This window comes from Xiphophorus couchianus, chromosome 7 (genome assembly GCF_001444195.1).
Source record: "Xiphophorus couchianus chromosome 7, X_couchianus-1.0, whole genome shotgun sequence".
NCBI lineage: Eukaryota > Metazoa > Chordata > Actinopteri > Cyprinodontiformes > Poeciliidae > Xiphophorus > Xiphophorus couchianus.
In genome coordinates, this window is record NC_040234.1 from 4,978,975 (window position 1) to 5,051,063 (window position 72,089).

The 72,089-nt window shown below is 39.6% G+C and overlaps 5 long non-coding RNA genes across 5 annotated transcripts; all 5 read left to right on the top strand.

The window, feature by feature from the left end:
- The first annotated feature begins 15,280 nt into the window (after positions 1-15,280).
- LOC114148054 (uncharacterized) lies at positions 15,281-17,020 on the top strand. The gene is made up of 5 exons (XR_003596197.1): positions 15,281-15,316; positions 15,483-15,583; positions 15,747-15,816; positions 15,914-16,242; positions 16,577-17,020. It is a non-coding gene; the product is annotated as an uncharacterized LOC114148054 (long non-coding RNA).
- Positions 17,021-27,754: 10,734 nt separating this feature from the next.
- LOC114148051 (uncharacterized) lies at positions 27,755-30,138 on the top strand. The gene is made up of 6 exons (XR_003596189.1): positions 27,755-27,784; positions 27,951-28,286; positions 28,384-28,712; positions 29,047-29,419; positions 29,522-29,696; positions 29,791-30,138. It is a non-coding gene; the product is annotated as an uncharacterized LOC114148051 (long non-coding RNA).
- Positions 30,139-40,442: 10,304 nt separating this feature from the next.
- Positions 40,443-42,182, top strand: LOC114148055 (uncharacterized). Its single transcript, XR_003596198.1, has 5 exons — positions 40,443-40,478; positions 40,645-40,745; positions 40,909-40,978; positions 41,076-41,404; positions 41,739-42,182. It is a non-coding gene; the product is annotated as an uncharacterized LOC114148055 (long non-coding RNA).
- A 23,403-nt stretch (positions 42,183-65,585) lies between these two features.
- LOC114148056 (uncharacterized) lies at positions 65,586-67,325 on the top strand. Its single transcript, XR_003596199.1, has 5 exons — positions 65,586-65,621; positions 65,788-65,888; positions 66,052-66,121; positions 66,219-66,547; positions 66,882-67,325. It is a non-coding gene; the product is annotated as an uncharacterized LOC114148056 (long non-coding RNA).
- A 42-nt stretch (positions 67,326-67,367) lies between these two features.
- Positions 67,368-68,836, top strand: LOC114148059 (uncharacterized). The gene is made up of 2 exons (XR_003596202.1): positions 67,368-67,531; positions 67,626-68,836. It is a non-coding gene; the product is annotated as an uncharacterized LOC114148059 (long non-coding RNA).
- Positions 68,837-72,089: the final 3,253 nt, after the last annotated feature.

The following is a 72,089-nucleotide window of genomic DNA, read 5'->3' on the forward strand; positions in this document are numbered from 1 at the left end:
AGGACACGGCTCATGTGACATCTGTGACTGGCATAAACGGAAAGAGGACAAAGAAGAGTGATGCTGAAGAGGAGCCCCCAGCCAAGAGGACCAAGTATAGTGTCCTGTCCTTTCCGTACCAAAAGACGGAATATGACGATCCCATTGAGTTACCACCTGTCCTCAGTCCCTCAACACCGACGCACTTTGAAGATCCCATTTTGTCATCCCCCGTCCTCATTCCATCAACACCGACGCACTTTGAAGATCCCATTTTGTCACCCAGTGTTATCAGTCTCTCACCAATGTCGCCAAATGAGGATCCCATTTTCTCACCCAGTGTTATCAGTCTCTCACCAATGTCGCCATATGAGGATCCCATTTTGTCACCCAGTGTTATCAGTCTCTCATCAATGTCGCCAAATGAGGATCCTATTTTGTCACCCAGTGTTATCAGTCTCTCATCAATGTCGCCATATGAGGATCCTATTTTGTCACCCAGTGTTATCAGTCTCTCATCAATGTCGCCATATGAGGATCCTATTTTGTCATCCCCCGTCCTCAGTCCCTCAACACCAACGCACTTTGAAGATACCATTTTGCCACCCAGTGTTTTCAGTCTCTCAACAATGTCGCCATATGAGGATCCCATTCTGTCACCCCTCGTTTTCACTCCTTCACCATCAATATACTTTGAAGATTCAACTTTGTCATACCCCGTCCTCAGTCCTTCAACACCGATGCACTTTGAAGATCCTATTTTGTCATCCCCCGTCCTCAGTCCTTCAACACCGATGCACTTTGAAGATTCTATTTTGTCATCCCCCGTCCTCAGTCCCTCAACACCGACGCACTTTCAAGATTCTATTTTGTCATCCCCCGTCCTCAGTCCCTCAACACCGACGCACTTTCAAGATTCTATTTTGTCATCCCCCGTCCTCAGTCCTTCAACACCGACGCACTTTGAAGATCCCATTTTTCCACCCATTGATTTCTTTCTCTCACCATTGTCGCCATATGAGGATCCTATTTTGTCACCCAGTGTGATCAGTCTCTCATCAATGTCGCCATATGAGGATCCTATTTTGTCATCCCCCGTCCTCAGTCCCTCAACACCAACGCACTTTGAAGATACCATTTTGCCACCCAGTGTTTTCAGTCTCTCAACAATGTCGCCATATGAGGATCCCATTCTGTCACCCCTCGTTTTCACTCCTTCACCATCAATATACTTTGAAGATTCAACTCTGTCATCCCCCGTCCTCAGTCCTTCAACGCCGACGCACTTTGAAGATCCTATTTTGTCATCCCCCGTCCTCAGTCCCTCTACATCGACGCACTTTGAAGATACCATTTTGCCACCCAGTGTTTTCAGTCTCTCAACAATGTCGCCATATGAGGATCCCATTCTGTCACCCCTCGTTTTCAGTCCTTCACCATCAATATACTTTGAAGATTCAACTTTGTCATACCCTGACTTCTTTTTCTGTGAAGAGGACACAGTAGAGGAAGCAATACCTTCAACATCTAGCGGAATAACAGCAAGAGAGAGTTCCAGACACGTGTTCTTTAGACCTCACTACGTCTTGTCAAGTGACTCTGATTAGATTGGGATCTGTAAAAACTGAAGACCTATTTGGGAAGTCACATTAGGACATCATCATTTCTCTCATGTTTTTTATTAAAGCCATTGGGTTTCTAGGCAGACTGAGGAAGCCTTCGGTAGCGCCTTGCACCGGGGCTTTTCTTTGTTCCGCTACTAAATTGAGTATTTTAGATGTTAAGGTTTCTGGCAGGACTGAGGAAGCCTTCGATAGCGCCTTGCACCGGGGCTTTTCTTTGTTCCGCTGCTAAATTTAGTATTTTAGATGTTAAGGTTTCTGGCAGGACTGAGGAAGCCTTCGGTAGCGCCTTGCACTGGGGCTTTTCTTTGTTCCGCTACTAAATTGAGTATTTTAGATGTTAAGGTTTCTGGCAGGACTGAGGAAGCCTTCGGTAGCGCCTTGCACCGGGGCTTTTCTTCGACTTTGTGTTTTCCTCTCAACTCCGTCCTGTTTCAGGGTGTAATAGTGGTGCTTCCCTACACGCTGCTTTCCAATATAGTAAATTATTCTGTCCTGTTCGTCTACTAATCCAGTCTCCCAGTTTTTAATCTTTCAGGTTTTAGCTGCTCATCGCTGGATTCTTTCATCGTTGTCCATGTGGTTCCTGCCTTCTGGATCCCTTGTTTTTCACACCGCTTGTAAGTTTTTGCATTCTACCTTCACATCATGCTGGTGGCAGATCTCTGATTCTCTGATCATTCCAGGTTGGATCTCGTCAGCCTGTAAACCTCCACCTTCAACACCACCAGTCAGACAGTGGAAGATAAGAGATCCCAGTTAACAAAAAAACAGTAAAAAACCTATTTTTACCTGGCTAGCGATTTTAAATATGGATGAAATTGAGGTCAAATTTCAAAGCTGTTCTTTCTTCTGTCCATGTTCACATTTTTTAACTCTGTTGTCTTTTCTCTTTATTTCATTTCTCAGTCAACTCATGTCACTTGACTTGAGTTGACCAACAATTAAAGAAGAAGACCTGCTCCACCTGTAAACCTCCACCTTCAACACCACCAGTCAGACGGAGGAAGATAAGAGAACCCTGTTGACAAAAAAAGTAAGAAAACCTATTTTTACCCGAGTAACAATTTTAAATATGGATGAAATTGAGATCAGATTTCAAACCTTTTCTTTTTTCTGCAGATTTATATTCTCTGTTTTTTAACCCTGTTATGTTTTATCTTTATTTCATTTCTCCGTCAACTCATGTACCACGACTTGAGTTGACCAACAATTAAAGAAGACATGCTCCACCTGTAAACCTCCACCTTCAACACCACCAGTAAGGTGGAGGTAGAGAAGAGAACCCTGTTGACGAAAAAAAGTAAGAAAACTTATTTTTACCCAGCTAACAATTTTAAATATGAATGAAATTAAGGTCAAATTTCAAAGCTGTTCTTTCTTCTGTCCATGTTCTCTTTTTTTTAAACTCTGATGTCTTTTCTCTTTATTTCATTTCTCCGTCAACTCATGTACCTCAACTTGAGTTGACCAACAATTAAAGAAGACGACCTGCTCCAACTGCTGATCTACTGGTTGTAACAGATTGTGGAAAAGGTGAGGACATGATGACTTGATCAGGAATTCACTTTAATCATCTGTTATTTAGACAGAGATTAAGGAATGTGTGTATTATTATGTGATGATTGTCCAGCATCACCAGCAGCACTGGACCAATCAGGAGAGAGAAGACACAGAGGACTGAAGGGACTCAGAAAATCCTGCTGGAAATCCCAAGATGAAGTTTCCTGATGCAACAGGGGGACACCTGAGGACACAGAATAAAGAAGGACCATGTGAAGCAGGTCCTTCAATAACAAACCAAGCATGAGTTGACCAACACTGACAGCAGGTTACTTTGTCCATCTACTCATCTACTGGTTGTAACAGATGATGGTGAAGGTTGAGGAGATAATGACTTGATCAGAAACTGTGGCCGACAACTGCAAACGCGCAGCAAACAGCAAAACGAGCTGCAAACAGGTGAAACTGCACAGGAAAAGAGAAACTTCATTATCTTTTTACATTTTTTGTTTCATTTCATTGAAACCACAAAAATGTTTCCACCATAACTTCCAATTGTTCAATATTTTTTTCTATCAAACTTTGAGTAGTGTGCAAGAATGACCCAAACATGCTTTGACTTTATTGATCCCAAAGGGAAATGAAATGTAGTTGCAGCTCATTAATTCAGATTCTTCAAAGAGTTATTGCAGATGACTGATTGCTGTCAGCAGGAAAGATCTTTTGTAGCTGTCTGTGTTGCAGCAAACCTGAAGAAGCCTCTGACTGATGATACTCTGTTTTCCCCATACAGACTCATGAAGAGGACGGTCAGAGTCGTCCATAGCTTTCTTGACTCTTCTGAAGAATCTTTCTTTGCGTCATCTCCAGAGATTCCACAGTCATCTCCAGAACAGAACCAGAACCAATCCAGCCTTCTTTATCAGATTGTTGAGCCTTTTGAGGTTCCTGGCTCTGATGCTGCTGCACCAACAGATGATAGCAGAAGAGATGACACTCTCAGCAGCAGACTTAAAGATCTGCAGCAACTTGCTGCAAACCTTGAAGGATCTTAGCTTCCTGGAGAAGTGCAGTCTGCTCTGTCTCTTTTTGTAGACGGCTTGTCCATGTGGTTCCTGTCTTCTGTTGCGTCTCCAGTCCAGTCTGTGTTCCAGATGAACACCGAGGTATTTATATTCCTGAACCACCTCCACATCTTCTCCCATGATGGAAATAGGGTTTCCTGTTTCTCCTGAAATCAACAACCATCTCCTTTGTTTTGTTTACAGTCAAGATTAGATGATTGTTCCCTCACCTGGCCACAAAGTGATCCACCAGATCTCTGTACTCAGCCTCTTGTCTTCCTCTGATACACAACAACTGCAGAGTCGTCTGAGTATTTCTGTAGATGACAGAAGTCGGACTTGTGCTGGAAGTCTCAACAGTAGAGGGTGAAAATGAATGGTGAGAGTACAGTGCCCTGTGGTGTTCCCATGTTGTTGAGCACCTGGTTAGACACACAGTCCTTCAGTCTCACTAACTGTGGTCTGTTTGTCAGGTTGTCACAGATGCAGGTGATTGTTGAGGCCTCCACCTGTGTCTTCTGGAGTTTCTAACAGAGCAGATCAGGCTGAATTGTGTTCAATGCACCTGGGAACCAAAGACCCTGATCCTCACTGTGCTGCCTGCTTTGTCCAGATGACAGTGGGTTTGTTGAAGCAGGTGTCTGATCAACTCCAACTCCACGGCGATAAGCAAACTGCAGGGGGTCCTGATATGTGATCGTCTGCTTACTCAAGTGGGCCACCAGGAATCTCTCCAGGACCTTCATGATGTGGGACGTCAGGGCAACAGGTCTACAGTCATTATGACTGATGGGTGACTTTTCTTCAGTACCGGAACCAGACAGGATGTCTTCCACAACAACGGAACCTCCTCTTGGGTCAGGCAAAGGTTGAAGAGATGCTGCAGAATCCCACAGAGGGAATCTGGGACTGACAGCATCTGGACCTGCAGCCTCGTTCCTGTTCAGTTTCTCCGGCTGCTTCTTCACCTGACTTCTAGATACAGAAAAGTTGGAGGTGGAGGCAAAGGGAGCAGCAGCATCTCCTGATGTGGTTAAAGACAAACTTGTGGAAGCAGAAGAGTCCATGACTGAGGTGGAAGATGGAACATCTGAGGTTTGACAGGAAAGCTGTGGGTCAGAGGAGGATGAGAAATCTGTTTGGCTGCAGACAGGAGAGGAAGATGATGAGCTTGTTCCTGGACTGAACCTGTTGAAGAATGTGTTCAGCTCATTTCCTCTGTCCAGAAACTAATATTGTTAAAAAAAAGTCATGGTAGCATGTTTTTATGTAGTAATGTGTATGTAATGTGTGGAATGAAGAAGATATGCTGCATAATCTGATGGAATTACAGAAAATCATTGTGGCTCCTGCTCAGTGCAAAAACACACATTTTGTTGGTTTCTGAAGAGTAAAAATTGAACAAATGTGTACATTTAAAGATTAAATTTATATTTCACAGTCATCACAATGCTAAAGAAAAGTCTCACAACAGGGTGAAAATCATGGTGTTTATTTACAAGACAGGAAGCAGGAGGAAGATATTAAAGAATGTAAAATATTTTGCAGTGTCAGGTTATTTCTATGTATTATGATGTAATATAATACATGTATTTTTGGACTTATTGTATTCTGTTTTATTTTTGTGTGTAACTTTCACTTGATTTGTGAAAGCATGAGGAAGATATTAAATTTTTTGTATATATTTCGCAGTGTCATGTTATTTTTATTAATTATGATGTCATGGTGTATTTTGGAGGTTTTTGTATTCTGTTTAGTCTTTTGTGTAACTTTCACTTGATTTATGAAAGCATGGAAAGTTATTAAGCTGATCATAGAGTGAAATAACATCAAGTTGTAAGAAATTTCAATAAAAGGTTTTTTTGCCATCACTGCTTTGGTTTTATTCAGATATCAGATTTGGATCATTTGAGATGATAAATCTGCTTTAGAGCAGAAGGACAATCATTTGATTTCCTTTTTTATGCTATTTAAACTCATTGGCATGAAGCCTGGTACAAACAAGTTATATTTTGTTTGTATGAAAACAAGCAAAAGAAAACATTAAGGTTTGATCAACTTTTATGGTTTAAAATGAGCCTGAAATTCAGAATCTCTTCTCACATTCATTCTGTTCCCACGGAGTCTAAAGAAACAGATCAAGCTGATCTAAGCTGGGAGGAACTAACAGGACATGGAGAGTTGCATGAAAAAAGAGATAAAGGACAAAAACATGGGAAATATGGGTGTGAAAAGATTAATGGACAAACAAAAGAGTGAACACTGGCCAGAAATAAAAGAGGAAGAATCTTATTTACAAAAAAAGAACAAAAGAGCCATTGAACAAAAAATATCAAGAATCACAATGCCCAACACACATTTAGCCTGTCATAAAAATGCATTGATTGAACTCATTAATGTTAGCAGATGTTGGCAGGCATGATGTAATCTTGAGATTTTATTTCAAACTGAGTATATACACCTCTGGAAAAAATGAAAAGTTTCTCTGATTTTACTCTTTATAGGTTTATGTTTGAGTAAAATGAACATTGTTCTTTTATTCTATGAATTACTGACAACATGTCTCTTTATTTTGTTTGTGAATGTATGTAAATTAGCAGTTAGATTTAGAAAACTGAACAAACAAATATCTTTTCATGGGTTTTATCCCTGCTGGGGGCTCAGCAGCCCTAAAGGTCAGATCCTAGAATCGCCCCTGAGTTTAATTATATATACTTTCATTTATAGGCCCTGTCACTAAGATTTCCTGTAATGACATTTTTTTTTGTAATGTAATTATACATTTTATAAACTGGTAGAATATTTTGTTTTTGTTTTTACAAATATTGACATGACAAAGAAAAGACAAAGTGACTAAATTATCGCAAATAGACTGTATAAAATGCAGATTTTATACAGTCTACATTCAAAGACTGTATAAAAAATACAGTGATGAAGATTTAAATATCTATTTCTATATAGCAACATCATATATCTATATCAAATGTCACGTGACTATTAAAGTTTAGTCACATGACACAGATTGCCGTCATTTAATACCAATAACCAGCTGAGCCAATCAGAGGCCACATATCCTCCTCCTTTTCATACAGGCCTTTAAATAAAGACCAGGACTAAAAATTCTCTTTTTATCCTGCATAGCGATGCTCGTCCATTTTAGAAAGGGTAACCTATCTTTAATGGCTTTTGTGTTTACAAGCATTTACCTGCAAGACAAAGAAAATGATTAGTGACCAAATGATCGCAGAAGGCCTACATTCAAAGACTCTGTTTCAGGCGGTCATTGACGTCATTCTGTGACGTGTGATTCGGGATTTGAGTTTGCTGTATTCTTTTCTCTTCCTTTTTAGTCTTAAAGTTTAATTATTTTCAAAGCGAAGCATCTCAGTTAAAATAAGTCATTAACAGCGTATATAGTGTTATTATAGGCTATAAAAGCTGTTAACTAGAAAATTCCTGAAGAAATTTAACCGGGGCCTGCCAAAGTGTGCCCGTCGGTTTGGACCCAGCGTTCTGATGCTAGAAATTAGCATCAATGCTAAAGAAAGCTGCAGTCATATGAGGAGATTCACAAGAATGTTTACTAACATGGACGTGCACCATCCAGTATGATAAAGTAAGTGTATCAGCTAAAATTAGCAAAAATGCTAATGTTAGCGTGATTGCTGTCAGTAGCATATGGGACATCATTGGATGTTTTCTATAATGGACTTACTCCATTCAGTAGACTAAACATGGCTAATAAGTCAAATAAATAGCTAATAGCTTATATAAGCTAAAATGCTAATGCTAATGAACTGCCTTGCGCAGTTCATTACCTCAGGGGCATATTGAGGCTTTTATTTTGAAATTTGCAGTAAGCTTCATTTTAAATGCCCACAGTATTCCATTGTGTAACAGTGCTTTGGATAAAAAGTCACATAAAGCCAAAAAGAGCAATTACATGATGTAAAAATTGTCAAGGCTTTTATTTTGAAACTTTTGTTAAGCTTCATTTCAAAGGACAAGTCTAATCCCATGTCTAATAGTCATTGGGTTGAATCAGTTATATAATGCTCAAAAGAGCATTTATGTGATGTAAAAATATTCAAGGCTTTTATTTTGAAGTTTTCAGTATGCTTCATTTCAATGGGCCAAACTAATACCACGTGTAACAGTGTTTTGGACGAAAAAGTTAAAAAAAAAAAAGCCAAAAAGAGCAATTACATGATGTAAAATTTGTCAAGGCTTTTATTTTGAAATTTTTGTTAAACTTCATTTCAAAGGGCCACACAAATCCCATGTATAACACTCAATGGATTAAATCAGTTATATAATGCTCAAAAGAGCAATTACATAATGTAAAAATATTCAAGGCTTTTATTTTGAAATTTTCATTCAACTTAATTTTAAATTGCCACACTAAACCTATGTGTAACAATGATTGGGTAAAATCAGTTATAAAAAGCCCAAAACACAAGTAGTTCTAAAGGCCAGCTCAGTCCTCCTCTGTAGTAACTGACAGTTCCTCCATGTTGTAGTTCTGACATTCAGCTCAGACCTCTTTTGTAGGCACTGAGTGTCCGCCATGTTGTAGTTCTAACCTTCAGTCATTGTAGTTCTAAAGAGCAGCTCAGCTGTCATGTGAGTGAGACAGAGAGGGAGAGACAGAATTGTAACTGTTTGAAGCAGTTCGTTTTTCTGATCAAAGCAGGCTGAACATATCTTTCCCTACATGCTGTCAATAGCATGTGGGATATCATTAGAATGTTGTCTGTAATTGACTTACTGCACTCAGTATATTAAACATGGCTAATAAGTAAGAAAATAGCTAATAGCTTATTTAAGGTAAAAGGCTAATGCTAATGAACTGCCTTGCTGAGCAAGGCAGTTCCCTAACCTGAGAGAAAAATAGAATGCATGCTAATATTATTGCACCGCCATAGGCGGTGCATTAACCTGAGGGGGATACTGAGGCTTTTATTTTGAAAAAAACATAAGCTTCATATTAAATGACCAGACTAATTAAACTGTCTAACAGTGTTTGGGTTAAATCCGTTATTTACTGGCCAAAACAGCCAGTAGTTCTAAATGGCAGCTCAGCCCTCTGTTTTAACTGAGTGTTGATTAGAACTACAGTGATGCGTATTTGTAGTCCAATCTCCAATCTACCAGCAGCCAATCGCCTCCTGTGTTCCGTTGCTATGGTTATCAATCCTCTGCTAACTGTCATGTGTGTGTGACACAGAGAGGTGGACAAAGATTTCTATCTTTGTGAGACACCCCATTGGTTTATATGGAAAAAGCAGCCTGAACAACTCCTTGCCGTTCAGGAACCGAGAGACGTATTGAAAAACCGTTTGAAGCATATGAGAGAACTATTTGTCTTCTCCCATAGTACCGCGATTCATATTTGTAGCTCACTCACAGTAATTGCAGTGATGAGACAAAAATGGTGTATGCAGAGCTCAGAAATACAGTTAAATGCTTATTTAAGCATTTAAGCATTTTAGCTTAAATAAGCTATTAGCTATTTATTTTACTTATTAGCCGTGTTTAGTATACTGAAAGAGTAAGTCAATTATAGAAAACATCCTAGTGATGTCCCACATGCTGCTGACTTCACAAGTCAGTACTGCTCTCCTTATGCATTGCTATGGGCAGGCCCCAATAATACTTTTATAATGTATAAGGTAGTTATACATTATATAAGTATGGACACAGCCACAAAGAAGAATCGCCTGCGCCTCCTTGAACGAAGGATCCGGCGCTTCACGGACGGAGGTCCCAGCAGCGGCGGCCTGGCTCCCCGGGTGAGGCAGGCGGGAAGGAGCTTCAGGGCGGGGATCCCCTCTGAGCAGCAGCGCTGCTTGGAAGAACCGGACGGCTCCGAACTTCGTAAGGAGTCACCCCGGTCCTGCTCAACTTTTAAACATACAGAGTTATTGTTTTAATGTCCTTGTTCTTATCCTCTTTTAGTTTAACTTAATTAAGGAATTGTATTTATTAAAAGATAAGTAAAAATTTATGTATAACTGTACAATGCCATGTTTTAAAAAACGTCCCAAGTAACAATAAAACATTTCGAAAGAAAAAAAAAAATCTCCGTTATTTGTGGTCCAATTTCTCTCACGCACCAGCGCGTGCGTTCGTCAATGGAAGTCATGGCAACGACGTTAGCGTCCTCGAGCCTATAAATGACGCCGACCTTCTGAGTTCTTTCCCCTTTGCGACGGGACTTTTGACAGAGACGCCTGAAGGAGCCTTTAAAGCCTCGGAAGGTTTGAGCTTGTCGAGAATCTGCTGTGCAAAACTTGCTGAAGAAGAACTTGCTGAAATTCGCACTTGCTGAAGAAACCCGTGGATACCAAACCTGCGAAAGACGTTTCCTGACCGGGAGAAGAAGCAGCAGGGTGACCAGCTGGAAGGTTCAAATCATTCTTCTACTATTTTTAATAAACCAAAGCAAGTTATTACTAAGATATTAGTGACTTGTTTAGTTTATTTTTGCGTTCGTGTGTGTGTGTTTTAAAGAAATACTGACTGCTGTAGAAAAAAAGACGAGTAGCATTCTTTGCTAGCATAGATCTAACTAACTAGTTAACTAATGAGCCTTTTTCTTTACTGAATTTCGCTGGAAATGTCGGGAATGTTAAACTGTGGTGTAATAATTTAAGAAATATATGCATTTTACTGAATTATAGTCAAATTAGTTCAATTAACTTCAAATTAATGAAAAAGTTGCTTGTTTTTTGACCGTTATTTTTTGAAAAATGCCGTGGTAAACACTCAGTTTCCATGGATACGCAAAATGAAATGACTTAAATATTTAATATTTTTTAAAAAAAATTTAAAAAATAGTGTTTACCCTTATAATAACCTATATTTGAATTGTTTAGTTTCATTATTTTTTCAAGATAGGGACATGTTGATGTGTTTTGGGTTTTTTTTAAATGCCCTGACAAACATACTTGGTTTCCATGGTAATGACATCAGACTAACGGTTTGTTAGGACGCTTTCCATAAAATTTCCATTCATGTCCGCGTTCACACACTGATGTTTATAAGCTAATGGATTGTAGCCACAGATGTTGTATGGTGCCAGCAATAAACTCCAGCTAAAGGTGAGAGAAGTGTCTTGCTCAAGGACACAACGACAGAGGCGGACCATTGCAGGGCAAACTCCTACCACTGTCGCCCCAGTAATAAGCATTGTAAGTGTGTGTGTTCGTTAATGATAGACCATTAATAGGCAATGAATCGTGTATAGTCGTAGTGATCATCAATCAAAGCTAATTTTCACAGCAAAATAATGATTTATTTGTGAAAATCATCTTCAATGACTTTGGATTCCAATTCTTGGTAAACTGGATGGTTCTTTGCCCTTTTTTTCTTTTTGATAAATGCCTACACAAACATATTTAGTTTCCATGGATACATTGGTGACATTATTTAAAATGACTTCAATAAAAAATGAAGGAACACTTTGCAAACATGCAATGCCGTGTTTGCATTGCAAGTTTGTTTGTCTGAGTGCTGATGGTTTATACGTGTTTGATCACTGAGTTTTAGAGTTTGTTCTGGTTTTTATGTAAAATTGTGTTTTTTGCTGGTTTTTTTGTGACTAAATATAAGCTTTATTTATTTTATCTCTTAATTCCCGTTCTTGTTGTATAATCACATCTGGCATAGCATTAATATTGCTAATTAAATATATTCAAGAAAAACAAACACATTCACAAAGCTGGGTTATTGTATTGTTGGTATTTCAGTGTTCCCTCTAAACATTGCTTTGGACTTTTGTGATTTTTTCCAAGATACAGATTTATAGCTTTTTTGGCTTTGGTTTTTTCTTCACAGCCCATACCATGGCGCTTCCAGCAGATGGATCCCCAACGTTGGAGGGACGTCCAGATAATGGTGAGGAACACGGTAAGTTGTGGTTAAATGAAGCCGACATGGTTTCTGAAGACCACGGAGAGGAGTTGAAGTATAGTTCACCTCCGCAGTCTGTGGACTGTTCTACCAGCTCCACTGATAGCAATATTACCAGCTCCAGTGGTAGCTCTACTAACAGCTCCAGTGAAGACGAGGTAGGTAATGGAGACCAGGATGACTTTAGATCCCGATTTCGGGTTGTCCAGGTCCTTCGACCAAACATTAAATTAGGGGTGGCTCAGAAGCCCCAAGAAGACCTGGCTCCTTGTAATTCAGTTGAATTCCCATCTGGACCTGACAAACAGGAAGAGCCCATTTTACGTCCAGAGAAGTCCAGACCTATCGGTACCTTGCAACATCATCAGGTAGGTTTGGAAGAGGACACGGCTCATGTGACATCTGTGACTGGCATAAACGGAAAGAGGACAAAGAAGAGTGATGCTGAAGAGGAGCCCCCAGCCAAGAGGACCAAGTATAGTGTCCTGTCCTTTCCGTACCAAAAGACGGAATATGACGATCCCATTGAGTTACCACCTGTCCTCAGTCCCTCAACACCGACGCACTTTGAAGATCCCATTTTGTCATCCCCCGTCCTCATTCCATCAACACCGACGCACTTTGAAGATCCCATTTTGTCACCCAGTGTTATCAGTCTCTCACCAATGTCGCCATATGAGGATCCCATTTTGTCACCCAGTGTTATCAGTCTCTCATCAATGTCGCCAAATGAGGATCCTATTTTGTCACCCAGTGTTATCAGTCTCTCATCAATGTCGCCATATGAGGATCCTATTTTGTCACCCAGTGTTATCAGTCTCTCATCAATGTCGCCATATGAGGATCCCATTTTGTCACCCAGTGTTATCAGTCTCTCACCAATGTCGCCAAATGAGGATCCCATTTTCTCACCCAGTGTTATCAGTCTCTCACCAATGTCGCCATATGAGGATCCCATTTTGTCACCCAGTGTTATCAGTCTCTCATCAATGTCGCCAAATGAGGATCCTATTTTGTCACCCAGTGTTATCAGTCTCTCATCAATGTCGCCATATGAGGATCCTATTTTGTCACCCAGTGTTATCAGTCTCTCATCAATGTCGCCATATGAGGATCCTATTTTGTCATCCCCCGTCCTCAGTCCCTCAACACCAACGCACTTTGAAGATACCATTTTGCCACCCAGTGTTTTCAGTCTCTCAACAATGTCGCCATATGAGGATCCCATTCTGTCACCCCTCGTTTTCACTCCTTCACCATCAATATACTTTGAAGATTCAACTTTGTCATACCCCGTCCTCAGTCCTTCAACACCGATGCACTTTGAAGATCCTATTTTGTCATCCCCCGTCCTCAGTCCTTCAACACCGATGCACTTTGAAGATTCTATTTTGTCATCCCCCGTCCTCAGTCCCTCAACACCGACGCACTTTCAAGATTCTATTTTGTCATCCCCCGTCCTCAGTCCCTCAACACCGACGCACTTTCAAGATTCTATTTTGTCATCCCCCGTCCTCAGTCCTTCAACACCGACGCACTTTGAAGATCCCATTTTTCCACCCATTGATTTCTTTCTCTCACCATTGTCGCCATATGAGGATCCTATTTTGTCACCCAGTGTGATCAGTCTCTCATCAATGTCGCCATATGAGGATCCTATTTTGTCATCCCCCGTCCTCAGTCCCTCAACACCAACGCACTTTGAAGATACCATTTTGCCACCCAGTGTTTTCAGTCTCTCAACAATGTCGCCATATGAGGATCCCATTCTGTCACCCCTCGTTTTCACTCCTTCACCATCAATATACTTTGAAGATTCAACTCTGTCATCCCCCGTCCTCAGTCCTTCAACGCCGACGCACTTTGAAGATCCTATTTTGTCATCCCCCGTCCTCAGTCCCTCAACATCGACGCACTTTGAAGATACCATTTTGCCACCCAGTGTTTTCAGTCTCTCAACAATGTCGCCATATGAGGATCCCATTCTGTCACCCCTCGTTTTCAGTCCTTCACCATCAATATACTTTGAAGATTCAACTTTGTCATACCCTGACTTCTTTTTCTGTGAAGAGGACACAGTAGAGGAAGCAATACCTTCAACATCTAGCGGAATAACAGCAAGAGAGAGTTCCAGACACGTGTTCTTTAGACCTCACTACGTCTTGTCAAGTGACTCTGATTAGATTGGGATCTGTAAAAACTGAAGACCTATTTGGGAAGTCACATTAGGACATCATCATTTCTCTCATGTTTTTTATTAAAGCCATTGGGTTTCTAGGCAGACTGAGGAAGCCTTCGGTAGCGCCTTGCACCGGGGCTTTTCTTTGTTCCGCTACTAAATTGAGTATTTTAGATGTTAAGGTTTCTGGCAGGACTGAGGAAGCCTTCGATAGCGCCTTGCACCGGGGCTTTTCTTTGTTCCGCTGCTAAATTTAGTATTTTAGATGTTAAGGTTTCTGGCAGGACTGAGGAAGCCTTCGGTAGCGCCTTGCACTGGGGCTTTTCTTTGTTCCGCTACTAAATTGAGTATTTTAGATGTTAAGGTTTCTGGCAGGACTGAGGAAGCCTTCGGTAGCGCCTTGCACCGGGGCTTTTCTTCGACTTTGTGTTTTCCTCTCAACTCCGTCCTGTTTCAGGGTGTAATAGTGGTGCTTCCCTACACGCTGCTTTCCAATATAGTAAATTATTCTGTCCTGTTCGTCTACTAATCCAGTCTCCCAGTTTTTAATCTTTCAGGTTTTAGCTGCTCATCGCTGGATTCTTTCATCGTTGTCCATGTGGTTCCTGCCTTCTGGATCCCTTGTTTTTCACACCGCTTGTAAGTTTTTGCATTCTACCTTCACATCATGCTGGTGGCAGATCTCTGATTCTCTGATCATTCCAGGTTGGATCTCGTCAGCCTGTAAACCTCCACCTTCAACACCACCAGTCAGACAGTGGAAGATAAGAGATCCCAGTTAACAAAAAAACAGTAAAAAACCTATTTTTACCTGGCTAGCGATTTTAAATATGGATGAAATTGAGGTCAAATTTCAAAGCTGTTCTTTCTTCTGTCCATGTTCACATTTTTTAACTCTGTTGTCTTTTCTCTTTATTTCATTTCTCAGTCAACTCATGTCACTTGACTTGAGTTGACCAACAATTAAAGAAGAAGACCTGCTCCACCTGTAAACCTCCACCTTCAACACCACCAGTCAGACGGAGGAAGATAAGAGAACCCTGTTGACAAAAAAAGTAAGAAAACCTATTTTTACCCGAGTAACAATTTTAAATATGGATGAAATTGAGATCAGATTTCAAACCTTTTCTTTTTTCTGCAGATTTATATTCTCTGTTTTTTAACCCTGTTATGTTTTATCTTTATTTCATTTCTCCGTCAACTCATGTACCACGACTTGAGTTGACCAACAATTAAAGAAGACATGCTCCACCTGTAAACCTCCACCTTCAACACCACCAGTAAGGTGGAGGTAGAGAAGAGAACCCTGTTGACGAAAAAAAGTAAGAAAACTTATTTTTACCCAGCTAACAATTTTAAATATGAATGAAATTAAGGTCAAATTTCAAAGCTGTTCTTTCTTCTGTCCATGTTCTCTTTTTTTTAAACTCTGATGTCTTTTCTCTTTATTTCATTTCTCCGTCAACTCATGTACCTCAACTTGAGTTGACCAACAATTAAAGAAGACGACCTGCTCCAACTGCTGATCTACTGGTTGTAACAGATTGTGGAAAAGGTGAGGACATGATGACTTGATCAGGAATTCACTTTAATCATCTGTTATTTAGACAGAGATTAAGGAATGTGTGTATTATTATGTGATGATTGTCCAGCATCACCAGCAGCACTGGACCAATCAGGAGAGAGAAGACACAGAGGACTGAAGGGACTCAGAAAATCCTGCTGGAAATCCCAAGATGAAGTTTCCTGATGCAACAGGGGGACACCTGAGGACACAGAATAAAGAAGGACCATGTGAAGCAGGTCCTTCAATAACAAACCAAGCATGAGTTGACCAACACTGACAGCAGGTTACTTTGTCCATCTACTCATCTACTGGTTGTAACAGATGATGGTGAAGGTTGAGGAGATAATGACTTGATCAGAAACTGTGGCCGACAACTGCAAACGCGCAGCAAACAGCAAAACGAGCTGCAAACAGGTGAAACTGCACAGGAAAAGAGAAACTTCATTATCTTTTTACATTTTTTGTTTCATTTCATTGAAACCACAAAAATGTTTCCACCATAACTTCCAATTGTTCAATATTTTTTTCTATCAAACTTTGAGTAGTGTGCAAGAATGACCCAAACATGCTTTGACTTTATTGATCCCAAAGGGAAATGAAATGTAGTTGCAGCTCATTAATTCAGATTCTTCAAAGAGTTATTGCAGATGACTGATTGCTGTCAGCAGGAAAGATCTTTTGTAGCTGTCTGTGTTGCAGCAAACCTGAAGAAGCCTCTGACTGATGATACTCTGTTTTCCCCATACAGACTCATGAAGAGGACGGTCAGAGTCGTCCATAGCTTTCTTGACTCTTCTGAAGAATCTTTCTTTGCGTCATCTCCAGAGATTCCACAGTCATCTCCAGAACAGAACCAGAACCAATCCAGCCTTCTTTATCAGATTGTTGAGCCTTTTGAGGTTCCTGGCTCTGATGCTGCTGCACCAACAGATGATAGCAGAAGAGATGACACTCTCAGCAGCAGACTTAAAGATCTGCAGCAACTTGCTGCAAACCTTGAAGGATCTTAGCTTCCTGGAGAAGTGCAGTCTGCTCTGTCTCTTTTTGTAGACGGCTTGTCCATGTGGTTCCTGTCTTCTGTTGCGTCTCCAGTCCAGTCTGTGTTCCAGATGAACACCGAGGTATTTATATTCCTGAACCACCTCCACATCTTCTCCCATGATGGAAATAGGGTTTCCTGTTTCTCCTGAAATCAACAACCCTCTCCTTTGTTTTGTTTACAGTCAGGATTAGATGATTGTTCCCTCACCTGGCCACAAAGTGATCCACCAGATCTCTGTACTCAGCCTCTTGTCTTCCTCTGATACACAACAACTGCAGAGTCGTCTGAGTATTTCTGTAGATGACAGAAGTCGGACTTGTGCTGGAGGTCTCAACAGTAGAGGGTGAAAATGAATGGTGAGAGTACAGTGCCCTGTGGTGTTCCCATGTTGTTGAGCACCTGGTTAGACACACAGTCCTTCAGTCTCACTAACTGTGGTCTGTTTGTCAGGTTGTCACAGATGCAGGTGATTGTTGAGGCCTCCACCTGTGTCTTCTGGAGTTTCTAACAGAGCAGATCAGGCTGAATTGTGTTCAATGCACCTGGGAACCAAAGACCCTGATCCTCACTGTGCTGCCTGCTTTGTCCAGATGACAGTGGGTTTGTTGAAGCAGGTGTCTGATCAACTCCAACTCCACGGCGATAAGCAAACTGCAGGGGGTCCTGATATGTGATCGTCTGCTTACTCAAGTGGGCCACCAGGAATCTCTCCAGGACCTTCATGATGTGGGACGTCAGGGCAACAGGTCTACAGTCATTATGACTGATGGGTGACTTTTCTTCGGTACCGGAACCAGACAGGATGTCTTCCACAACAACGGAACCTCCTCTTGGGTCAGGCAAAGGTTGAAGAGATGCTGCAGAATCCCACAGAGGGAATCTGGGACTGACAGCATCTGGACCTGCAGCCTCGTTCCTGTTCAGTTTCTCCGGCTGCTTCTTCACCTGACTTCTAGATACAGAAAAGTTGGAGGTGGAGGCAAAGGGAGCAGCAGCGTCTCCTGATGTGGTTAAAGACAAACTTGTGGAAGCAGAAGAGTCCATGACTGAGGTGGAAGATGGAACATCTGAGGTTTGACAGGAAAGCTGTGGGTCAGAGGAGGATGAGAAATCTGTTTGGCTGCAGACAGGAGAGGAAGATGATGAGCTTGTTCCTGGACTGAACCTGTTGAAGAATGTGTTCAGCTCATTTCCTCTGTCCAGAAACTAATATTGTTAAAGAAAAGTCATGGTAGCATGTTTTTATGTAATAATGTGTATGTAATGTGTGGAATGAAGAAGATATGCTGCATAATCTGATGGAATTACAGAAAATCATTGTGGCTCCTGCTCAGTGCAAAAACACACATTTTGTTGGTTTCTGAAGAGTAAAAATTGAACAAATGTGTACATTTAAAGATTAAATTTATATTTCACAGTCATCACAATGCTAAAGAAAAGTCTCACAACAGGGTGAAAATCATGGTGTTTATTTACAAGACAGGAAGCAGGAGGAAGATATTAAAGAATGTAAAATATTTTGCAGTGTCAGGTTATTTCTATGTATTATGATGTAATATAATACATGTATTTTTGGACTTATTGTATTCTGTTTTATTTTTGTGTGTAACTTTCACTTGATTTGTGAAAGCATGAGGAAGATATTAAATTTTTTGTATATATTTCGCAGTGTCATGTTATTTTTATTAATTATGATGTCATGGTGTATTTTGGAGGTTTTTGTATTCTGTTTAGTCTTTTGTGTAACTTTCACTTGATTTATGAAAGCATGGAAAGTTATTAAGCTGATCATAGAGTGAAATAACATCAAGTTGTAAGAAATTTCAATAAAAGGTTTTTTTGCCATCACTGCTTTGGTTTTATTCAGATATCAGATTTGGATCATTTGAGATGATAAATCTGCTTTAGAGCAGAAGGACAATCATTTGATTTCCTTTTTTATGCTATTTAAACTCATTGGCATGAAGCCTGGTACAAACAAGTTATATTTTGTTTGTATGAAAACAAGCAAAAGAAAACATTAAGGTTTGATCAACTTTTATGGTTTAAAATGAGCCTGAAATTCAGAATCTCTTCTCACATTCATTCTGTTCCCACGGAGTCTAAAGAAACAGATCAAGCTGATCTAAGCTGGGAGGAACTAACAGGACATGGAGAGTTGCATGAAAAAAGAGATAAAGGACAAAAACATGGGAAATATGGGTGTGAAAAGATTAATGGACAAACAAAAGAGTGAACACTGGCCAGAAATAAAAGAGGAAGAATCTTATTTACAAAAAAAGAACAAAAGAGCCATTGAACAAAAAATATCAAGAATCACAATGCCCAACACACATTTAGCCTGTCATAAAAATGCATTGATTGAACTCATTAATGTTAGCAGATGTTGGCAGGCATGATGTAATCTTGAGATTTTATTTCAAACTGAGTATATACACCTCTGGAAAAAATGAAAAGTTTCTCTGATTTTACTCTTTATAGGTTTATGTTTGAGTAAAATGAACATTGTTCTTTTATTCTATGAATTACTGACAACATGTCTCTTTATTTTGTTTGTGAATGTATGTAAATTAGCAGTTAGATTTAGAAAACTGAACAAACAAATATCTTTTCATGGGTTTTATCCCTGCTGGGGGCTCAGCAGCCCTAAAGGTCAGATCCTAGAATCGCCCCTGAGTTTAATTATATATACTTTCATTTATAGGCCCTGTCACTAAGATTTCCTGTAATGACATTTTTTTTTGTAATGTAATTATACATTTTATAAACTGGTAGAATATTTTGTTTTTGTTTTTACAAATATTGACATGACAAAGAAAAGACAAAGTGACTAAATTATCGCAAATAGACTGTATAAAATGCAGATTTTATACAGTCTACATTCAAAGACTGTATAAAAAATACAGTGATGAAGATTTAAATATCTATTTCTATATAGCAACATCATATAGCTATATCAAATGTCACGTGACTATTAAAGTTTAGTCACATGACACAGATTGCCGTCATTTAATACCAATAACCAGCTGAGCCAATCAGAGGCCACATATCCTCCTCCTTTTCATACAGGCCTTTAAATAAAGACCAGGACTAAAAATTCTCTTTTTATCCTGCATAGCGATGCTCGTCCATTTTAGAAAGGATAACCTATCTTTAATGGCTTTTGTGTTTACAAGCATTTACCTGCAAGACAAAGAAAATGATTAGTGACCAAATGATCGCAGAAGGCCTACATTCAAAGACTCTGTTTCAGGCGGTCATTGACGTCATTCTGTGACGTGTGATTCGGGATTTGAGTTTGCTGTATTCTTTTCTCTTCCTTTTTAGTCTTAAAGTTTAATTATTTTCAAAGCGAAGCATCTCAGTTAAAATAAGTCATTAACAGCGTATATAGTGTTATTATAGGCTATAAAAGCTGTTAACTAGAAAATTCCTGAAGAAATTTAACCGGGGCCTGCCAAAGTGTGCCCGTCGGTTTGGACCCAGCGTTCTGATGCTAGAAATTAGCATCAATGCTAAAGAAAGCTGCAGTCATATGAGGAGATTCACAAGAATGTTTACTAACATGGACGTGCACCATCCAGTATGATAAAGTAAGTGTATCAGCTAAAATTAGCAAAAATGCTAATGTTAGCGTGATTGCTGTCAGTAGCATATGGGACATCATTGGATGTTTTCTATAATGGACTTACTCCATTCAGTAGACTAAACATGGCTAATAAGTCAAATAAATAGCTAATAGCTTATATAAGCTAAAATGCTAATGCTAATGAACTGCCTTGCGCAGTTCATTACCTCAGGGGCATATTGAGGCTTTTATTTTGAAATTTGCAGTAAGCTTCATTTTAAATGCCCACAGTATTCCATTGTGTAACAGTGCTTTGGATAAAAAGTCACATAAAGCCAAAAAGAGCAATTACATGATGTAAAAATTGTCAAGGCTTTTATTTTGAAACTTTTGTTAAGCTTCATTTCAAAGGACAAGTCTAATCCCATGTCTAATAGTCATTGGGTTGAATCAGTTATATAATGCTCAAAAGAGCATTTATGTGATGTAAAAATATTCAAGGCTTTTATTTTGAAGTTTTCAGTATGCTTCATTTCAATGGGCCAAACTAATACCACGTGTAACAGTGTTTTGGACGAAAAAGTTAAAAAAAAAAAAGCCAAAAAGAGCAATTACATGATGTAAAATTTGTCAAGGCTTTTATTTTGAAATTTTTGTTAAACTTCATTTCAAAGGGCCACACAAATCCCATGTATAACACTCAATGGATTAAATCAGTTATATAATGCTCAAAAGAGCAATTACATAATGTAAAAATATTCAAGGCTTTTATTTTGAAATTTTCATTAAACTTAATTTTAAATTGCCACACTAAACCTATGTGTAACAATGATTGGGTAAAATCAGTTCTAAAAAGCCCAAAACACAAGTAGTTCTAAAGGCCAGCTCAGTCCTCCTCTGTAGTAACTGACAGTTCCTCCATGTTGTAGTTCTGACATTCAGCTCAGACCTCTTTTGTAGGCACTGAGTGTCCGCCATGTTGTAGTTCTAACCTTCAGTCATTGTAGTTCTAAAGAGCAGCTCAGCTGTCATGTGAGTGAGACAGAGAGGGAGAGACAGAATTGTAACTGTTTGAAGCAGTTCGTTTTTCTGATCAAAGCAGGCTGAACATATCTTTCCCTACATGCTGTCAATAGCATGTGGGATATCATTAGAATGTTGTCTGTAATTGACTTACTGCACTCAGTATATTAAACATGGCTAATAAGTAAGAAAATAGCTAATAGCTTATTTAAGGTAAAAGGCTAATGCTAATGAACTGCCTTGCTGAGCAAGGCAGTTCCCTAACCTGAGAGAAAAATAGAATGCATGCTAATATTATTGCACCGCCATAGGCGGTGCATTAACCTGAGGGGGATACTGAGGCTTTTATTTTGAAAAAAACATAAGCTTCATATTAAATGACCAGACTAATTAAACTGTCTAACAGTGTTTGGGTTAAATCCGTTATTTACTGGCCAAAACAGCCAGTAGCTCTAAATGGCAGCTCAGCCCTCTGTTTTAACTGAGTGTTGATTAGAACTACAGTGATGCGTATTTGTAGTCCAATCTCCAATCTACCAGCAGCCAATCGCCTCCTGTGTTCCGTTGCTATGGTTATCAATCCTCTGCTAACTGTCATGTGTGTGTGACACAGAGAGGTGGACAAAGATTTCTATCTTTGTGAGACACCCCATTGGTTTATATGGAAAAAGCAGCCTGAACAACTCCTTGCCGTTCAGGAACCGAGAGACGTATTGAAAAACCGTTTGAAGCATATGAGAGAACTATTTGTCTTCTCCCATAGTACCGCAATTCATATTTGTAGCTCACTCACAGTAATTGCAGTGATGAGACAAAAATGGTGTATGCAGAGCTCAGAAATACAGTTAAATGCTTATTTAAGCATTTAAGCATTTTAGCTTAAATAAGCTATTAGCTATTTATTTTACTTATTAGCCGTGTTTAGTATACTGAAAGAGTAAGTCAATTATAGAAAACATCCTAGTGATGTCCCACATGCTGCTGACTTCACAAGTCAGTACTGCTCTCCTTATGCATTGCTATGGGCAGGCCCCAATAATACTTTTATAATGTATAAGGTAGTTATACATTATATAAGTATGGACACAGCCACAAAGAAGAATCGCCTGCGCCTCCTTGAACGAAGGATCCGGCGCTTCACGGACGGAGGTCCCAGCAGCGGCGGCCTGGCTCCCCGGGTGAGGCAGGCGGGAAGGAGCTTCAGGGCGGGGATCCCCTCTGAGCAGCAGCGCTGCTTGGAAGAACCGGACGGCTCCGAACTTCGTAAGGAGTCACCCCGGTCCTGCTCAACTTTTAAACATACAGAGTTATTGTTTTAATGTCCTTGTTCTTATCCTCTTTTAGTTTAACTTAATTAAGGAATTGTATTTATTAAAAGATAAGTAAAAATTTATGTATAACTGTACAATGCCATGTTTTAAAAAACGTCCCAAGTAACAATAAAACATTTCGAAAGAAAAAAAAAAATCTCCGTTATTTGTGGTCCAATTTCTCTCACGCACCAGCGCGTGCGTTCGTCAATGGAAGTCATGGCAACGACGTTAGCGTCCTCGAGCCTATAAATGACGCCGACCTTCTGAGTTCTTTCCCCTTTGCGACGGGACTTTTGACAGAGACGCCTGAAGGAGCCTTTAAAGCCTCGGAAGGTTTGAGCTTGTCGAGAATCTGCTGTGCAAAACTTGCTGAAGAAGAACTTGCTGAAATTCGCACTTGCTGAAGAAACCCGTGGATACCAAACCTGCGAAAGACGTTTCCTGACCGGGAGAAGAAGCAGCAGGGTGACCAGCTGGAAGGTTCAAATCATTCTTCTACTATTTTTAATAAACCAAAGCAAGTTATTACTAAGATATTAGTGACTTGTTTAGTTTATTTTTGCGTTCGTGTGTGTGTGTTTTAAAGAAATACTGACTGCTGTAGAAAAAAAGACGAGTAGCATTCTTTGCTAGCATAGATCTAACTAACTAGTTAACTAATGAGCCTTTTTCTTTACTGAATTTCGCTGGAAATGTCGGGAATGTTAAACTGTGGTGTAATAATTTAAGAAATATATGCATTTTACTGAATTATAGTCAAATTAGTTCAATTAACTTCAAATTAATGAAAAAGTTGCTTGTTTTTTTGACCGTTATTTTTTGAAAAATGCCGTGGTAAACACTCAGTTTCCATGGATACGCAAAATGAAATGACTTAAATATTTAATATTTTTTAAAAAAAATTTAAAAAATAGTGTTTACCCTTATAATAACCTATATTTGAATTGTTTAGTTTCATTATTTTTTCAAGATAGGGACATGTTGATGTGTTTTGGGTTTTTTTTTAAATGCCCTGACAAACATACTTGGTTTCCATGGTAATGACATCAGACTAACGGTTTGTTAGGACGCTTTCCATAAAATTTCCATTCATGTCCGCGTTCACACACTGATGTTTATAAGCTAATGGATTGTAGCCACAGATGTTGTATCGTGCCAGCAATAAACTCCAGCTAAAGGTGAGAGAAGTGTCTTGCTCAAGGACACAACGACAGAGGCGGACCATTGCAGGGCAAACTCCTACCACTGTCGCCCCAGTAATAGCATTGTAAGTGTGTGTGTTCGTTAATGATAGACCATTAATAGGCAATGAATCGTGTATAGTCGTAGTGATCATCAATCAAAGCTAATTTTCACAGCAAAATAATGATTTATTTGTGAAAATCATCTTCGATGACTTTGGATTCCAATTCTTGGTAAACTGGATGGTTCTTTGCCCTTTTTTTTCTTTTTGATAAATGCCTACACAAACATATTTAGTTTCCATGGATACATTGGTGACATTATTTAAAATGACTTCAATAAAAAATGAAGGAACACTTTGCAAACATGCAATGCCGTGTTTGCATTGCAAGTTTGTTTGTCTGAGTGCTGATGGTTTATACGTGTTTGATCACTGAGTTTTAGAGTTTGTTCTGGTTTTTATGTAAAATTGTGTTTTTTTGCTGGTTTTTTTGTGACTAAATATAAGCTTTATTTATTTTATCTCTTAATTCCCGTTCTTGTTGTATAATCACATCTGGCATAGCATTAATATTGCTAATTAAATATATTCAAGAAAAACAAACACATTCACAAAGCTGGGTTATTGTATTGTTGGTATTTCAGTGTTCCCTCTAAACATTGCTTTGGACTTTTGTGATTTTTTCCAAGATACAGATTTATAGCTTTTTTGGCTTTGGTTTTTTCTTCACAGCCCATACCATGGCGCTTCCAGCAGATGGATCCCCAACGTTGGAGGGACGTCCAGATAATGGTGAGGAACACGGTAAGTTGTGGTTAAATGAAGCCGACATGGTTTCTGAAGACCACGGAGAGGAGTTGAAGTATAGTTCACCTCCGCAGTCTGTGGACTGTTCTACCAGCTCCACTGATAGCAATATTACCAGCTCCAGTGGTAGCTCTACTAACAGCTCCAGTGAAGACGAGGTAGGTAATGGAGACCAGGATGACTTTAGATCCCGATTTCGGGTTGTCCAGGTCCTTCGACCAAACATTAAATTAGGGGTGGCTCAGAAGCCCCAAGAAGACCTGGCTCCTTGTAATTCAGTTGAATTCCCATCTGGACCTGACAAACAGGAAGAGCCCATTTTACGTCCAGAGAAGTCCAGACCTATCGGTACCTTGCAACATCATCAGGTAGGTTTGGAAGAGGACACGGCTCATGTGACATCTGTGACTGGCATAAACGGAAAGAGGACAAAGAAGAGTGATGCTGAAGAGGAGCCCCCCAGCCAAGAGGACCAAGTATAGTGTCCTGTCCTTTCCGTACCAAAAGACGGAATATGACGATCCCATTGAGTTACCACCTGTCCTCAGTCCCTCAACACCGACGCACTTTGAAGATCCCATTTTGTCATCCCCCGTCCTCATTCCATCAACACCGACGCACTTTGAAGATCCCATTTTGTCACCCAGTGTTATCAGTCTCTCACCAATGTCGCCAAATGAGGATCCCATTTTCTCACCCAGTGTTATCAGTCTCTCACCAATGTCGCCATATGAGGATCCCATTTTGTCACCCAGTGTTATCAGTCTCTCATCAATGTCGCCAAATGAGGATCCTATTTTGTCACCCAGTGTTATCAGTCTCTCATCAATGTCGCCATATGAGGATCCTATTTTGTCACCCAGTGTTATCAGTCTCTCATCAATGTCGCCATATGAGGATCCTATTTTGTCATCCCCCGTCCTCAGTCCCTCAACACCAACGCACTTTGAAGATACCATTTTGCCACCCAGTGTTTTCAGTCTCTCAACAATGTCGCCATATGAGGATCCCATTCTGTCACCCCTCGTTTTCACTCCTTCACCATCAATATACTTTGAAGATTCAACTTTGTCATACCCCGTCCTCAGTCCTTCAACACCGATGCACTTTGAAGATCCTATTTTGTCATCCCCCGTCCTCAGTCCTTCAACACCGATGCACTTTGAAGATTCTATTTTGTCATCCCCCGTCCTCAGTCCCTCAACACCGACGCACTTTCAAGATTCTATTTTGTCATCCCCCGTCCTCAGTCCCTCAACACCGACGCACTTTCAAGATTCTATTTTGTCATCCCCCGTCCTCAGTCCTTCAACACCGACGCACTTTGAAGATCCCATTTTTCCACCCATTGATTTCTTTCTCTCACCATTGTCGCCATATGAGGATCCTATTTTGTCACCCAGTGTGATCAGTCTCTCATCAATGTCGCCATATGAGGATCCTATTTTGTCATCCCCCGTCCTCAGTCCCTCAACACCAACGCACTTTGAAGATACCATTTTGCCACCCAGTGTTTTCAGTCTCTCAACAATGTCGCCATATGAGGATCCCATTCTGTCACCCCTCGTTTTCACTCCTTCACCATCAATATACTTTGAAGATTCAACTCTGTCATCCCCCGTCCTCAGTCCTTCAACGCCGACGCACTTTGAAGATCCTATTTTGTCATCCCCCGTCCTCAGTCCCTCTACATCGACGCACTTTGAAGATACCATTTTGCCACCCAGTGTTTTCAGTCTCTCAACAATGTCGCCATATGAGGATCCCATTCTGTCACCCCTCGTTTTCAGTCCTTCACCATCAATATACTTTGAAGATTCAACTTTGTCATACCCTGACTTCTTTTTCTGTGAAGAGGACACAGTAGAGGAAGCAATACCTTCAACATCTAGCGGAATAACAGCAAGAGAGAGTTCCAGACACGTGTTCTTTAGACCTCACTACGTCTTGTCAAGTGACTCTGATTAGATTGGGATCTGTAAAAACTGAAGACCTATTTGGGAAGTCACATTAGGACATCATCATTTCTCTCATGTTTTTTATTAAAGCCATTGGGTTTCTAGGCAGACTGAGGAAGCCTTCGGTAGCGCCTTGCACCGGGGCTTTTTCTTTGTTCCGCTACTAAATTGAGTATTTTAGATGTTAAGGTTTCTGGCAGGACTGAGGAAGCCTTCGATAGCGCCTTGCACCGGGGCTTTTCTTTGTTCCGCTGCTAAATTTAGTATTTTAGATGTTAAGGTTTCTGGCAGGACTGAGGAAGCCTTCGGTAGCGCCTTGCACTGGGGCTTTTCTTTGTTCCGCTACTAAATTGAGTATTTTAGATGTTAAGGTTTCTGGCAGGACTGAGGAAGCCTTCGGTAGCGCCTTGCACCGGGGCTTTTCTTCGACTTTGTGTTTTCCTCTCAACTCCGTCCTGTTTCAGGGTGTAATAGTGGTGCTTCCCTACACGCTGCTTTCCAATATAGTAAATTATTCTGTCCTGTTCGTCTACTAATCCAGTCTCCCAGTTTTTAATCTTTCAGGTTTTAGCTGCTCATCGCTGGATTCTTTCATCGTTGTCCATGTGGTTCCTGCCTTCTGGATCCCTTGTTTTTCACACCGCTTGTAAGTTTTTGCATTCTACCTTCACATCATGCTGGTGGCAGATCTCTGATTCTCTGATCATTCCAGGTTGGATCTCGTCAGCCTGTAAACCTCCACCTTCAACACCACCAGTCAGACAGTGGAAGATAAGAGATCCCAGTTAACAAAAAAAACAGTAAAAAACCTATTTTACCTGGCTAGCGATTTTAAATATGGATGAAATTGAGGTCAAATTTCAAAGCTGTTCTTTCTTCTGTCCATGTTCACATTTTTTAACTCTGTTGTCTTTTCTCTTTATTTCATTTCTCAGTCAACTCATGTCACTTGACTTGAGTTGACCAACAATTAAAGAAGAAGACCTGCTCCACCTGTAAACCTCCACCTTCAACACCACCAGTCAGACGGAGGAAGATAAGAGAACCCTGTTGACAAAAAAAGTAAGAAAACCTATTTTTACCCGAGTAACAATTTTAAATATGGATGAAATTGAGATCAGATTTCAAACCTTTTCTTTTTTCTGCAGATTTATATTCTCTGTTTTTTAACCCTGTTATGTTTTATCTTTATTTCATTTCTCCGTCAACTCATGTACCACGACTTGAGTTGACCAACAATTAAAGAAGACATGCTCCACCTGTAAACCTCCACCTTCAACACCACCAGTAAGGTGGAGGTAGAGAAGAGAACCCTGTTGACGAAAAAAAGTAAGAAAACTTATTTTTACCCAGCTAACAATTTTAAATATGAATGAAATTAAGGTCAAATTTCAAAGCTGTTCTTTCTTCTGTCCATGTTCTCTTTTTTTTAAACTCTGATGTCTTTTCTCTTTATTTCATTTTCTCCGTCAACTCATGTACCTCAACTTGAGTTGACCAACAATTAAAGAAGACGAACCTGCTCCAACTGCTGATCTACTGGTTGTAACAGATTGTGGAAAAGGTGAGGACATGATGACTTGATCAGGAATTCACTTTAATCATCTGTTATTTAGACAGAGATTAAGGAATGTGTGTATTATTATGTGATGATTGTCCAGCATCACCAGCAGCACTGGACCAATCAGGAGAGAGAAGACACAGAGGACTGAAGGGACTCAGAAAATCCTGCTGGAAATCCCAAGATGAAGTTTCCTGATGCAACAGGGGGACACCTGAGGACACAGAATAAAGAAGGACCATGTGAAGCAGGTCCTTCAATAACAAACCAAGCATGAGTTGACCAACACTGACAGCAGGTTACTTTGTCCATCTACTCATCTACTGGTTGTAACAGATGATGGTGAAGGTTGAGGAGATAATGACTTGATCAGAAACTGTGGCCGACAACTGCAAACGCGCAGCAAACAGCAAAACGAGCTGCAAACAGGTGAAACTGCACAGGAAAAGAGAAACTTCATTATCTTTTTACATTTTTTGTTTCATTTCATTGAAACCACAAAAATGTTTCCACCATAACTTCCAATTGTTCAATATTTTTTTCTATCAAACTTTGAGTAGTGTGCAAGAATGACCCAAACATGCTTTGACTTTATTGATCCCAAAGGGAAATGAAATGTAGTTGCAGCTCATTAATTCAGATTCTTCAAAGAGTTATTGCAGATGACTGATTGCTGTCAGCAGGAAAGATCTTTTGTAGCTGTCTGTGTTGCAGCAAACCTGAAGAAGCCTCTGACTGATGATACTCTGTTTTCCCCATACAGACTCATGAAGAGGACGGTCAGAGTCGTCCATAGCTTTCTTGACTCTTCTGAAGAATCTTTCTTTGCGTCATCTCCAGAGATTCCACAGTCATCTCCAGAACAGAACCAGAACCAATCCAGCCTTCTTTATCAGATTGTTGAGCCTTTTGAGGTTCCTGGCTCTGATGCTGCTGCACCAACAGATGATAGCAGAAGAGATGACACTCTCAGCAGCAGACTTAAAGATCTGCAGCAACTTGCTGCAAACCTTGAAGGATCTTAGCTTCCTGGAGAAGTGCAGTCTGCTCTGTCTCTTTTTGTAGACGGCTTGTCCATGTGGTTCCTGTCTTCTGTTGCGTCTCCAGTCCAGTCTGTGTTCCAGATGAACACCGAGGTATTTATATTCCTGAACCACCTCCACATCTTCTCCCATGATGGAAATAGGGTTTCCTGTTTCTCCTGAAATCAACAACCATCTCCTTTGTTTTGTTTACAGTCAAGATTAGATGATTGTTCCCTCACCTGGCCACAAAGTGATCCACCAGATCTCTGTACTCAGCCTCTTGTCTTCCTCTGATACACAACAACTGCAGAGTCGTCTGAGTATTTCTGTAGATGACAGAAGTCGGACTTGTGCTGGAAGTCTCAACAGTAGAGGGTGAAAATGAATGGTGAGAGTACAGTGCCCTGTGGTGTTCCCATGTTGTTGAGCACCTGGTTAGACACACAGTCCTTCAGTCTCACTAACTGTGGTCTGTTTGTCAGGTTGTCACAGATGCAGGTGATTGTTGAGGCCTCCACCTGTGTCTTCTGGAGTTTCTAACAGAGCAGATCAGGCTGAATTGTGTTCAATGCACCTGGGAACCAAAGACCCTGATCCTCACTGTGCTGCCTGCTTTGTCCAGATGACAGTGGGTTTGTTGAAGCAGGTGTCTGATCAACTCCAACTCCACGGCGATAAGCAAACTGCAGGGGGTCCTGATATGTGATCGTCTGCTTACTCAAGTGGGCCACCAGGAATCTCTCCAGGACCTTCATGATGTGGGACGTCAGGGCAACAGGTCTACAGTCATTATGACTGATGGGTGACTTTTCTTCAGTACCGGAACCAGACAGGATGTCTTCCACAACAACGGAACCTCCTCTTGGGTCAGGCAAAGGTTTGAAGAGATGCTGCAGAATCCCACAGAGGGAATCTGGGACTGACAGCATCTGGACCTGCAGCCTCGTTCCTGTTCAGTTTCTCCGGCTGCTTCTTCACCTGACTTCTAGATACAGAAAAGTTGGAGGTGGAGGCAAAGGGAGCAGCAGCATCTCCTGATGTGGTTAAAGACAAACTTGTGGAAGCAGAAGAGTCCATGACTGAGGTGGAAGATGGAACATCTGAGGTTTGACAGGAAAGCTGTGGGTCAGAGGAGGATGAGAAATCTGTTTGGCTGCAGACAGGAGAGGAAGATGATGAGCTTGTTCCTGGACTGAACCTGTTGAAGAATGTGTTCAGCTCATTTCCTCTGTCCAGAAACTAATATTGTTAAAAAAAAGTCATGGTAGCATGTTTTTATGTAGTAATGTGTATGTAATGTGTGGAATGAAGAAGATATGCTGCATAATCTGATGGAATTACAGAAAATCATTGTGGCTCCTGCTCAGTGCAAAACACACATTTTGTTGGTTTCTGAAGAGTAAAAATTGAACAAATGTGTACATTTAAAGATTAAATTTATATTTCACAGTCATCACAATGCTAAAGAAAAGTCTCACAACAGGGTGAAAATCATGGTGTTTATTTACAAGACAGGAAGCAGGAGGAAGATATTAAAGAATGTAAAATATTTGCAGTGTCAGGTTATTTCTATGTATTATGATGTAATATAATACATGTATTTTTGGACTTATTGTATTCTGTTTTATTTTTGTGTGTAACTTTCACTTGATTTGTGAAAGCATGAGGAAGATATTAAATTTTTTGTATATATTTCGCAGTGTCATGTTATTTTTATTAATTATGATGTCATGGTGTATTTTGGAGGTTTTTGTATTCTGTTTAGTCTTTTGTGTAACTTTCACTTGATTTATGAAAGCATGGAAAGTTATTAAGCTGATCATAGAGTGAAATAACATCAAGTTGTAAGAAATTTCAATAAAAGGTTTTTTTGCCATCACTGCTTTGGTTTTATTCAGATATCAGATTTGGATCATTTGAGATGATAAATCTGCTTTAGAGCAGAAGGACAATCATTTGATTTCCTTTTTTATGCTATTTAAACTCATTGGCATGAAGCCTGGTACAAACAAGTTATATTTTGTTTGTATGAAAACAAGCAAAAGAAAACATTAAGGTTTGATCAACTTTTATGGTTTAAAATGAGCCTGAAATTCAGAATCTCTTCTCACATTCATTCTGTTCCCACGGAGTCTAAAGAAACAGATCAAGCTGATCTAAGCTGGGAGGAACTAACAGGACATGGAGAGTTGCATGAAAAAAGAGATAAAGGACAAAAACATGGGAAATATGGGTGTGAAAGATTAATGGACAAACAAAAGAGTGAACACTGGCCAGAAATAAAAGAGGAAGAATCTTATTTACAAAAAAAGAACAAAAGAGCCATTGAACAAAAAATATCAAGAATCACAATGCCCAACACACATTTAGCCTGTCATAAAAATGCATTGATTGAACTCATTAATGTTAGCAGATGTTGGCAGGCATGATGTAATCTTGAGATTTTATTTCAAACTGAGTATATACACCTCTGGAAAAAATGAAAAGTTTCTCTGATTTTACTCTTTATAGGTTTATGTTTGAGTAAAATGAACATTGTTCTTTTATTCTATGAATTACTGACAACATGTCTCTTTATTTTGTTTGTGAATGTATGTAAATTAGCAGTTAGATTTAGAAAACTGAACAAACAAATATCTTTTCATGGGTTTTATCCCTGCTGGGGGCTCAGCAGCCCTAAAGGTCAGATCCTAGAATCGCCCCTGAGTTTAATTATATATACTTTCATTTATAGGCCCTGTCACTAAGATTTCCTGTAATGACATTTTTTTTTGTAATGTAATTATACATTTTATAAACTGGTAGAATATTTTGTTTTTGTTTTTACAAATATTGACATGACAAAGAAAAGACAAAGTGACTAAATTATCGCAAATAGACCTGTATAAAATGCAGATTTTATACAGTCTACATTCAAAGACTGTATAAAAAATACAGTGATGAAGATTTAAATATCTATTTCTATATAGCAACATCATATATCTATATCAAATGTCACGTGACTATTAAAGTTTAGTCACATGACACAGATTGCCGTCATTTAATACCAATAACCAGCTGAGCCAATCAGAGGCCACATATCCTCCTCCTTTTCATACAGGCCTTTAAATAAAGACCAGGACTAAAAATTCTCTTTTTATCCTGCATAGCGATGCTCGTCCATTTTAGAAAGGGTAACCTATCTTTAATGGCTTTTGTGTTTACAAGCATTTACCTGCAAGACAAAGAAAATGATTAGTGACCAAATGATCGCAGAAGGCCTACATTCAAAGACTCTGTTTCAGGCGGTCATTGACGTCATTCTGTGACGTGTGATTCGGGATTTGAGTTTGCTGTATTCTTTTCTCTTCCTTTTTAGTCTTAAAGTTTAATTATTTTCAAAGCGAAGCATCTCAGTTAAAATAAGTCATTAACAGCGTATATAGTGTTATTATAGGCTATAAAAGCTGTTAACTAGAAAATTCCTGAAGAAATTTAACCGGGGCCTGCCAAAGTGTGCCCGTCGGTTTGGACCCAGCGTTCTGATGCTAGAAATTAGCATCAATGCTAAAGAAAGCTGCAGTCATATGAGGAGATTCACAAGAATGTTTACTAACATGGACGTGCACCATCCAGTATGATAAAGTAAGTGTATCAGCTAAAATTAGCAAAAATGCTAATGTTAGCGTGATTGCTGTCAGTAGCATATGGGACATCATTGGATGTTTTCTATAATGGACTTACTCCATTCAGTAGACTAAACATGGCTAATAAGTCAAATAAATAGCTAATAGCTTATATAAGCTAAAATGCTAATGCTAATGAACTGCCTTGCGCAGTTCATTACCTCAGGGGCATATTGAGGCTTTTATTTTGAAATTTGCAGTAAGCTTCATTTTAAATGCCCACAGTATTCATTGTGTAACAGTGCTTTGGATAAAAGTCACATAAAGCCAAAAAGAGCAATTACATGATGTAAAAATTGTCAAGGCTTTTATTTTGAAACTTTTGTTAAGCTTCATTTCAAAGGACAAGTCTAATCCCATGTCTAATAGTCATTGGGTTGAATCAGTTATATAATGCTCAAAAGAGCATTTATGTGATGTAAAAATATTCAAGGCTTTTATTTTGAAGTTTTTTCAGTATGCTTCATTTCAATGGGCCAAACTAATACCACGTGTAACAGTGTTTTGGACGAAAAAGTTAAAAAAAAAAAAGCCAAAAAGAGCAATTACATGATGTAAAATTTGTCAAGGCTTTTATTTTGAAATTTTTGTTAAACTTCATTTCAAAGGGCCACACAAATCCCATGTATAACACTCAATGGATTAAATCAGTTATATAATGCTCAAAAGAGCAATTACATAATGTAAAAATATTCAAGGCTTTTATTTTGAAATTTTCATTCAACTTAATTTTAAATTGCCACACTAAACCTATGTGTAACAATGATTGGGTAAAATCAGTTATAAAAAGCCCAAAACACAAGTAGTTCTAAAGGCCAGCTCAGTCCTCCTCTGTAGTAACTGACAGTTCCTCCATGTTGTAGTTCTGACATTCAGCTCAGACCTCTTTTGTAGGCACTGAGTGTCCGCCATGTTGTAGTTCTAACCTTCAGTCATTGTAGTTCTAAAGAGCAGCTCAGCTGTCATGTGAGTGAGACAGAGAGGGAGAGACAGAATTGTAACTGTTTGAAGCAGTTCGTTTTTCTGATCAAAGCAGGCTGAACATATCTTTCCCTACATGCTGTCAATAGCATGTGGGATATCATTAGAATGTTGTCTGTAATTGACTTACTGCACTCAGTATATTAAACATGGCTAATAAGTAAGAAAATAGCTAATAGCTTATTTAAGGTAAAAGGCTAATGCTAATGAACTGCCTTGCTGAGCAAGGCAGTTCCCTAACCTGAGAGAAAAATAGAATGCATGCTAATATTATTGCACCGCCATAGGCGGTGCATTAACCTGAGGGGGATACTGAGGCTTTTATTTTGAAAAAAACATAAGCTTCATATTAAATGACCAGACTAATTAAACTGTCTAACAGTGTTTGGGTTAAATCCGTTATTTACTGGCCAAAACAGCCAGTAGTTCTAAATGGCAGCTCAGCCCTCTGTTTTAACTGAGTGTTGATTAGAACTACAGTGATGCGTATTTGTAGTCCAATCTCCAATCTACCAGCAGCCCAATCGCCTCCTGTGTTTCCGTTGCTATGGTTATCCAATCCTCTGCTAACTGTCATGTGTGTGTGACACAGAGAGGTGGACAAAGATTTCTATCTTTGTGAGACACCCCATTGGTTTATATGGAAAAAGCAGCCTGAACAACTCCTTGCCGTTCAGGAACCGAGAGACGTATTGAAAAAACCGTTTGAAGCATATGAGAGAAACTATTTGTCTTCTCCCATAGTACCGCGATTCATATTTGTAGCTCACTCACAGTAATTGCATAGTGATGAGACAAAAATGGTGTATGCAGAGCTCAGAAATACAGTTAAATGCTTATTTAAGCATTAAGCATTTTAGCTTAAATAAGCTATAGCTATTTATTTTACTTATTAGCCGTGTTTAGTATACTGAAAGAGTAAGTCAATTATAGAAAACATCCTAGTGATGTCCCACATGCTGCTGACTTCACAAGTCAGTACTGCTCTCCTTATGCATTGCTATGGGCAGGCCCCAATAATAACTTTTATAATGTATAAGGTAGTTATACATTATATAAGTATGGACACAGCCACAAAGAAGAATCGCCTGCGCCTCCTTGAACGAAGGATCCGGCGCCTTCACGGACGGAGGTCCCAGCAGCGGCGGCCTGGCTCCCCGGGTGAGGCAGGCGGGAAGGAGCTTCAGGGCGGGATCCCCTCTGAGCAGCAGCGCTGCTTGGAAGAACCGGACGGCTCCGAACTTCGTAAGGAGTCACCCCGGTCCTGCTCAACTTTTAAACATACAGAGTTATTGTTTTAATGTCCTTGTTCTTATCCTCTTTTAGTTTAACTTAATTAAGGAATTGTATTTATTAAAAGATAAGTAAAAATTTATGTATAACTGTACAATGCCATGTTTTAAAAAACGTCCCAAGTAACAATAAAACATTTCGAAAGAAAAAAAAAAATCTCCGTTATTTGTGGTCCAATTTCTCTCACGCACCAGCGCGTGCGTTCGTCAATGGAAGTCATGGCAACGACGTTAGCGTCCTCGAGCCTATAAATGACGCCGACCTTCTGAGTTCTTTCCCCTTTGCGACGGGACTTTTGACAGAGACGCCTGAAGGAGCCTTTAAAGCCTCGGAAGGTTTGAGCTTGTCGAGAATCTGCTGTGCAAAACTTGCTGAAGAAGAACTTGCTGAAATTCGCACTTGCTGAAGAAACCCGTGGATACCAAACCTGCGAAAGACGTTTCCTGACCGGGAGAAGAAGCAGCAGGGTGACCAGCTGGAAGGTTCAAATCATTCTTCTACTATTTTTAATAAACCAAAGCAAGTTATTACTAAGATATTAGTGACTTGTTTAGTTTATTTTTGCGTTCGTGTGTGTGTGTTTTAAAGAAATACTGACTGCTGTAGAAAAAAAGACGAGTAGCATTCTTTGCTAGCATAGATCTAACTAACTAGTTAACTAATGAGCCTTTTTCTTTACTGAATTTCGCTGGAAATGTCGGGAATGTTAAACTGTGGTGTAATAATTTAAGAAATATATGCATTTTACTGAATTATAGTCAAATTAGTTCAATTAACTTCAAATTAATGAAAAAGTTGCTTGTTTTTTGACCGTTATTTTTTGAAAAATGCCGTGGTAAACACTCAGTTTCCATGGAGTACGGCAAAATGAAATGACTTAAATATTTAATATTTTTTAAAAAAAATTTAAAAATAGTGTTTACCCTTATAATAACCTATATTTGAATTGTTTAGTTTCATTATTTTTTCAAGATAGGGACATGTTGATGTGTTTTGGGTTTTTTTTAAATGCCCTGACAAACATACTTGGTTTCCATGGTAATGACATCAGACTAACGGTTTGTTAGGACGCTTTCCATAACAATTTCCATTCATGTCCGCGTTCACACCACTGATGTTTATAAGCTAATGGATTGTAGCCACAGATGTCTGTATGGCTGCCAGCAATAAACTCCAGCTATAAGGTGAGAGAAGTGTCTTGCTCAAGGACACAACGACAGAGGCGGACCATTGCAGGGCAAACTCCTACCACTGTCGCCCCAGTAATAAGCATTGTAAGTGTGTGTGTTCGTTAATGATAGACCATTAATAGGCAATGAATCGTGTATCGTCGTAGTGATCATCAATCAAAGCTAATTTTCACAGCAAAATAATGATTTATTTGTGAAATCATCTTCAATGACTTTGGATTCCAATTCTTGGTAAACTGGATGGTTCTTTGCCCTTTTTTCTTTTTGATAAATGCCCTACACAAAACATATTTAGTTTCCATGGATACATTGGTGACATTATTTAAAATGACTTCAATAAAAAATGAAGGAACACTTTGCAAACATGCAATGCCGTGTTTGCATTGCAAGTTTGTTTGTCTGAGTGCTGATGGTTTATACGTGTTTGATCACTGAGTTTTAGAGTTTGTTCTGGTTTTATGTAAAATTGTGTTTTTTGCTGGTTTTTTTTGTGACTAAATATAAGCTTTATTTATTTTATCTCTTAATTCCCGTTCTTGTTGTATAATCACATCTGGCATAGCATTAATATTGCTAATTAAATATATTCAAGAAAAACAAACACATTCACAAAGCTGGGTTATTGTATTGTTGGTATTTCAGTGTTCCCTCTAAACATTGCTTTGGACTTTTGTGATTTTTTCCAAGATACAGATTTATAGCTTTTTTGGCTTTGGTTTTTTCTTCACAGCCCATACCATGGCGCTTCCAGCAGATGGATCCCCAACGTTGGAGGGACGTCCAGATAATGGTGAGGAACACGGTAAGTTGTGGTTAAATGAAGCCGACATGGTTTCTGAAGACCACGGAGAGGAGTTGAAGTATAGTTCACCTCCGCAGTCTGTGGACTGTTCTACCAGCTCCACTGATAGCAATATTACCAGCTCCAGTGGTAGCTCTACTAACAGCTCCAGTGAAGACGAGGTAGGTAATGGAGACCAGGATGACTTTAGATCCCGATTTCGGGTTGTCCAGGTCCTTCGACCAAACATTAAATTAGGGGTGGCTCAGAAGCCCCAAGAAGACCTGGCTCCTTGTAATTCAGTTGAATTCCCATCTGGACCTGACAAACAGGAAGAGCCCATTTTACGTCCAGAGAAGTCCAGACCTATCGGTACCCTTGCAACATCATCAGGTAGGTTTGGAAGAGGACACGGCTCATGTGACATCTGTGACTGGCAATAAACGGAAAGAGGACAAAGAAGAGTGATGCTGAAGAGGAGCCCCCAGCCAAGAGGACCAAGTATAGTGTCCTGTCCTTTCCGTACCAAAAGACGGAATATGACGATCCCATTGAGTTACCACCTGTCCTCAGTCCCTCAACACCGACGCACTTTGAAGATCCCATTTTGTCATCCCCCGTCCTCATTCCATCAACACCGACGCACTTTGAAGATCCCATTTTGTCACCCAGTGTTATCAGTCTCTCACCAATGTCGCCATATGAGGATCCCATTTTGTCACCCAGTGTTATCAGTCTCTCATCAATGTCGCCAAATGAGGATCCTATTTTGTCACCCAGTGTTATCAGTCTCTCATCAATGTCGCCATATGAGGATCCTATTTGTCACCCAGTGTTATCAGTCTCTCATCAATGTCGCCATATGAGGATCCCATTTTGTCACCCAGTGTTATCAGTCTCTCACCAATGTCGCCAAATGAGGATCCCATTTTCTCACCCAGTGTTATCAGTCTCTCACCAATGTCGCCATATGAGGATCCCATTTTGTCACCCAGTGTTATCAGTCTCTCATCAATGTCGCCAAATGAGGATCCTATTTTGTCACCCAGTGTTATCAGTCTCTCATCAATGTCGCCATATGAGGATCCTATTTTGTCACCCAGTGTTATCAGTCTCTCATCAATGTCGCCATATGAGGATCCTATTTTGTCATCCCCCGTCCTCAGTCCCTCAACACCAACGCACTTTGAAGATACCATTTTGCCACCCAGTGTTTTCAGTCTCTCAACAATGTCGCCATATGAGGATCCCATTCTGTCACCCCTCGTTTTCACTCCTTCACCATCAATATACTTTGAAGATTCAACTTTGTCATACCCCGTCCTCAGTCCTTCAACACCGATGCACTTTGAAGATCCTATTTTGTCATCCCCCGTCCTCAGTCCTTCAACACCGATGCACTTTGAAGATTCTATTTTGTCATCCCCCGTCCTCAGTCCCTCAACACCGACGCACTTTCAAGATTCTATTTTGTCATCCCCCGTCCTCAGTCCCTCAACACCGACGCACTTTCAAGATTCTATTTTGTCATCCCCCGTCCTCAGTCCTTCAACACCGACGCACTTTGAAGATCCCATTTTTCCACCCATTGATTTCTTTCTCTCACCATTGTCGCCATATGAGGATCCTATTTTGTCACCCAGTGTGATCAGTCTCTCATCAATGTCGCCATATGAGGATCCTATTTTGTCATCCCCCGTCCTCAGTCCCTCAACACCAACGCACTTTGAAGATACCATTTTGCCACCCAGTGTTTTCAGTCTCTCAACAATGTCGCCATATGAGGATCCCATTCTGTCACCCCTCGTTTTCACTCCTTCACCATCAATATACTTTGAAGATTCAACTCTGTCATCCCCCGTCCTCAGTCCTTCAACGCCGACGCACTTTGAAGATCCTATTTTGTCATCCCCCGTCCTCAGTCCCTCAACATCGACGCACTTTGAAGATACCATTTTGCCACCCAGTGTTTTCAGTCTCTCAACAATGTCGCCATATGAGGATCCCATTCTGTCACCCCCTCGTTTTCAGTCCTTCACCATCAATATACTTTGAAGATTCAACTTTGTCATACCCTGACTTCTTTTTCTGTGAAGAGGACACAGTAGAGGAAGCAATACCTTCAACATCTAGCGGAATAACAGCAAGAGAGAGTTCCAGACACGTGTTCTTTAGACCTCACTACGTCTTGTCAAGTGACTCTGATTAGATTGGGATCTGTAAAAACTGAAGACCTATTTGGGAAGTCACATTAGGACATCATCATTTCTCTCATGTTTTTTATTAAAGCCATTGGGTTTCTAGGCAGACTGAGGAAGCCTTCGGTAGCGCCTTGCACCGGGGCTTTTCTTTGTTCCGCTACTAAATTGAGTATTTTAGATGTTAAGGTTTCTGGCAGGACTGAGGAAGCCTTCGATAGCGCCTTGCACCGGGGCTTTTCTTTGTTCCGCTGCTAAATTTAGTATTTTAGATGTTAAGGTTTCTGGCAGGACTGAGGAAGCCTTCGGTAGCGCCTTGCACTGGGGCTTTTCTTTGTTCCGCTACTAAATTGAGTATTTTAGATGTTAAGGTTTCTGGCAGGACTGAGGAAGCCTTCGGTAGCGCCTTGCACCGGGGCTTTTCTTCGACTTTGTGTTTTCCTCTCAACTCCGTCCTGTTTCAGGGTGTAATAGTGGTGCTTCCCTACACGCTGCTTTCCAATATAGTAAATTATTCTGTCCTGTTCGTCTACTAATCCAGTCTCCCAGTTTTTAATCTTTCAGGTTTTAGCTGCTCATCGCTGGATTCTTTCATCGTTGTCCATGTGGTTCCTGCCTTCTGGATCCCTTGTTTTTCACACCGCTTGTAAGTTTTTGCATTCTACCTTCACATCATGCTGGTGGCAGATCTCTGATTCTCTGATCATTCCAGGTTGGATCTCGTCAGCCTGTAAACCTCCACCTTCAACACCACCAGTCAGACAGTGGAAGATAAGAGATCCCAGTTAACAAAAAAACAGTAAAAAACCTATTTTTACCTGGCTAGCGATTTTAAATATGGATGAAATTGAGGTCAAATTTCAAAGCTGTTCTTTCTTCTGTCCATGTTCACATTTTTTAACTCTGTTGTCTTTTCTCTTTATTTCATTTCTCAGTCAACTCATGTCACTTGACTTGAGTTGACCAACAATTAAAGAAGAAGACCTGCTCCACCTGTAAACCTCCACCTTCAACACCACCAGTCAGACGGAGGAAGATAAGAGAACCCTGTTGACAAAAAAAGTAAGAAAACCTATTTTTACCCGAGTAACAATTTTAAATATGGATGAAATTGAGATCAGATTTCAAACCTTTTCTTTTTTCTGCAGATTTATATTCTCTGTTTTTTAACCCTGTTATGTTTTATCTTTATTTCATTTCTCCGTCAACTCATGTACCACGACTTGAGTTGACCAACAATTAAAGAAGACATGCTCCACCTGTAAACCTCCACCTTCAACACCACCAGTAAGGTGGAGGTAGAGAAGAGAACCCTGTTGACGAAAAAAAGTAAGAAAACTTATTTTTACCCAGCTAACAATTTTAAATATGAATGAAATTAAGGTCAAATTTCAAAGCTGTTCTTTCTTCTGTCCATGTTCTCTTTTTTTTAAACTCTGATGTCTTTTCTCTTTATTTCATTTCTCCGTCAACTCATGTACCTCAACTTGAGTTGACCAACAATTAAAGAAGACGACCTGCTCCAACTGCTGATCTACTGGTTGTAACAGATTGTGGAAAAGGTGAGGACATGATGACTTGATCAGGAATTCACTTTAATCATCTGTTATTTAGACAGAGATTAAGGAATGTGTGTATTATTATGTGATGATTGTCCAGCATCACCAGCAGCACTGGACCAATCAGGAGAGAGAAGACACAGAGGACTGAAGGGACTCAGAAAATCCTGCTGGAAATCCCAAGATGAAGTTTCCTGATGCAACAGGGGGACACCTGAGGACACAGAATAAAGAAGGACCATGTGAAGCAGGTCCTTCAATAACAAACCAAGCATGAGTTGACCAACACTGACAGCAGGTTACTTTGTCCATCTACTCATCTACTGGTTGTAACAGATGATGGTGAAGGTTGAGGAGATAATGACTTGATCAGAAACTGTGGCCGACAACTGCAAACGCGCAGCAAACAGCAAAACGAGCTGCAAACAGGTGAAACTGCACAGGAAAAGAGAAACTTCATTATCTTTTTACATTTTTTGTTTCATTTCATTGAAACCACAAAAATGTTTCCACCATAACTTCCAATTGTTCAATATTTTTTTCTATCAAACTTTGAGTAGTGTGCAAGAATGACCCAAACATGCTTTGACTTTATTGATCCCAAAGGGAAATGAAATGTAGTTGCAGCTCATTAATTCAGATTCTTCAAAGAGTTATTGCAGATGACTGATTGCTGTCAGCAGGAAAGATCTTTTGTAGCTGTCTGTGTTGCAGCAAACCTGAAGAAGCCTCTGACTGATGATACTCTGTTTTCCCCATACAGACTCATGAAGAGGACGGTCAGAGTCGTCCATAGCTTTCTTGACTCTTCTGAAGAATCTTTCTTTGCGTCATCTCCAGAGATTCCACAGTCATCTCCAGAACAGAACCAGAACCAATCCAGCCTTCTTTATCAGATTGTTGAGCCTTTTGAGGTTCCTGGCTCTGATGCTGCTGCACCAACAGATGATAGCAGAAGAGATGACACTCTCAGCAGCAGACTTAAAGATCTGCAGCAACTTGCTGCAAACCTTGAAGGATCTTAGCTTCCTGGAGAAGTGCAGTCTGCTCTGTCTCTTTTTGTAGACGGCTTGTCCATGTGGTTCCTGTCTTCTGTTGCGTCTCCAGTCCAGTCTGTGTTCCAGATGAACACCGAGGTATTTATATTCCTGAACCACCTCCACATCTTCTCCCATGATGGAAATAGGGTTTCCTGTTTCTCCTGAAATCAACAACCCTCTCCTTTGTTTTGTTTACAGTCAGGATTAGATGATTGTTCCCTCACCTGGCCACAAAGTGATCCACCAGATCTCTGTACTCAGCCTCTTGTCTTCCTCTGATACACAACAACTGCAGAGTCGTCTGAGTATTTCTGTAGATGACAGAAGTCGGACTTGTGCTGGAGGTCTCAACAGTAGAGGGTGAAAATGAATGGTGAGAGTACAGTGCCCTGTGGTGTTCCCATGTTGTTGAGCACCTGGTTAGACACACAGTCCTTCAGTCTCACTAACTGTGGTCTGTTTGTCAGGTTGTCACAGATGCAGGTGATTGTTGAGGCCTCCACCTGTGTCTTCTGGAGTTTCTAACAGAGCAGATCAGGCTGAATTGTGTTCAATGCACCTGGGAACCAAAGACCCTGATCCTCACTGTGCTGCCTGCTTTGTCCAGATGACAGTGGGTTTGTTGAAGCAGGTGTCTGATCAACTCCAACTCCACGGCGATAAGCAAACTGCAGGGGGTCCTGATATGTGATCGTCTGCTTACTCAAGTGGGCCACCAGGAATCTCTCCAGGACCTTCATGATGTGGGACGTCAGGGCAACAGGTCTACAGTCATTATGACTGATGGGTGACTTTTCTTCGGTACCGGAACCAGACAGGATGTCTTCCACAACAACGGAACCTCCTCTTGGGTCAGGCAAAGGTTGAAGAGATGCTGCAGAATCCCACAGAGGGAATCTGGGACTGACAGCATCTGGACCTGCAGCCTCGTTCCTGTTCAGTTTCTCCGGCTGCTTCTTCACCTGACTTCTAGATACAGAAAAGTTGGAGGTGGAGGCAAAGGGAGCAGCAGCGTCTCCTGATGTGGTTAAAGACAAACTTGTGGAAGCAGAAGAGTCCATGACTGAGGTGGAAGATGGAACATCTGAGGTTTGACAGGAAAGCTGTGGGTCAGAGGAGGATGAGAAATCTGTTTGGCTGCAGACAGGAGAGGAAGATGATGAGCTTGTTCCTGGACTGAACCTGTTGAAGAATGTGTTCAGCTCATTTCCTCTGTCCAGAAACTAATATTGTTAAAGAAAAGTCATGGTAGCATGTTTTTATGTAATAATGTGTATGTAATGTGTGGAATGAAGAAGATATGCTGCATAATCTGATGGAATTACAGAAAATCATTGTGGCTCCTGCTCAGTGCAAAAACACACATTTTGTTGGTTTCTGAAGAGTAAAAATTGAACAAATGTGTACATTTAAAGATTAAATTTATATTTCACAGTCATCACAATGCTAAAGAAAAGTCTCACAACAGGGTGAAAATCATGGTGTTTATTTACAAGACAGGAAGCAGGAGGAAGATATTAAAGAATGTAAAATATTTTGCAGTGTCAGGTTATTTCTATGTATTATGATGTAATATAATACATGTATTTTTGGACTTATTGTATTCTGTTTTATTTTTGTGTGTAACTTTCACTTGATTTGTGAAAGCATGAGGAAGATATTAAATTTTTTGTATATATTTCGCAGTGTCATGTTATTTTTATTAATTATGATGTCATGGTGTATTTTGGAGGTTTTTGTATTCTGTTTAGTCTTTTGTGTAACTTTCACTTGATTTATGAAAGCATGGAAAGTTATTAAGCTGATCATAGAGTGAAATAACATCAAGTTGTAAGAAATTTCAATAAAAGGTTTTTTTGCCATCACTGCTTTGGTTTTATTCAGATATCAGATTTGGATCATTTGAGATGATAAATCTGCTTTAGAGCAGAAGGACAATCATTTGATTTCCTTTTTTATGCTATTTAAACTCATTGGCATGAAGCCTGGTACAAACAAGTTATATTTTGTTTGTATGAAAACAAGCAAAAGAAAACATTAAGGTTTGATCAACTTTTATGGTTTAAAATGAGCCTGAAATTCAGAATCTCTTCTCACATTCATTCTGTTCCCACGGAGTCTAAAGAAACAGATCAAGCTGATCTAAGCTGGGAGGAACTAACAGGACATGGAGAGTTGCATGAAAAAAGAGATAAAGGACAAAAACATGGGAAATATGGGTGTGAAAAGATTAATGGACAAACAAAAGAGTGAACACTGGCCAGAAATAAAAGAGGAAGAATCTTATTTACAAAAAAAGAACAAAAGAGCCATTGAACAAAAAATATCAAGAATCACAATGCCCAACACACATTTAGCCTGTCATAAAAATGCATTGATTGAACTCATTAATGTTAGCAGATGTTGGCAGGCATGATGTAATCTTGAGATTTTATTTCAAACTGAGTATATACACCTCTGGAAAAAATGAAAAGTTTCTCTGATTTTACTCTTTATAGGTTTATGTTTGAGTAAAATGAACATTGTTCTTTTATTCTATGAATTACTGACAACATGTCTCTTTATTTTGTTTGTGAATGTATGTAAATTAGCAGTTAGATTTAGAAAACTGAACAAACAAATATCTTTTCATGGGTTTTATCCCTGCTGGGGGCTCAGCAGCCCTAAAGGTCAGATCCTAGAATCGCCCCTGAGTTTAATTATATATACTTTCATTTATAGGCCCTGTCACTAAGATTTCCTGTAATGACATTTTTTTTTGTAATGTAATTATACATTTTATAAACTGGTAGAATATTTTGTTTTTGTTTTTACAAATATTGACATGACAAAGAAAAGACAAAGTGACTAAATTATCGCAAATAGACTGTATAAAATGCAGATTTTATACAGTCTACATTCAAAGACTGTATAAAAAATACAGTGATGAAGATTTAAATATCTATTTCTATATAGCAACATCATATAGCTATATCAAATGTCACGTGACTATTAAAGTTTAGTCACATGACACAGATTGCCGTCATTTAATACCAATAACCAGCTGAGCCAATCAGAGGCCACATATCCTCCTCCTTTTCATACAGGCCTTTAAATAAAGACCAGGACTAAAAATTCTCTTTTTATCCTGCATAGCGATGCTCGTCCATTTTAGAAAGGATAACCTATCTTTAATGGCTTTTGTGTTTACAAGCATTTACCTGCAAGACAAAGAAAATGATTAGTGACCAAATGATCGCAGAAGGCCTACATTCAAAGACTCTGTTTCAGGCGGTCATTGACGTCATTCTGTGACGTGTGATTCGGGATTTGAGTTTGCTGTATTCTTTTCTCTTCCTTTTTAGTCTTAAAGTTTAATTATTTTCAAAGCGAAGCATCTCAGTTAAAATAAGTCATTAACAGCGTATATAGTGTTATTATAGGCTATAAAAGCTGTTAACTAGAAAATTCCTGAAGAAATTTAACCGGGGCCTGCCAAAGTGTGCCCGTCGGTTTGGACCCAGCGTTCTGATGCTAGAAATTAGCATCAATGCTAAAGAAAGCTGCAGTCATATGAGGAGATTCACAAGAATGTTTACTAACATGGACGTGCACCATCCAGTATGATAAAGTAAGTGTATCAGCTAAAATTAGCAAAAATGCTAATGTTAGCGTGATTGCTGTCAGTAGCATATGGGACATCATTGGATGTTTTCTATAATGGACTTACTCCATTCAGTAGACTAAACATGGCTAATAAGTCAAATAAATAGCTAATAGCTTATATAAGCTAAAATGCTAATGCTAATGAACTGCCTTGCGCAGTTCATTACCTCAGGGGCATATTGAGGCTTTTATTTTGAAATTTGCAGTAAGCTTCATTTTAAATGCCCACAGTATTCCATTGTGTAACAGTGCTTTGGATAAAAAGTCACATAAAGCCAAAAAGAGCAATTACATGATGTAAAAATTGTCAAGGCTTTTATTTTGAAACTTTTGTTAAGCTTCATTTCAAAGGACAAGTCTAATCCCATGTCTAATAGTCATTGGGTTGAATCAGTTATATAATGCTCAAAAGAGCATTTATGTGATGTAAAAATATTCAAGGCTTTTATTTTGAAGTTTTCAGTATGCTTCATTTCAATGGGCCAAACTAATACCACGTGTAACAGTGTTTTGGACGAAAAAGTTAAAAAAAAAAAAGCCAAAAAGAGCAATTACATGATGTAAAATTTGTCAAGGCTTTTATTTTGAAATTTTTGTTAAACTTCATTTCAAAGGGCCACACAAATCCCATGTATAACACTCAATGGATTAAATCAGTTATATAATGCTCAAAAGAGCAATTACATAATGTAAAAATATTCAAGGCTTTTATTTTGAAATTTTCATTAAACTTAATTTTAAATTGCCACACTAAACCTATGTGTAACAATGATTGGGTAAAATCAGTTCTAAAAAGCCCAAAACACAAGTAGTTCTAAAGGCCAGCTCAGTCCTCCTCTGTAGTAACTGACAGTTCCTCCATGTTGTAGTTCTGACATTCAGCTCAGACCTCTTTTGTAGGCACTGAGTGTCCGCCATGTTGTAGTTCTAACCTTCAGTCATTGTAGTTCTAAAGAGCAGCTCAGCTGTCATGTGAGTGAGACAGAGAGGGAGAGACAGAATTGTAACTGTTTGAAGCAGTTCGTTTTTCTGATCAAAGCAGGCTGAACATATCTTTCCCTACATGCTGTCAATAGCATGTGGGATATCATTAGAATGTTGTCTGTAATTGACTTACTGCACTCAGTATATTAAACATGGCTAATAAGTAAGAAAATAGCTAATAGCTTATTTAAGGTAAAAGGCTAATGCTAATGAACTGCCTTGCTGAGCAAGGCAGTTCCCTAACCTGAGAGAAAAATAGAATGCATGCTAATATTATTGCACCGCCATAGGCGGTGCATTAACCTGAGGGGGATACTGAGGCTTTTATTTTGAAAAAAACATAAGCTTCATATTAAATGACCAGACTAATTAAACTGTCTAACAGTGTTTGGGTTAAATCCGTTATTTACTGGCCAAAACAGCCAGTAGCTCTAAATGGCAGCTCAGCCCTCTGTTTTAACTGAGTGTTGATTAGAACTACAGTGATGCGTATTTGTAGTCCAATCTCCAATCTACCAGCAGCCAATCGCCTCCTGTGTTCCGTTGCTATGGTTATCAATCCTCTGCTAACTGTCATGTGTGTGTGACACAGAGAGGTGGACAAAGATTTCTATCTTTGTGAGACACCCCATTGGTTTATATGGAAAAAGCAGCCTGAACAACTCCTTGCCGTTCAGGAACCGAGAGACGTATTGAAAAACCGTTTGAAGCATATGAGAGAACTATTTGTCTTCTCCCATAGTACCGCAATTCATATTTGTAGCTCACTCACAGTAATTGCAGTGATGAGACAAAAATGGTGTATGCAGAGCTCAGAAATACAGTTAAATGCTTATTTAAGCATTTAAGCATTTTAGCTTAAATAAGCTATTAGCTATTTATTTTACTTATTAGCCGTGTTTAGTATACTGAAAGAGTAAGTCAATTATAGAAAACATCCTAGTGATGTCCCACATGCTGCTGACTTCACAAGTCAGTACTGCTCTCCTTATGCATTGCTATGGGCAGGCCCCAATAATACTTTTATAATGTATAAGGTAGTTATACATTATATAAGTATGGACACAGCCACAAAGAAGAATCGCCTGCGCCTCCTTGAACGAAGGATCCGGCGCTTCACGGACGGAGGTCCCAGCAGCGGCGGCCTGGCTCCCCGGGTGAGGCAGGCGGGAAGGAGCTTCAGGGCGGGGATCCCCTCTGAGCAGCAGCGCTGCTTGGAAGAACCGGACGGCTCCGAACTTCGTAAGGAGTCACCCCGGTCCTGCTCAACTTTTAAACATACAGAGTTATTGTTTTAATGTCCTTGTTCTTATCCTCTTTTAGTTTAACTTAATTAAGGAATTGTATTTATTAAAAGATAAGTAAAAATTTATGTATAACTGTACAATGCCATGTTTTAAAAAACGTCCCAAGTAACAATAAAACATTTCGAAAGAAAAAAAAAAAATCTCCGTTATTTGTGGTCCAATTTCTCTCACGCACCAGCGCGTGCGTTCGTCAATGGAAGTCATGGCAACGACGTTAGCGTCCTCGAGCCTATAAATGACGCCGACCTTCTGAGTTCTTTCCCCTTTGCGACGGGACTTTTGACAGAGACGCCTGAAGGAGCCTTTAAAGCCTCGGAAGGTTTGAGCTTGTCGAGAATCTGCTGTGCAAAACTTGCTGAAGAAGAACTTGCTGAAATTCGCACTTGCTGAAGAAACCCGTGGATACCAAACCTGCGAAAGACGTTTCCTGACCGGGAGAAGAAGCAGCAGGGTGACCAGCTGGAAGGTTCAAATCATTCTTCTACTATTTTTAATAAACCAAAGCAAGTTATTACTAAGATATTAGTGACTTGTTTAGTTTATTTTTGCGTTCGTGTGTGTGTGTTTTAAAGAAATACTGACTGCTGTAGAAAAAAAGACGAGTAGCATTCTTTGCTAGCATAGATCTAACTAACTAGTTAACTAATGAGCCTTTTTCTTTACTGAATTTCGCTGGAAATGTCGGGAATGTTAAACTGTGGTGTAATAATTTAAGAAATATATGCATTTTACTGAATTATAGTCAAATTAGTTCAATTAACTTCAAATTAATGAAAAAGTTGCTTGTTTTTTGACCGTTATTTTTTGAAAAATGCCGTGGTAAACACTCAGTTTCCATGGATACGCAAAATGAAATGACTTAAATATTTAATATTTTTTAAAAAAAATTTAAAAAATAGTGTTTACCCTTATAATAACCTATATTTGAATTGTTTAGTTTCATTATTTTTTCAAGATAGGGACATGTTGATGTGTTTTGGGTTTTTTTTAAATGCCCTGACAAACATACTTGGTTTCCATGGTAATGACATCAGACTAACGGTTTGTTAGGACGCTTTCCATAAAATTTCCATTCATGTCCGCGTTCACACACTGATGTTTATAAGCTAATGGATTGTAGCCACAGATGTTGTATCGTGCCAGCAATAAACTCCAGCTAAAGGTGAGAGAAGTGTCTTGCTCAAGGACACAACGACAGAGGCGGACCATTGCAGGGCAAACTCCTACCACTGTCGCCCCAGTAATAAGCATTGTAAGTGTGTGTGTTCGTTAATGATAGACCATTAATAGGCAATGAATCGTGTATAGTCGTAGTGATCATCAATCAAAGCTAATTTTCACAGCAAAATAATGATTTATTTGTGAAAATCATCTTCGATGACTTTGGATTCCAATTCTTGGTAAACTGGATGGTTCTTTGCCCTTTTTTTCTTTTTGATAAATGCCTACACAAACATATTTAGTTTCCATGGATACATTGGTGACATTATTTAAAATGACTTCAATAAAAAATGAAGGAACACTTTGCAAACATGCAATGCCGTGTTTGCATTGCAAGTTTGTTTGTCTGAGTGCTGATGGTTTATACGTGTTTGATCACTGAGTTTTAGAGTTTGTTCTGGTTTTTATGTAAAATTGTGTTTTTTGCTGGTTTTTTTGTGACTAAATATAAGCTTTATTTATTTTATCTCTTAATTCCCGTTCTTGTTGTATAATCACATCTGGCATAGCATTAATATTGCTAATTAAATATATTCAAGAAAAACAAACACATTCACAAAGCTGGGTTATTGTATTGTTGGTATTTCAGTGTTCCCTCTAAACATTGCTTTGGACTTTTGTGATTTTTTCCAAGATACAGATTTATAGCTTTTTTGGCTTTGGTTTTTTCTTCACAGCCCATACCATGGCGCTTCCAGCAGATGGATCCCCAACGTTGGAGGGACGTCCAGATAATGGTGAGGAACACGGTAAGTTGTGGTTAAATGAAGCCGACATGGTTTCTGAAGACCACGGAGAGGAGTTGAAGTATAGTTCACCTCCGCAGTCTGTGGACTGTTCTACCAGCTCCACTGATAGCAATATTACCAGCTCCAGTGGTAGCTCTACTAACAGCTCCAGTGAAGACGAGGTAGGTAATGGAGACCAGGATGACTTTAGATCCCGATTTCGGGTTGTCCAGGTCCTTCGACCAAACATTAAATTAGGGGTGGCTCAGAAGCCCCAAGAAGACCTGGCTCCTTGTAATTCAGTTGAATTCCCATCTGGACCTGACAAACAGGAAGAGCCCATTTTACGTCCAGAGAAGTCCAGACCTATCGGTACCTTGCAACATCATCAGGTAGGTTTGGAAGAGGACACGGCTCATGTGACATCTGTGACTGGCATAAACGGAAAGAGGACAAAGAAGAGTGATGCTGAAGAGGAGCCCCCAGCCAAGAGGACCAAGTATAGTGTCCTGTCCTTTCCGTACCAAAAGACGGAATATGACGATCCCATTGAGTTACCACCTGTCCTCAGTCCCTCAACACCGACGCACTTTGAAGATCCCATTTTGTCATCCCCCGTCCTCATTCCATCAACACCGACGCACTTTGAAGATCCCATTTTGTCACCCAGTGTTATCAGTCTCTCACCAATGTCGCCAAATGAGGATCCCATTTTCTCACCCAGTGTTATCAGTCTCTCACCAATGTCGCCATATGAGGATCCCATTTTGTCACCCAGTGTTATCAGTCTCTCATCAATGTCGCCAAATGAGGATCCTATTTTGTCACCCAGTGTTATCAGTCTCTCATCAATGTCGCCATATGAGGATCCTATTTTGTCACCCAGTGTTATCAGTCTCTCATCAATGTCGCCATATGAGGATCCTATTTTGTCATCCCCCGTCCTCAGTCCCTCAACACCAACGCACTTTGAAGATACCATTTTGCCACCCAGTGTTTTCAGTCTCTCAACAATGTCGCCATATGAGGATCCCATTCTGTCACCCCTCGTTTTCACTCCTTCACCATCAATATACTTTGAAGATTCAACTTTGTCATACCCCGTCCTCAGTCCTTCAACACCGATGCACTTTGAAGATCCTATTTTGTCATCCCCCGTCCTCAGTCCTTCAACACCGATGCACTTTGAAGATTCTATTTTGTCATCCCCCGTCCTCAGTCCCTCAACACCGACGCACTTTCAAGATTCTATTTTGTCATCCCCCGTCCTCAGTCCCTCAACACCGACGCACTTTCAAGATTCTATTTTGTCATCCCCCGTCCTCAGTCCTTCAACACCGACGCACTTTGAAGATCCCATTTTTCCACCCATTGATTTCTTTCTCTCACCATTGTCGCCATATGAGGATCCTATTTTGTCACCCAGTGTGATCAGTCTCTCATCAATGTCGCCATATGAGGATCCTATTTTGTCATCCCCCGTCCTCAGTCCCTCAACACCAACGCACTTTGAAGATACCATTTTGCCACCCAGTGTTTTCAGTCTCTCAACAATGTCGCCATATGAGGATCCCATTCTGTCACCCCTCGTTTTCACTCCTTCACCATCAATATACTTTGAAGATTCAACTCTGTCATCCCCCGTCCTCAGTCCTTCAACGCCGACGCACTTTGAAGATCCTATTTTGTCATCCCCCGTCCTCAGTCCCTCTACATCGACGCACTTTGAAGATACCATTTTGCCACCCAGTGTTTTCAGTCTCTCAACAATGTCGCCATATGAGGATCCCATTCTGTCACCCCTCGTTTTCAGTCCTTCACCATCAATATACTTTGAAGATTCAACTTTGTCATACCCTGACTTCTTTTTCTGTGAAGAGGACACAGTAGAGGAAGCAATACCTTCAACATCTAGCGGAATAACAGCAAGAGAGAGTTCCAGACACGTGTTCTTTAGACCTCACTACGTCTTGTCAAGTGACTCTGATTAGATTGGGATCTGTAAAAACTGAAGACCTATTTGGGAAGTCACATTAGGACATCATCATTTCTCTCATGTTTTTTATTAAAGCCATTGGGTTTCTAGGCAGACTGAGGAAGCCTTCGGTAGCGCCTTGCACCGGGGCTTTTCTTTGTTCCGCTACTAAATTGAGTATTTTAGATGTTAAGGTTTCTGGCAGGACTGAGGAAGCCTTCGATAGCGCCTTGCACCGGGGCTTTTCTTTGTTCCGCTGCTAAATTTAGTATTTTAGATGTTAAGGTTTCTGGCAGGACTGAGGAAGCCTTCGGTAGCGCCTTGCACTGGGGCTTTTCTTTGTTCCGCTACTAAATTGAGTATTTTAGATGTTAAGGTTTCTGGCAGGACTGAGGAAGCCTTCGGTAGCGCCTTGCACCGGGGCTTTTCTTCGACTTTGTGTTTTCCTCTCAACTCCGTCCTGTTTCAGGGTGTAATAGTGGTGCTTCCCTACACGCTGCTTTCCAATATAGTAAATTATTCTGTCCTGTTCGTCTACTAATCCAGTCTCCCAGTTTTTAATCTTTCAGGTTTTAGCTGCTCATCGCTGGATTCTTTCATCGTTGTCCATGTGGTTCCTGCCTTCTGGATCCCTTGTTTTTCACACCGCTTGTAAGTTTTTGCATTCTACCTTCACATCATGCTGGTGGCAGATCTCTGATTCTCTGATCATTCCAGGTTGGATCTCGTCAGCCTGTAAACCTCCACCTTCAACACCACCAGTCAGACAGTGGAAGATAAGAGATCCCAGTTAACAAAAAAACAGTAAAAAACCTATTTTTACCTGGCTAGCGATTTTAAATATGGATGAAATTGAGGTCAAATTTCAAAGCTGTTCTTTCTTCTGTCCATGTTCACATTTTTTAACTCTGTTGTCTTTTCTCTTTATTTCATTTCTCAGTCAACTCATGTCACTTGACTTGAGTTGACCAACAATTAAAGAAGAAGACCTGCTCCACCTGTAAACCTCCACCTTCAACACCACCAGTCAGACGGAGGAAGATAAGAGAACCCTGTTGACAAAAAAAGTAAGAAAACCTATTTTTACCCGAGTAACAATTTTAAATATGGATGAAATTGAGATCAGATTTCAAACCTTTTCTTTTTTCTGCAGATTTATATTCTCTGTTTTTTAACCCTGTTATGTTTTATCTTTATTTCATTTCTCCGTCAACTCATGTACCACGACTTGAGTTGACCAACAATTAAAGAAGACATGCTCCACCTGTAAACCTCCACCTTCAACACCACCAGTAAGGTGGAGGTAGAGAAGAGAACCCTGTTGACGAAAAAAAGTAAGAAAACTTATTTTTACCCAGCTAACAATTTTAAATATGAATGAAATTAAGGTCAAATTTCAAAGCTGTTCTTTCTTCTGTCCATGTTCTCTTTTTTTTAAACTCTGATGTCTTTTCTCTTTATTTCATTTCTCCGTCAACTCATGTACCTCAACTTGAGTTGACCAACAATTAAAGAAGACGACCTGCTCCAACTGCTGATCTACTGGTTGTAACAGATTGTGGAAAAGGTGAGGACATGATGACTTGATCAGGAATTCACTTTAATCATCTGTTATTTAGACAGAGATTAAGGAATGTGTGTATTATTATGTGATGATTGTCCAGCATCACCAGCAGCACTGGACCAATCAGGAGAGAGAAGACACAGAGGACTGAAGGGACTCAGAAAATCCTGCTGGAAATCCCAAGATGAAGTTTCCTGATGCAACAGGGGGACACCTGAGGACACAGAATAAAGAAGGACCATGTGAAGCAGGTCCTTCAATAACAAACCAAGCATGAGTTGACCAACACTGACAGCAGGTTACTTTGTCCATCTACTCATCTACTGGTTGTAACAGATGATGGTGAAGGTTGAGGAGATAATGACTTGATCAGAAACTGTGGCCGACAACTGCAAACGCGCAGCAAACAGCAAAACGAGCTGCAAACAGGTGAAACTGCACAGGAAAAGAGAAACTTCATTATCTTTTTACATTTTTTGTTTCATTTCATTGAAACCACAAAAATGTTTCCACCATAACTTCCAATTGTTCAATATTTTTTTCTATCAAACTTTGAGTAGTGTGCAAGAATGACCCAAACATGCTTTGACTTTATTGATCCCAAAGGGAAATGAAATGTAGTTGCAGCTCATTAATTCAGATTCTTCAAAGAGTTATTGCAGATGACTGATTGCTGTCAGCAGGAAAGATCTTTTGTAGCTGTCTGTGTTGCAGCAAACCTGAAGAAGCCTCTGACTGATGATACTCTGTTTTCCCCATACAGACTCATGAAGAGGACGGTCAGAGTCGTCCATAGCTTTCTTGACTCTTCTGAAGAATCTTTCTTTGCGTCATCTCCAGAGATTCCACAGTCATCTCCAGAACAGAACCAGAACCAATCCAGCCTTCTTTATCAGATTGTTGAGCCTTTTGAGGTTCCTGGCTCTGATGCTGCTGCACCAACAGATGATAGCAGAAGAGATGACACTCTCAGCAGCAGACTTAAAGATCTGCAGCAACTTGCTGCAAACCTTGAAGGATCTTAGCTTCCTGGAGAAGTGCAGTCTGCTCTGTCTCTTTTTGTAGACGGCTTGTCCATGTGGTTCCTGTCTTCTGTTGCGTCTCCAGTCCAGTCTGTGTTCCAGATGAACACCGAGGTATTTATATTCCTGAACCACCTCCACATCTTCTCCCATGATGGAAATAGGGTTTCCTGTTTCTCCTGAAATCAACAACCATCTCCTTTGTTTTGTTTACAGTCAAGATTAGATGATTGTTCCCTCACCTGGCCACAAAGTGATCCACCAGATCTCTGTACTCAGCCTCTTGTCTTCCTCTGATACACAACAACTGCAGAGTCGTCTGAGTATTTCTGTAGATGACAGAAGTCGGACTTGTGCTGGAAGTCTCAACAGTAGAGGGTGAAAATGAATGGTGAGAGTACAGTGCCCTGTGGTGTTCCCATGTTGTTGAGCACCTGGTTAGACACACAGTCCTTCAGTCTCACTAACTGTGGTCTGTTTGTCAGGTTGTCACAGATGCAGGTGATTGTTGAGGCCTCCACCTGTGTCTTCTGGAGTTTCTAACAGAGCAGATCAGGCTGAATTGTGTTCAATGCACCTGGGAACCAAAGACCCTGATCCTCACTGTGCTGCCTGCTTTGTCCAGATGACAGTGGGTTTGTTGAAGCAGGTGTCTGATCAACTCCAACTCCACGGCGATAAGCAAACTGCAGGGGGTCCTGATATGTGATCGTCTGCTTACTCAAGTGGGCCACCAGGAATCTCTCCAGGACCTTCATGATGTGGGACGTCAGGGCAACAGGTCTACAGTCATTATGACTGATGGGTGACTTTTCTTCAGTACCGGAACCAGACAGGATGTCTTCCACAACAACGGAACCTCCTCTTGGGTCAGGCAAAGGTTGAAGAGATGCTGCAGAATCCCACAGAGGGAATCTGGGACTGACAGCATCTGGACCTGCAGCCTCGTTCCTGTTCAGTTTCTCCGGCTGCTTCTTCACCTGACTTCTAGATACAGAAAAGTTGGAGGTGGAGGCAAAGGGAGCAGCAGCATCTCCTGATGTGGTTAAAGACAAACTTGTGGAAGCAGAAGAGTCCATGACTGAGGTGGAAGATGGAACATCTGAGGTTTGACAGGAAAGCTGTGGGTCAGAGGAGGATGAGAAATCTGTTTGGCTGCAGACAGGAGAGGAAGATGATGAGCTTGTTCCTGGACTGAACCTGTTGAAGAATGTGTTCAGCTCATTTCCTCTGTCCAGAAACTAATATTGTTAAAAAAAAGTCATGGTAGCATGTTTTTATGTAGTAATGTGTATGTAATGTGTGGAATGAAGAAGATATGCTGCATAATCTGATGGAATTACAGAAAATCATTGTGGCTCCTGCTCAGTGCAAAAACACACATTTTGTTGGTTTCTGAAGAGTAAAAATTGAACAAATGTGTACATTTAAAGATTAAATTTATATTTCACAGTCATCACAATGCTAAAGAAAAGTCTCACAACAGGGTGAAAATCATGGTGTTTATTTACAAGACAGGAAGCAGGAGGAAGATATTAAAGAATGTAAAATATTTTGCAGTGTCAGGTTATTTCTATGTATTATGATGTAATATAATACATGTATTTTTGGACTTATTGTATTCTGTTTTATTTTTGTGTGTAACTTTCACTTGATTTGTGAAAGCATGAGGAAGATATTAAATTTTTTGTATATATTTCGCAGTGTCATGTTATTTTTATTAATTATGATGTCATGGTGTATTTTGGAGGTTTTTGTATTCTGTTTAGTCTTTTGTGTAACTTTCACTTGATTTATGAAAGCATGGAAAGTTATTAAGCTGATCATAGAGTGAAATAACATCAAGTTGTAAGAAATTTCAATAAAAGGTTTTTTTGCCATCACTGCTTTGGTTTTATTCAGATATCAGATTTGGATCATTTGAGATGATAAATCTGCTTTAGAGCAGAAGGACAATCATTTGATTTCCTTTTTTATGCTATTTAAACTCATTGGCATGAAGCCTGGTACAAACAAGTTATATTTTGTTTGTATGAAAACAAGCAAAAGAAAACATTAAGGTTTGATCAACTTTTATGGTTTAAAATGAGCCTGAAATTCAGAATCTCTTCTCACATTCATTCTGTTCCCACGGAGTCTAAAGAAACAGATCAAGCTGATCTAAGCTGGGAGGAACTAACAGGACATGGAGAGTTGCATGAAAAAAGAGATAAAGGACAAAAACATGGGAAATATGGGTGTGAAAAGATTAATGGACAAACAAAAGAGTGAACACTGGCCAGAAATAAAAGAGGAAGAATCTTATTTACAAAAAAAGAACAAAAGAGCCATTGAACAAAAAATATCAAGAATCACAATGCCCAACACACATTTAGCCTGTCATAAAAATGCATTGATTGAACTCATTAATGTTAGCAGATGTTGGCAGGCATGATGTAATCTTGAGATTTTATTTCAAACTGAGTATATACACCTCTGGAAAAAATGAAAAGTTTCTCTGATTTTACTCTTTATAGGTTTATGTTTGAGTAAAATGAACATTGTTCTTTTATTCTATGAATTACTGACAACATGTCTCTTTATTTTGTTTGTGAATGTATGTAAATTAGCAGTTAGATTTAGAAAACTGAACAAACAAATATCTTTTCATGGGTTTTATCCCTGCTGGGGGCTCAGCAGCCCTAAAGGTCAGATCCTAGAATCGCCCCTGAGTTTAATTATATATACTTTCATTTATAGGCCCTGTCACTAAGATTTCCTGTAATGACATTTTTTTTTGTAATGTAATTATACATTTTATAAACTGGTAGAATATTTTGTTTTTGTTTTTACAAATATTGACATGACAAAGAAAAGACAAAGTGACTAAATTATCGCAAATAGACTGTATAAAATGCAGATTTTATACAGTCTACATTCAAAGACTGTATAAAAAATACAGTGATGAAGATTTAAATATCTATTTCTATATAGCAACATCATATATCTATATCAAATGTCACGTGACTATTAAAGTTTAGTCACATGACACAGATTGCCGTCATTTAATACCAATAACCAGCTGAGCCAATCAGAGGCCACATATCCTCCTCCTTTTCATACAGGCCTTTAAATAAAGACCAGGACTAAAAATTCTCTTTTTATCCTGCATAGCGATGCTCGTCCATTTTAGAAAGGGTAACCTATCTTTAATGGCTTTTGTGTTTACAAGCATTTACCTGCAAGACAAAGAAAATGATTAGTGACCAAATGATCGCAGAAGGCCTACATTCAAAGACTCTGTTTCAGGCGGTCATTGACGTCATTCTGTGACGTGTGATTCGGGATTTGAGTTTGCTGTATTCTTTTCTCTTCCTTTTTAGTCTTAAAGTTTAATTATTTTCAAAGCGAAGCATCTCAGTTAAAATAAGTCATTAACAGCGTATATAGTGTTATTATAGGCTATAAAAGCTGTTAACTAGAAAATTCCTGAAGAAATTTAACCGGGGCCTGCCAAAGTGTGCCCGTCGGTTTGGACCCAGCGTTCTGATGCTAGAAATTAGCATCAATGCTAAAGAAAGCTGCAGTCATATGAGGAGATTCACAAGAATGTTTACTAACATGGACGTGCACCATCCAGTATGATAAAGTAAGTGTATCAGCTAAAATTAGCAAAAATGCTAATGTTAGCGTGATTGCTGTCAGTAGCATATGGGACATCATTGGATGTTTTCTATAATGGACTTACTCCATTCAGTAGACTAAACATGGCTAATAAGTCAAATAAATAGCTAATAGCTTATATAAGCTAAAATGCTAATGCTAATGAACTGCCTTGCGCAGTTCATTACCTCAGGGGCATATTGAGGCTTTTATTTTGAAATTTGCAGTAAGCTTCATTTTAAATGCCCACAGTATTCCATTGTGTAACAGTGCTTTGGATAAAAAGTCACATAAAGCCAAAAAGAGCAATTACATGATGTAAAAATTGTCAAGGCTTTTATTTTGAAACTTTTGTTAAGCTTCATTTCAAAGGACAAGTCTAATCCCATGTCTAATAGTCATTGGGTTGAATCAGTTATATAATGCTCAAAAGAGCATTTATGTGATGTAAAAATATTCAAGGCTTTTATTTTGAAGTTTTCAGTATGCTTCATTTCAATGGGCCAAACTAATACCACGTGTAACAGTGTTTTGGACGAAAAAGTTAAAAAAAAAAAAGCCAAAAAGAGCAATTACATGATGTAAAATTTGTCAAGGCTTTTATTTTGAAATTTTTGTTAAACTTCATTTCAAAGGGCCACACAAATCCCATGTATAACACTCAATGGATTAAATCAGTTATATAATGCTCAAAAGAGCAATTACATAATGTAAAAATATTCAAGGCTTTTATTTTGAAATTTTCATTCAACTTAATTTTAAATTGCCACACTAAACCTATGTGTAACAATGATTGGGTAAAATCAGTTATAAAAAGCCCAAAACACAAGTAGTTCTAAAGGCCAGCTCAGTCCTCCTCTGTAGTAACTGACAGTTCCTCCATGTTGTAGTTCTGACATTCAGCTCAGACCTCTTTTGTAGGCACTGAGTGTCCGCCATGTTGTAGTTCTAACCTTCAGTCATTGTAGTTCTAAAGAGCAGCTCAGCTGTCATGTGAGTGAGACAGAGAGGGAGAGACAGAATTGTAACTGTTTGAAGCAGTTCGTTTTTCTGATCAAAGCAGGCTGAACATATCTTTCCCTACATGCTGTCAATAGCATGTGGGATATCATTAGAATGTTGTCTGTAATTGACTTACTGCACTCAGTATATTAAACATGGCTAATAAGTAAGAAAATAGCTAATAGCTTATTTAAGGTAAAAGGCTAATGCTAATGAACTGCCTTGCTGAGCAAGGCAGTTCCCTAACCTGAGAGAAAAATAGAATGCATGCTAATATTATTGCACCGCCATAGGCGGTGCATTAACCTGAGGGGGATACTGAGGCTTTTATTTTGAAAAAAACATAAGCTTCATATTAAATGACCAGACTAATTAAACTGTCTAACAGTGTTTGGGTTAAATCCGTTATTTACTGGCCAAAACAGCCAGTAGTTCTAAATGGCAGCTCAGCCCTCTGTTTTAACTGAGTGTTGATTAGAACTACAGTGATGCGTATTTGTAGTCCAATCTCCAATCTACCAGCAGCCAATCGCCTCCTGTGTTCCGTTGCTATGGTTATCAATCCTCTGCTAACTGTCATGTGTGTGTGACACAGAGAGGTGGACAAAGATTTCTATCTTTGTGAGACACCCCATTGGTTTATATGGAAAAAGCAGCCTGAACAACTCCTTGCCGTTCAGGAACCGAGAGACGTATTGAAAAACCGTTTGAAGCATATGAGAGAACTATTTGTCTTCTCCCATAGTACCGCGATTCATATTTGTAGCTCACTCACAGTAATTGCAGTGATGAGACAAAAATGGTGTATGCAGAGCTCAGAAATACAGTTAAATGCTTATTTAAGCATTTAAGCATTTTAGCTTAAATAAGCTATTAGCTATTTATTTTACTTATTAGCCGTGTTTAGTATACTGAAAGAGTAAGTCAATTATAGAAAACATCCTAGTGATGTCCCACATGCTGCTGACTTCACAAGTCAGTACTGCTCTCCTTATGCATTGCTATGGGCAGGCCCCAATAATACTTTTATAATGTATAAGGTAGTTATACATTATATAAGTATGGACACAGCCACAAAGAAGAATCGCCTGCGCCTCCTTGAACGAAGGATCCGGCGCTTCACGGACGGAGGTCCCAGCAGCGGCGGCCTGGCTCCCCGGGTGAGGCAGGCGGGAAGGAGCTTCAGGGCGGGGATCCCCTCTGAGCAGCAGCGCTGCTTGGAAGAACCGGACGGCTCCGAACTTCGTAAGGAGTCACCCCGGTCCTGCTCAACTTTTAAACATACAGAGTTATTGTTTTAATGTCCTTGTTCTTATCCTCTTTTAGTTTAACTTAATTAAGGAATTGTATTTATTAAAAGATAAGTAAAAATTTATGTATAACTGTACAATGCCATGTTTTAAAAAACGTCCCAAGTAACAATAAAACATTTCGAAAGAAAAAAAAAAATCTCCGTTATTTGTGGTCCAATTTCTCTCACGCACCAGCGCGTGCGTTCGTCAATGGAAGTCATGGCAACGACGTTAGCGTCCTCGAGCCTATAAATGACGCCGACCTTCTGAGTTCTTTCCCCTTTGCGACGGGACTTTTGACAGAGACGCCTGAAGGAGCCTTTAAAGCCTCGGAAGGTTTGAGCTTGTCGAGAATCTGCTGTGCAAAACTTGCTGAAGAAGAACTTGCTGAAATTCGCACTTGCTGAAGAAACCCGTGGATACCAAACCTGCGAAAGACGTTTCCTGACCGGGAGAAGAAGCAGCAGGGTGACCAGCTGGAAGGTTCAAATCATTCTTCTACTATTTTTAATAAACCAAAGCAAGTTATTACTAAGATATTAGTGACTTGTTTAGTTTATTTTTGCGTTCGTGTGTGTGTGTTTTAAAGAAATACTGACTGCTGTAGAAAAAAAGACGAGTAGCATTCTTTGCTAGCATAGATCTAACTAACTAGTTAACTAATGAGCCTTTTTCTTTACTGAATTTCGCTGGAAATGTCGGGAATGTTAAACTGTGGTGTAATAATTTAAGAAATATATGCATTTTACTGAATTATAGTCAAATTAGTTCAATTAACTTCAAATTAATGAAAAAGTTGCTTGTTTTTTGACCGTTATTTTTTGAAAAATGCCGTGGTAAACACTCAGTTTCCATGGATACGCAAAATGAAATGACTTAAATATTTAATATTTTTTAAAAAAAATTTAAAAAATAGTGTTTACCCTTATAATAACCTATATTTGAATTGTTTAGTTTCATTATTTTTTCAAGATAGGGACATGTTGATGTGTTTTGGGTTTTTTTTAAATGCCCTGACAAACATACTTGGTTTCCATGGTAATGACATCAGACTAACGGTTTGTTAGGACGCTTTCCATAAAATTTCCATTCATGTCCGCGTTCACACACTGATGTTTATAAGCTAATGGATTGTAGCCACAGATGTTGTATGGTGCCAGCAATAAACTCCAGCTAAAGGTGAGAGAAGTGTCTTGCTCAAGGACACAACGACAGAGGCGGACCATTGCAGGGCAAACTCCTACCACTGTCGCCCCAGTAATAAGCATTGTAAGTGTGTGTGTTCGTTAATGATAGACCATTAATAGGCAATGAATCGTGTATAGTCGTAGTGATCATCAATCAAAGCTAATTTTCACAGCAAAATAATGATTTATTTGTGAAAATCATCTTCAATGACTTTGGATTCCAATTCTTGGTAAACTGGATGGTTCTTTGCCCTTTTTTTCTTTTTGATAAATGCCTACACAAACATATTTAGTTTCCATGGATACATTGGTGACATTATTTAAAATGACTTCAATAAAAAATGAAGGAACACTTTGCAAACATGCAATGCCGTGTTTGCATTGCAAGTTTGTTTGTCTGAGTGCTGATGGTTTATACGTGTTTGATCACTGAGTTTTAGAGTTTGTTCTGGTTTTTATGTAAAATTGTGTTTTTTGCTGGTTTTTTTGTGACTAAATATAAGCTTTATTTATTTTATCTCTTAATTCCCGTTCTTGTTGTATAATCACATCTGGCATAGCATTAATATTGCTAATTAAATATATTCAAGAAAAACAAACACATTCACAAAGCTGGGTTATTGTATTGTTGGTATTTCAGTGTTCCCTCTAAACATTGCTTTGGACTTTTGTGATTTTTTCCAAGATACAGATTTATAGCTTTTTTGGCTTTGGTTTTTTCTTCACAGCCCATACCATGGCGCTTCCAGCAGATGGATCCCCAACGTTGGAGGGACGTCCAGATAATGGTGAGGAACACGGTAAGTTGTGGTTAAATGAAGCCGACATGGTTTCTGAAGACCACGGAGAGGAGTTGAAGTATAGTTCACCTCCGCAGTCTGTGGACTGTTCTACCAGCTCCACTGATAGCAATATTACCAGCTCCAGTGGTAGCTCTACTAACAGCTCCAGTGAAGACGAGGTAGGTAATGGAGACCAGGATGACTTTAGATCCCGATTTCGGGTTGTCCAGGTCCTTCGACCAAACATTAAATTAGGGGTGGCTCAGAAGCCCCAAGAAGACCTGGCTCCTTGTAATTCAGTTGAATTCCCATCTGGACCTGACAAACAGGAAGAGCCCATTTTACGTCCAGAGAAGTCCAGACCTATCGGTACCTTGCAACATCATCAGGTAGGTTTGGAAGAGGACACGGCTCATGTGACATCTGTGACTGGCATAAACGGAAAGAGGACAAAGAAGAGTGATGCTGAAGAGGAGCCCCCAGCCAAGAGGACCAAGTATAGTGTCCTGTCCTTTCCGTACCAAAAGACGGAATATGACGATCCCATTGAGTTACCACCTGTCCTCAGTCCCTCAACACCGACGCACTTTGAAGATCCCATTTTGTCATCCCCCGTCCTCATTCCATCAACACCGACGCACTTTGAAGATCCCATTTTGTCACCCAGTGTTATCAGTCTCTCACCAATGTCGCCATATGAGGATCCCATTTTGTCACCCAGTGTTATCAGTCTCTCATCAATGTCGCCAAATGAGGATCCTATTTTGTCACCCAGTGTTATCAGTCTCTCATCAATGTCGCCATATGAGGATCCTATTTTGTCACCCAGTGTTATCAGTCTCTCATCAATGTCGCCATATGAGGATCCCATTTTGTCACCCAGTGTTATCAGTCTCTCACCAATGTCGCCAAATGAGGATCCCATTTTCTCACCCAGTGTTATCAGTCTCTCACCAATGTCGCCATATGAGGATCCCATTTTGTCACCCAGTGTTATCAGTCTCTCATCAATGTCGCCAAATGAGGATCCTATTTTGTCACCCAGTGTTATCAGTCTCTCATCAATGTCGCCATATGAGGATCCTATTTTGTCACCCAGTGTTATCAGTCTCTCATCAATGTCGCCATATGAGGATCCTATTTTGTCATCCCCCGTCCTCAGTCCCTCAACACCAACGCACTTTGAAGATACCATTTTGCCACCCAGTGTTTTCAGTCTCTCAACAATGTCGCCATATGAGGATCCCATTCTGTCACCCCTCGTTTTCACTCCTTCACCATCAATATACTTTGAAGATTCAACTTTGTCATACCCCGTCCTCAGTCCTTCAACACCGATGCACTTTGAAGATCCTATTTTGTCATCCCCCGTCCTCAGTCCTTCAACACCGATGCACTTTGAAGATTCTATTTTGTCATCCCCCGTCCTCAGTCCCTCAACACCGACGCACTTTCAAGATTCTATTTTGTCATCCCCCGTCCTCAGTCCCTCAACACCGACGCACTTTCAAGATTCTATTTTGTCATCCCCCGTCCTCAGTCCTTCAACACCGACGCACTTTGAAGATCCCATTTTTCCACCCATTGATTTCTTTCTCTCACCATTGTCGCCATATGAGGATCCTATTTTGTCACCCAGTGTGATCAGTCTCTCATCAATGTCGCCATATGAGGATCCTATTTTGTCATCCCCCGTCCTCAGTCCCTCAACACCAACGCACTTTGAAGATACCATTTTGCCACCCAGTGTTTTCAGTCTCTCAACAATGTCGCCATATGAGGATCCCATTCTGTCACCCCTCGTTTTCACTCCTTCACCATCAATATACTTTGAAGATTCAACTCTGTCATCCCCCGTCCTCAGTCCTTCAACGCCGACGCACTTTGAAGATCCTATTTTGTCATCCCCCGTCCTCAGTCCCTCAACATCGACGCACTTTGAAGATACCATTTTGCCACCCAGTGTTTTCAGTCTCTCAACAATGTCGCCATATGAGGATCCCATTCTGTCACCCCTCGTTTTCAGTCCTTCACCATCAATATACTTTGAAGATTCAACTTTGTCATACCCTGACTTCTTTTTCTGTGAAGAGGACACAGTAGAGGAAGCAATACCTTCAACATCTAGCGGAATAACAGCAAGAGAGAGTTCCAGACACGTGTTCTTTAGACCTCACTACGTCTTGTCAAGTGACTCTGATTAGATTGGGATCTGTAAAAACTGAAGACCTATTTGGGAAGTCACATTAGGACATCATCATTTCTCTCATGTTTTTTATTAAAGCCATTGGGTTTCTAGGCAGACTGAGGAAGCCTTCGGTAGCGCCTTGCACCGGGGCTTTTCTTTGTTCCGCTACTAAATTGAGTATTTTAGATGTTAAGGTTTCTGGCAGGACTGAGGAAGCCTTCGATAGCGCCTTGCACCGGGGCTTTTCTTTGTTCCGCTGCTAAATTTAGTATTTTAGATGTTAAGGTTTCTGGCAGGACTGAGGAAGCCTTCGGTAGCGCCTTGCACTGGGGCTTTTCTTTGTTCCGCTACTAAATTGAGTATTTTAGATGTTAAGGTTTCTGGCAGGACTGAGGAAGCCTTCGGTAGCGCCTTGCACCGGGGCTTTTCTTCGACTTTGTGTTTTCCTCTCAACTCCGTCCTGTTTCAGGGTGTAATAGTGGTGCTTCCCTACACGCTGCTTTCCAATATAGTAAATTATTCTGTCCTGTTCGTCTACTAATCCAGTCTCCCAGTTTTTAATCTTTCAGGTTTTAGCTGCTCATCGCTGGATTCTTTCATCGTTGTCCATGTGGTTCCTGCCTTCTGGATCCCTTGTTTTTCACACCGCTTGTAAGTTTTTGCATTCTACCTTCACATCATGCTGGTGGCAGATCTCTGATTCTCTGATCATTCCAGGTTGGATCTCGTCAGCCTGTAAACCTCCACCTTCAACACCACCAGTCAGACAGTGGAAGATAAGAGATCCCAGTTAACAAAAAAACAGTAAAAAACCTATTTTTACCTGGCTAGCGATTTTAAATATGGATGAAATTGAGGTCAAATTTCAAAGCTGTTCTTTCTTCTGTCCATGTTCACATTTTTTAACTCTGTTGTCTTTTCTCTTTATTTCATTTCTCAGTCAACTCATGTCACTTGACTTGAGTTGACCAACAATTAAAGAAGAAGACCTGCTCCACCTGTAAACCTCCACCTTCAACACCACCAGTCAGACGGAGGAAGATAAGAGAACCCTGTTGACAAAAAAAGTAAGAAAACCTATTTTTACCCGAGTAACAATTTTAAATATGGATGAAATTGAGATCAGATTTCAAACCTTTTCTTTTTTCTGCAGATTTATATTCTCTGTTTTTTAACCCTGTTATGTTTTATCTTTATTTCATTTCTCCGTCAACTCATGTACCACGACTTGAGTTGACCAACAATTAAAGAAGACATGCTCCACCTGTAAACCTCCACCTTCAACACCACCAGTAAGGTGGAGGTAGAGAAGAGAACCCTGTTGACGAAAAAAAGTAAGAAAACTTATTTTTACCCAGCTAACAATTTTAAATATGAATGAAATTAAGGTCAAATTTCAAAGCTGTTCTTTCTTCTGTCCATGTTCTCTTTTTTTTAAACTCTGATGTCTTTTCTCTTTATTTCATTTCTCCGTCAACTCATGTACCTCAACTTGAGTTGACCAACAATTAAAGAAGACGACCTGCTCCAACTGCTGATCTACTGGTTGTAACAGATTGTGGAAAAGGTGAGGACATGATGACTTGATCAGGAATTCACTTTAATCATCTGTTATTTAGACAGAGATTAAGGAATGTGTGTATTATTATGTGATGATTGTCCAGCATCACCAGCAGCACTGGACCAATCAGGAGAGAGAAGACACAGAGGACTGAAGGGACTCAGAAAATCCTGCTGGAAATCCCAAGATGAAGTTTCCTGATGCAACAGGGGGACACCTGAGGACACAGAATAAAGAAGGACCATGTGAAGCAGGTCCTTCAATAACAAACCAAGCATGAGTTGACCAACACTGACAGCAGGTTACTTTGTCCATCTACTCATCTACTGGTTGTAACAGATGATGGTGAAGGTTGAGGAGATAATGACTTGATCAGAAACTGTGGCCGACAACTGCAAACGCGCAGCAAACAGCAAAACGAGCTGCAAACAGGTGAAACTGCACAGGAAAAGAGAAACTTCATTATCTTTTTACATTTTTTGTTTCATTTCATTGAAACCACAAAAATGTTTCCACCATAACTTCCAATTGTTCAATATTTTTTTCTATCAAACTTTGAGTAGTGTGCAAGAATGACCCAAACATGCTTTGACTTTATTGATCCCAAAGGGAAATGAAATGTAGTTGCAGCTCATTAATTCAGATTCTTCAAAGAGTTATTGCAGATGACTGATTGCTGTCAGCAGGAAAGATCTTTTGTAGCTGTCTGTGTTGCAGCAAACCTGAAGAAGCCTCTGACTGATGATACTCTGTTTTCCCCATACAGACTCATGAAGAGGACGGTCAGAGTCGTCCATAGCTTTCTTGACTCTTCTGAAGAATCTTTCTTTGCGTCATCTCCAGAGATTCCACAGTCATCTCCAGAACAGAACCAGAACCAATCCAGCCTTCTTTATCAGATTGTTGAGCCTTTTGAGGTTCCTGGCTCTGATGCTGCTGCACCAACAGATGATAGCAGAAGAGATGACACTCTCAGCAGCAGACTTAAAGATCTGCAGCAACTTGCTGCAAACCTTGAAGGATCTTAGCTTCCTGGAGAAGTGCAGTCTGCTCTGTCTCTTTTTGTAGACGGCTTGTCCATGTGGTTCCTGTCTTCTGTTGCGTCTCCAGTCCAGTCTGTGTTCCAGATGAACACCGAGGTATTTATATTCCTGAACCACCTCCACATCTTCTCCCATGATGGAAATAGGGTTTCCTGTTTCTCCTGAAATCAACAACCCTCTCCTTTGTTTTGTTTACAGTCAGGATTAGATGATTGTTCCCTCACCTGGCCACAAAGTGATCCACCAGATCTCTGTACTCAGCCTCTTGTCTTCCTCTGATACACAACAACTGCAGAGTCGTCTGAGTATTTCTGTAGATGACAGAAGTCGGACTTGTGCTGGAGGTCTCAACAGTAGAGGGTGAAAATGAATGGTGAGAGTACAGTGCCCTGTGGTGTTCCCATGTTGTTGAGCACCTGGTTAGACACACAGTCCTTCAGTCTCACTAACTGTGGTCTGTTTGTCAGGTTGTCACAGATGCAGGTGATTGTTGAGGCCTCCACCTGTGTCTTCTGGAGTTTCTAACAGAGCAGATCAGGCTGAATTGTGTTCAATGCACCTGGGAACCAAAGACCCTGATCCTCACTGTGCTGCCTGCTTTGTCCAGATGACAGTGGGTTTGTTGAAGCAGGTGTCTGATCAACTCCAACTCCACGGCGATAAGCAAACTGCAGGGGGTCCTGATATGTGATCGTCTGCTTACTCAAGTGGGCCACCAGGAATCTCTCCAGGACCTTCATGATGTGGGACGTCAGGGCAACAGGTCTACAGTCATTATGACTGATGGGTGACTTTTCTTCGGTACCGGAACCAGACAGGATGTCTTCCACAACAACGGAACCTCCTCTTGGGTCAGGCAAAGGTTGAAGAGATGCTGCAGAATCCCACAGAGGGAATCTGGGACTGACAGCATCTGGACCTGCAGCCTCGTTCCTGTTCAGTTTCTCCGGCTGCTTCTTCACCTGACTTCTAGATACAGAAAAGTTGGAGGTGGAGGCAAAGGGAGCAGCAGCGTCTCCTGATGTGGTTAAAGACAAACTTGTGGAAGCAGAAGAGTCCATGACTGAGGTGGAAGATGGAACATCTGAGGTTTGACAGGAAAGCTGTGGGTCAGAGGAGGATGAGAAATCTGTTTGGCTGCAGACAGGAGAGGAAGATGATGAGCTTGTTCCTGGACTGAACCTGTTGAAGAATGTGTTCAGCTCATTTCCTCTGTCCAGAAACTAATATTGTTAAAGAAAAGTCATGGTAGCATGTTTTTATGTAATAATGTGTATGTAATGTGTGGAATGAAGAAGATATGCTGCATAATCTGATGGAATTACAGAAAATCATTGTGGCTCCTGCTCAGTGCAAAAACACACATTTTGTTGGTTTCTGAAGAGTAAAAATTGAACAAATGTGTACATTTAAAGATTAAATTTATATTTCACAGTCATCACAATGCTAAAGAAAAGTCTCACAACAGGGTGAAAATCATGGTGTTTATTTACAAGACAGGAAGCAGGAGGAAGATATTAAAGAATGTAAAATATTTTGCAGTGTCAGGTTATTTCTATGTATTATGATGTAATATAATACATGTATTTTTGGACTTATTGTATTCTGTTTTATTTTTGTGTGTAACTTTCACTTGATTTGTGAAAGCATGAGGAAGATATTAAATTTTTTGTATATATTTCGCAGTGTCATGTTATTTTTATTAATTATGATGTCATGGTGTATTTTGGAGGTTTTTGTATTCTGTTTAGTCTTTTGTGTAACTTTCACTTGATTTATGAAAGCATGGAAAGTTATTAAGCTGATCATAGAGTGAAATAACATCAAGTTGTAAGAAATTTCAATAAAAGGTTTTTTTGCCATCACTGCTTTGGTTTTATTCAGATATCAGATTTGGATCATTTGAGATGATAAATCTGCTTTAGAGCAGAAGGACAATCATTTGATTTCCTTTTTTATGCTATTTAAACTCATTGGCATGAAGCCTGGTACAAACAAGTTATATTTTGTTTGTATGAAAACAAGCAAAAGAAAACATTAAGGTTTGATCAACTTTTATGGTTTAAAATGAGCCTGAAATTCAGAATCTCTTCTCACATTCATTCTGTTCCCACGGAGTCTAAAGAAACAGATCAAGCTGATCTAAGCTGGGAGGAACTAACAGGACATGGAGAGTTGCATGAAAAAAGAGATAAAGGACAAAAACATGGGAAATATGGGTGTGAAAAGATTAATGGACAAACAAAAGAGTGAACACTGGCCAGAAATAAAAGAGGAAGAATCTTATTTACAAAAAAAGAACAAAAGAGCCATTGAACAAAAAATATCAAGAATCACAATGCCCAACACACATTTAGCCTGTCATAAAAATGCATTGATTGAACTCATTAATGTTAGCAGATGTTGGCAGGCATGATGTAATCTTGAGATTTTATTTCAAACTGAGTATATACACCTCTGGAAAAAATGAAAAGTTTCTCTGATTTTACTCTTTATAGGTTTATGTTTGAGTAAAATGAACATTGTTCTTTTATTCTATGAATTACTGACAACATGTCTCTTTATTTTGTTTGTGAATGTATGTAAATTAGCAGTTAGATTTAGAAAACTGAACAAACAAATATCTTTTCATGGGTTTTATCCCTGCTGGGGGCTCAGCAGCCCTAAAGGTCAGATCCTAGAATCGCCCCTGAGTTTAATTATATATACTTTCATTTATAGGCCCTGTCACTAAGATTTCCTGTAATGACATTTTTTTTTGTAATGTAATTATACATTTTATAAACTGGTAGAATATTTTGTTTTTGTTTTTACAAATATTGACATGACAAAGAAAAGACAAAGTGACTAAATTATCGCAAATAGACTGTATAAAATGCAGATTTTATACAGTCTACATTCAAAGACTGTATAAAAAATACAGTGATGAAGATTTAAATATCTATTTCTATATAGCAACATCATATATCTATATCAAATGTCACGTGACTATTAAAGTTTAGTCACATGACACAGATTGCCGTCATTTAATACCAATAACCAGCTGAGCCAATCAGAGGCCACATATCCTCCTCCTTTTCATACAGGCCTTTAAATAAAGACCAGGACTAAAAATTCTCTTTTTATCCTGCATAGCGATGCTCGTCCATTTTAGAAAGGGTAACCTATCTTTAATGGCTTTTGTGTTTACAAGCATTTACCTGCAAGACAAAGAAAATGATTAGTGACCAAATGATCGCAGAAGGCCTACATTCAAAGACTCTGTTTCAGGCGGTCATTGACGTCATTCTGTGACGTGTGATTCGGGATTTGAGTTTGCTGTATTCTTTTCTCTTCCTTTTTAGTCTTAAAGTTTAATTATTTTCAAAGCGAAGCATCTCAGTTAAAATAAGTCATTAACAGCGTATATAATGTTATTATAGGCTATAAAAGCTGTTAACTAGAAAATTCCTGAAGAAATTTAACCGGGGCCTGCCAAAGTGTGCCCGTCGGTTTGGACCCAGCGTTCTGATGCTAGAAATTAGCATCAATGCTAAAGAAAGCTGCAGTCATATGAGGAGATTCACAAGAATGTTTACTAACATGGACGTGCACCATCCAGTATGATAAAGTAAGTGTATCAGCTAAAATTAGCAAAAATGCTAATGTTAGCGTGATTGCTGTCAGTAGCATATGGGACATCATTGGATGTTTTCTATAATGGACTTACTCCATTCAGTATACTAAACATGGCTAATAAGTAAAATAAATAGCTAATAGCTTATTTAAGCTAAAATGCTAATGCTAATGAACTGCGCAAGGCAGTTCATTAGCATTAGCAACCTGAGAGAAAAACATAATGCAGAATAATATTATTGCACCGCCTGCTGCGGTACACTAACCTCAGGGGCATATTGAGGCTTTTATTTTGAAATTTGCAGTAAGCTTCATTTTAAATGCCCACAGTATTCCATTGTGTAACAGTGCTTTGGATAAAAAGTCACATAAAGCCAAAAAGAGCAATTACATGATGTAAAAATTGTCAAGGCTTTTATTTTGAAACTTTTGTTAAGCTTCATTTCAAAGGACAAGTCTAATCCCATGTCTAATAGTCATTGGGTTGAATCAGTTATATAATGCTCAAAAGAGCATTTATGTGATGTAAAAATATTCAAGGCTTTTATTTTGAAGTTTTCAGTATGCTTCATTTCAATGGGCCAAACTAATACCACGTGTAACAGTGTTTTGGACGAAAAAGTTAAAAAAAAAAAAAAAAAGCCAAAAAGAGCAATTACATGATGTAAAATTTGTCAAGGCTTTTATTTTGAAATTTTTGTTAAACTTCATTTCAAAGGGCCACACAAATCCCATGTATAACACTCAATGGATTAAATCAGTTATATAATGCTCAAAAGAGCAATTACATAATGTAAAAATATTCAAGGCTTTTATTTTGAAATTTTCATTAAACTTAATTTTAAATTGCCACACTAAACCTATGTGTAACAATGATTGGGTAAAATCAGTTCTAAAAAGCCCAAAACACAAGTAGTTCTAAAGGCCAGCTCAGTCCTCCTCTGTAGTAACTGACAGTTCCTCCATGTTGTAGTTCTGACATTCAGCTCAGACCTCTTTTGTAGACACTGAGGGTCCGCCATGTTGTAGTTCTAACCTTCAGTCATTGTAGTTCTAAAGAGCAGCTCAGCTGTCATGTGAGTGAGACAGAGAGGGAGAGACAGAATTGTAACTGTTTGAAGCAGTTCGTTTTTCTGATCAAAGCAGGCTGAACATATCTTTCCCTACATGCTGTCAATAGCATGTGGGATATCATTAGAATGTTGTCTGTAATTGACTTACTGCACTCAGTATATTAAACATGGCTAATAAGTAAGAAAATAGCTAATAGCTTATTTAAGGTAAAAGGCTAATGCTAATGAACTGCCTTGCTGAGC